This window comes from Opisthorchis viverrini, assembly GCF_000715545.1.
Source record: "Opisthorchis viverrini unplaced genomic scaffold opera_v5_137, whole genome shotgun sequence".
NCBI lineage: Eukaryota > Metazoa > Platyhelminthes > Trematoda > Opisthorchiida > Opisthorchiidae > Opisthorchis > Opisthorchis viverrini.
This window is the reverse complement of record NW_008751790.1, coordinates 81,247-153,335: the sequence shown is the minus strand read 5'-3', so window position 1 is coordinate 153,335 and position 72,089 is coordinate 81,247. Positions and strand designations below refer to the sequence as shown.

General features: G+C 43.5%; 4 protein-coding genes across 4 annotated transcripts; 3 read left to right on the top strand and 1 right to left on the bottom strand.

Annotated features, from left to right (window-relative positions):
* Nucleotides 1–560: 560 nt before the first annotated feature.
* T265_06442 (hypothetical protein) lies at nucleotides 561–2,145 on the top strand (the record flags this gene model as incomplete). Its single annotated transcript, XM_009171710.1, has 3 exons — nucleotides 561–681; nucleotides 1,057–1,269; nucleotides 1,757–2,145. The coding sequence occupies 3 exons, from the start codon at nucleotides 561–563 to the stop codon at nucleotides 2,143–2,145; spliced, it is 723 nt and encodes a 240-aa protein (XP_009169974.1).
* Nucleotides 2,146–19,758: 17,613 nt separating this feature from the next.
* Nucleotides 19,759–51,161, top strand: T265_14036 (hypothetical protein; the record flags this gene model as incomplete). Its single annotated transcript, XM_009171744.1, has 6 exons — nucleotides 19,759–19,865; nucleotides 24,725–24,821; nucleotides 26,715–26,797; nucleotides 42,432–42,528; nucleotides 48,724–48,811; nucleotides 50,483–51,161. Coding segments are annotated over 6 exons (1,149 nt in total), but the record flags the coding sequence as incomplete, so codon positions are not given.
* On the bottom strand, nucleotides 20,810–21,139 carry T265_06441 (hypothetical protein; the record flags this gene model as incomplete). Its single annotated transcript, XM_009171709.1, has 1 exon — nucleotides 20,810–21,139. The coding sequence occupies one exon, from the start codon at nucleotides 21,137–21,139 to the stop codon at nucleotides 20,810–20,812; it is 330 nt and encodes a 109-aa protein (XP_009169973.1).
* A 7,995-nt stretch (nucleotides 51,162–59,156) lies between the features above and the next one.
* Nucleotides 59,157–59,717, top strand: T265_06440 (hypothetical protein; the record flags this gene model as incomplete). Its single annotated transcript, XM_009171708.1, has 1 exon — nucleotides 59,157–59,717. One exon carries the CDS (start codon nucleotides 59,157–59,159, stop codon nucleotides 59,715–59,717), a length of 561 nt encoding a protein of 186 aa, XP_009169972.1.
* Nucleotides 59,718–72,089: the final 12,372 nt, after the last annotated feature.

Sequence of the window (72,089 nt, the reverse complement as noted above, 5' to 3'; positions counted from 1 at the left end):
GTGCCCCAACTCCTCAACTTTGATCAGGCGGAGTATTCGTACCAGTCAATTGTTGCTTGTTTGGATTTTGACACTGCCGGGAGTTCATCGCCTTCACTCTTCCTGGAAACCAGCACAGTTCATTGCTTAACTGGCTAGGCATACTTTACAACACTGGCAAAATCACAGTGACAAAAATAACAACCGTTCCGGAGGTTTTTAGAGTAAGGAGTCTTCGCAATACTGCAATCGTCAAAGCCTATTTTGTGTTGTATAGTTTGATCTCAAATCAGTAACTACTTTCTACTTTCTACTACTTTGTGAAGCCAGATATCCTGAATTTGAACAATCCTCTCTGGATGGAGACCTCTGGACGAGACACTATAATGATCAGAAACGTCATCGCTTTCGAAGCACAGCCCACACAATTCCTTCCTTCGAGTAATCAGCCAGACCTTTTTGATTAACATCTCTACACTGAACTGATGGGGCCATCACTTTCAGTGTGCACTTTCCCAATTCTTACCCCTCTTATACTCAGCAGGAAACTCCAATAACGTGGGTCAGTATCGCTTTCTGCAATGTTGACAAATCAAAGTAACTGGTTTCTAGCAGCATTTCTGGCCAAGCGCCTTCACTTGCGTTTCCTGGCATGCATTCTTCGATATTCACTGGATTTCAACAGTAGCCCATGTGACTTAAGTAAGCGCAGGTAGCATTCTCCAAAATATCAGGCCAAATTGATGCGGCTGTTGTGAGACGTGTATTCAAATATTCCCCAGGTGGGAGTGTGGACGGCGTATCTATGAAACATACCGATACTATTTCCGAAGTTACGGCATCGGACTATCTCAGGTGATGCTACTGATCAACCTCAACTAAACCAGTGAGGTTCTATGGAGTGGCACCATTCAGCTTTGTTGTCTCAGTTTTCGTTCCGTTGGCTTTTCGTCGACTCATTTTTTCCTATGTTCCGGATGACTATGGTATTGGTTTGTCCTCCCTTAGAGAGCTGATTGCATCTGCATTGTCCGCGTACTAAGTTGCCCTAATAGTTGATATGTGGTTATGTTTCAGCTGTATATGGTGAGGCAACCTCCCGTCGTCAGAGAATTCGTCCGTCACACATTAAGGATCCTTTGAACTGTACCTATGAAGATGGTGATTTTTGTGGATGGAACGATGATCCTCGTGACGTACTTGCCTGGTGGGAAGTCACCGCTATACCGGACCGCTTCACGAATGCGGTTTGTCTGTTGGCTAGCACCGAATTGGGAGATGCCAGTCAAAGTAGATTGATAGTCATTTCCGACGGTTCTTTTCCATTTGCAAGGTTTCAGCCCTGTGCGTGCCAGGGAAGGATCCGCGCGTTTATGGAGCGGACAGGTGCGAGTGAACCAAAATGGATTGAATGCAGTGCAGTGTTTGCGATTTTCGTACAAGACTACACCGTTCATCACGAATAGAACTCGTTTGAGTCTGATGCGACACTCTTCTGGGTAAGGTGTCTGCTACGTACTCCTGCTTCCCATAACGCCGCGCCATGTCCTCATAGATCAAGCGTATTAGTGCAACATTGTAATGCCTGCAGTTGCCGAGAATCGCGTGAAATTACTCATCCTTTTCCGCCGCTTTCTTCCCTATTTCCAAACATCTTCATTCCACTTCCTTGAAGGGGCACACCTGCAGTAGAGCTGTATAAAACGTAATTCTGTCAAAATCTTCACATCATTCTAGGCTAACCATCACATTCGGATGTTCGCGTCTTTCCCCCAAGGTACTGCTCCGACTCACGAACAAACTAATTCACCGGCCGACTGCAGCTTCGATAAAGGTCATATATGTGGATGGATGCCTGACCCCAGGGATGGTGGAGCTCAGTGGACTGTCTCCAGTGTAACACTTGGCGAAGAGCATCCAAACCAAGCCTTATGCCTAGCCGGTACACCAGCACCGTATACCTTGGATGTTGTGGACGAAGGTGTGAATCGCGATCCGACCGCCACCCTGAGTGCCCGATTGTGGAGCAGAAAGTTTTACCAGCTCCAGAAGAACTTCCGTTGCCTATCTTTTGTCTTTCATGTCACCCATTGTGCTGATTTAGATAGGATCACAAAAGCATCCTCCTGTCCTCACCTTTCTGTCCTTCGACATTCTTCTGGGTAAGGTTCCGCTAACTCGTGAGCACTAGTCCGCCTCGGTTTACTTGGCAAACAAGGGATATTATTACGAATCACCTTGCTCACCGACCTATTCTCCGATGAATGAATCCCTATGGCCTATAGATGAGAATGCGATTTTTCGCAAAATCTTAGAGTTGTCCGTTCACAAGCGTGGTGCTGCGGAACGACGACTTGATGTAGTTTTCCAGGTAGCTCGGGTTAATTGTGTGAATGTTCGCCATGGCGAGTTTCCGGAGTCTGGAAAGTTCAGAAGTCAGGCAGCTTCTGAGACTGAAATTGTGGACTCGTTCACTTGATTTTGAACCGAATTTTCCTAATGTCAAGGTCTGCTGCACAAAGTCCTTGTATCATGTGAAAGTTTTATAGTTGCCTCGCGTCACAAGTCCCACTTCCACGAGGAGCAGTTGCTGTCGTCTGATGTATCCTTCAGATGCGCGGGTGAGATGAAAAAACGCCGATCTGGACAAACATCCTCCGTGCCGCTTCATCACAAAGCTTTGCTAAGAAAACTGACACCCCAGTGTAGCTGTTTAGCCCATTGGTTAGGTTATTAAGTGTAGAGATCTCTACTCTTCTCTGATGCCACAGGTATTCCCACGCATTGTGATTTATTTTAAGGGTGGGTCTGGTGCAGGAGGTGAGCTGTGCCAGTATTTCTATCACAGGATTTCGGTCGGTTGGGCTAATTTTCTGTTTGAATTGGTTGGGTTGTTAGGATTTTTATGTTTAGCTCTATTATGCACATTTTTGCACTTAAATTGGAAAGACTGGGCTCTTCGGATTGTCTTTTTGCGTTGTTTCCAAGCTGAGGCGGCCTGTATCTCTACGGGTTTTGTTGTGAAAAGTGAATTTAGGGAAAAGACCAATGTGGGTTTTTTGCAAGCGTATCCTCGGAATTTTATTCCTTTGTGGGCTGGTAAGTGCATTAGCCAAAATTACCCCTCGCGGCTTGCTTGTTAGTGGTAACGTAATTTTCGTAATTGGTCAACATAAAGCAGGCTTACTAATGCACCGTCCTTCATGCGAAAATAGCACTATTACGTCTAGACCTTCACCCAATTCAGGACAATCTAGAAGGTCACTATGCGGATAATGGGATGTCCTAGTCACACTCGTCATTGAGCTTCTGTTAGTAGTAGTTTACTCGAAATGCTTGTGCTTGATATCGCAAAGAAAAGTGTGGGACTGATTTTTTAATCACGTTGCGATCTCCTACGGTCGATTCGGACCAGGTGGTTAGAGCGCGAATTTACGGACCGGAAGGTCCGTGGTTCCAACCCGATCTCTGCCTCCCGACTTCCCCTGTCTAGGCTTGGGCAACCTGACAGTATCCCAGCCCTCGTGCTCCCTTCTGGTGGCATGGCAGTTACAGCGATCGTTGATTGATTGATTGATGTGTTTCTGTTCGGTAGTGAAAATGGATGAAAACTATTGTGTTTCGTGGTTGGCAACAATACCCCTATTAGGCTTCTTCGTATTATTGGCACCGGACACCCGAGACAATCTGGGCAGGAAGGCGTGTGATAGAAAAGAGCCCGACCTCGTGATTAAGGTCAAAAGAAGTACGGGAGCCGTTCATCTGTGTGGAATTCGAAATCGCCGAGAATGCGTGCTTCTTATGCTCTCGGATCGGATTACAATATCTGTTGACAAAGAAGGAAGAAGGTGCGGTCGTCCGCAAACAGCAAATTATCTGCTCCGAGGAAGGCCAAGGAAAATCGAGGGCACAGGAATCTAGGACAATCTAGGATGGGAAACAGATAACGTACAATGTATATAGGTGCATATTGCGCCCCTAAGATGGAAAATAGATAAATGTATAATTTTCTAGTCCGGAGTTTTGGGTCTCAGTGAAGTGCAGTACAGAGGTCGAGGTGGGGCACAATAGTCGGTTTACCGAGTTGATGTTGAGGCTCAATCCGCAGATACTATACACTGCCCTTTTGCCGTTGCTTGGGAGAGCAAGAAGAAATGTCCTCGTAGTTTGCATGTGGTGCCTGAAATACAGACATTGATTCGGTAACTGGAAATCACGAACCGTAGAAAGTCCCCTATAGGTTTGGCGTGTTATCTCCCCGGGCCAGCCATCTACGACAGGCTACCGATTTTGTGCAAGACATAATCAATAGTGAGTTGCTCTATCTTGGCACGGTTTTAGATAAGAGCCATGTCAACTTGTATTTCAACGCCTGTGAGCTATGTTCAACTTGCAGTGACGAATTTAATTTTGAGTGTGAATTTCGGAAGTTTTTTTCCGAGCGTGAAGACGTGGCAGGGGGCAATCATGAGTTGTCTGAATAGACCATTTGTTAGAATTCACGATAATGAGGCCCTAGGTGTTTCGGAATTTCAACTTTTGCTGAAGCCTTCTGCCTGTGGATTCTGAAAGTGCCCTCTGAGCGATGACATCTTGAGTATCTGTGGTCATCAATGACCATTTCAATGGTCATTTCAAAACAAGCCACTTATGGGGTTTTCCATTTCACGTTGAACGACTGTGATCTGGTGGTCCAGTTGATGAGGCTATGGATCTACATTCGGTCGACTTGGTGCCCTGAATGTAACTGCCAGTCACGTTTACTGATCGTGGCTTCAAATCAGGGTCAGTTCCGCGCACGTGCTTGTGAAGCTTCCATTCTCTCCTGCTCTGCATCCTGTGTGTGACTCGCGATTGCTCCAGGATTTACAGGGCAACTTGTCTTTGGTCAGAACTGGACAGACGCTTATGGCGTAAAAATATGGTTTCCTTAGGACGAGCATCTTGGGTCAGCATACTAAGGTTCTGTTTTGTAGGGAGTTTTCCGGCCATACCATGTGCACTGTGGAACAACCGTGGTGTTCCTGAGAACAGACTGAGGCTTTCAGTGCACATGTCCCCCTTATGGGCATTGTATACACCATATTGTGTGTATATTGTGGACTCGGTCACAACCCGTGGAGATCCAGGTGGACTCAGCCAACGCGCTTACACGGGACTATCCTCATCAGTCTGCCCAGTTAGAGTACTAATATGACAGTTGTTGTTTTTAGTCCGTCTTTTACGTAAACCTGTGTACGATATTTGTACAAGTATTGCGATTTCGTGCGAAAGCCCACAGACTGTGCCAAATTGGATTTTTGGATGCGACTGTTGCACGCTGGCCCTGTTGAACCTATTGCTTCGATTGGACCATTTCCACTCACCTAGGGCTGTAGCAGTGTAGCAGCCCGGGAACCGCAAGTGTGCATTACAATACAGTGCAACGCAGTCAAGCAGTTTTACACGAAATTCGCAATGTTTGTTCAAATGTTGAGATCACAAAACAGTCTAGCAATTTTGATTATTGATTATCAGTCGCATTATTTATGTTTCTCTGCATGTTACATTGAATATACATATGTATGTACATTTGTTGTTTATCCATACCGTTATATGAATCCTTATGCACTTTTCTCCCAGTTTAATTTCACTTTCCTATTCCATATTCCTCACTTATCCTTCAACTGATTGTTTGTTTGTCGTTGATTGAATGAGTCATGGCTACTAGCTAGCTAGTCCGCTTTGATGTGTGTGTGTGTCGGGCTGCTGTCCCATGAACGAATTGTGGACACAACACTGAATGAGTTGGCCACCAAAGTTAAACTTGTGTGACCATGTGTCGGCAACTCGTATCTTACTGGGACGAGGTTCAACACACGGACGAATTGTGGACACAACACTGAGTGAGTTGGCCACCAAAGTTAAACTTGTGTGACCATGTGTCGGCAACTCGTATCTTACTGGGACGAGGTTCAACACACCCCATCCAAAGTGTATCAACTAAGAATTTAGGGTATAAGTTATCATGTCATCTTTCTCTTCCTAGGCTTTTATTCACCTGCCGTTTCATTGACTGAACTTGTTGTGTCTGTCGTGCTACGATGCTCTCTTCCTGGAATGCTGCGGCCGTATGCGATTGTTGTGCCTCCAGATCCTATGAATACCCTTAGGACCAAGTGGGTGGAGCAAATTAACTTAGACAGGACCGTTTCTCGGCTCCAGACCTCCTCGCTCCACCTTGTAGCCCGTCTCCCATACGGGTGATCCTATGCTTACCGCAGTTGGCTTTATGTAACTGGGGGTTGTATTCTCACGGCACAACTAATGTACAATGCTTGTCGAATTCTCAAACTGTTCTACGCACTTGTGTTTTGTAATTTAACGCACTTTGGTGATTGGAAAGCTTCCGACACTCCCCTCATAGTTTATATAATTTGCGTAACATCTCCAAACTTGATTAACCAGTGACAGTTCTACTTTCACGCCATCTTTTTAATCGTTTTTTATTTGTGTTGCTTTGTGGTGTGACTCGCTTTGTATGAGTTTGCTTGATCTCTTCTTTCTATACTCAAATGACAGCGAATCGTTTGCAAAGCCATTGGCGTACGCTCGATATTTAAGCTAACGACCAATAGACGCATTCGACTTATAAATATTCCACAATATTACCGTCCGTCACCAGTTCACTGTGGTACTTGGTAGCTGTCTTTAACCTTATTGATCATTTTTCATCCGCGCGAAGATTGAACACGTGTCCTTTTCCAAACCTCTGTGTAGTTTTATCCATTCACTTTCACTATCCTCATTGCAACCGTTACAGTGCCTGCTTACATCAGGCTGATCAGAACCTCGAGCTAGGCGTCGTCATGCAGTCGTCCAAGTGGTAAGCCTTCTTCGCCTGTATGCTAATGCACCATTACGAATGGACGCCTCAACGTGTCATCTCTCGACTAACCTCATTGTTTGTTGTCGACTCAGCCGTAACGAGCTCCTGTGGACTGCGGTTCCGGAACACCGAACTACTAGCCTTGGTTCATGGAAATTGGCCTACACACCTGTAGTCCGTGTCACTGAAACGAACGCCGACGCAGCAGCGTTCAAGGTGTTTGAATTTCCCCTGAAAAAATTTTCAGTTCATTTTAATACTGAAACCATTTTCCCCTTTACTGGTCTCAGGCATTTTTTCCTGTAATTATATAGCAAGTGCGAAGTCCAAGGCCTTGAAAGCTCTCAAAAAGTCCTTGGGCACAAGTTTAGAGTTTTTTCTGCATGTTACGGGTTTTCTGTCTTTTTTTGCTTTCGTTTCACATTTGTGGTGATGAAGTCTTCCTCGTACCCTTTGGTCCTGTTTGGCTGCCTATCTTTCCTGAGCTTGACCAAATGATTCAATCTTCTAAGCTCACGCTTTTTGCTCCCTTAGCATGTTATCAGATCGTAGCGTTCAGCGCTCTTCCTTTACGATTTGACCCTTTCGGTTGCTTTTTAGCAGTTTCTTCACACAGAACATTTTTGAACCTTTTTTTGCTTGGCTGTCAGCGGCCATGAACAAGAGTAGCCCAGTACCCATACCTCAGGAAGTTTCAGGTTTTTAACTGCAGTCAAACATTGCTTGCTCCAACCCAGCTCTATGAATTTTCATAAAAATCATGCATCAAGGTGTTATAGTTCTTTACATATGGCCACTTTTCTGCGGTGTCCCTTCCACTGATTGTGTCACGCCTACATGTATTGTATAATTGAACCTTTTCAGTCCCTAAAAGCCAGATGGACTTTTGGAGTGAGTTAACCCAGATCAGTATTTTCCATCATTGGTCGCGCCCTCCTAACGGGCACCAGCTTTTTGACGTCTTTTCCTTTTGTTACATGAGCAAAACGAGGCCAGTTTTATGAAAACGCACGCCTTGGTAGTAGAAAGCCAAACGTAGAACAACATTGAAATCAAACAGCGTCATGTACATAGGCCATACTGTTCCGCACTTACACAGTATTTAACATTTTAGTGTGCTTTACCTTTGATATGTTTCGACTGTTTCCATTCGGACCATTCTGCGTCATATTTCACCCTTGTTAGGCCGGACTTTGGCACGGTTCACGGATGGTGTGGGTCGGTGGTCCATCCGGTGCATCCGGTATCCTTTTGGTTCTTCCCACCTTATTTACAAGTCAAAGTCCATCAGTTGCGCATATAGTTGGCCTTAGAACTGTCCCCCTCTTTTTTCCTTCTGTCTTATTCCCCTGAATTTAAACAGGCTAAAGTGCGTTGTTCCACACACTGCTCTGTACAGAATGACAAATTGCTGTACCCTACCTTATTTGGGTTTCCATGGATCTGACGCAGCAGGTAAATAGAACTTGCGAAATGCTCGGAATTAGGATTAATCATGACTGTAAGATGGACTGACTTGGGTGAGTGATTTACGGATAGATTTCAAAAATCGATGGCGTACGGGTAGTGTACGCCTACTTAATAAAGTGATTTACTTAGTTATTGTAACATTTTATTTAGCTGTGAGAATCCGCAGATGGAACCCATGAGTAATGTTATTGTTCGGGTATTCATAATCAACCATCATGCCGAACAATTAAGCTTGCTACGCACGGTCACACTTCGGTGAATCCCATGTTACGTGGACACTCCACATTTCGTAAATCTGAGCAACGTTTAACGAGGATCTAAATGGGGGTTGGTGGTTAGACGCGCGCTGTTGTGTTGTTGCGCTGGGACGTTACAGTATGCTATCGAAAGTATCCTCCAGACAGCGCCACTGGCGAGATTTGTTCATTTGTTTCGAAAACTGAATTAAGTTCCGCGATGCACTTTTTTAGCTCTTGAGAGACCAAACCTCGTTTAAGTGCAGATTTTCAAAAAGATAAGTGATCTGCCTGCATCAGGAGCTGTACCTTCCATATGGTCGTAGTCCTCTCCCTATCCGCTGAGTAGTGTACTGCAAATAGGTTTTTCTACCCAACGTTTCGCTCGCTTCACTGAGGTCAGGGAAAGTTTAGGCCATCTTCTGTTGAAGTCACATCAACTTTCTCCTAATAATTTTCCGGAACAGTTTTCTTACGCGAAGTAAATCTAGATTTTCTGAAGATATTCATTGGTGTTCCGAGATGAACTGCTTGTTGAGTCAGCTCGGAACACACTCTTGTGGTGCAAGAATTCATCACCAACAGTTTTGTTTTCCTTACGGTTGATTGCAAAGCCGAATAAAATGACTCGATACTTGCGTCTCAGAGGACGGATTACACCTCGGTCCATCGACTGGATAATAGAAATTCAATTTGTATAGCTGAGTGGTTAAGATGCCAGCTTACGGGCCAAAAGGTTCGTAATTCGAACCCACCTCAGCATCTCGACTGCTCCTGTCTAGGCTTGCGTCACTTGACAGTATCCCAGCCCTCGTAACTCCTCCCGTTGGAATGGCAGCTAGGCACCGAAAGGGTGTTACAGCTCCGTTGGAATGGCAGCTAGGCACCGAAAGGGTGTTACAGCTAAACAATTTATCTCTTCATTTTTAATTTGTATATTAACTGGTTGTTGAGGGAGTGCAGAGGAGCAGTGTCAACGAATGTGAATGTTTTATCGCACAGCTTCGGTTTTCTGGTTGTCTGTGAGTTATGGGCCTGTTCGTGGCACGCCCCCACTAGACTGCCTTCTTCCCACTCTATTCTCTTCATTCCCTAGCTACATTTAAATTCACACGGTTATATGCTGTCATTACCATAGCATGCAATGTCCAAAGTTGACCTGTCCCATAGGGCTTGGTTACTTTAATAACTTAAAGCCTAAGACGTTACGTAATGACTGGATTGAAAGCGCGGGATCTCTAGTTAGCAACAATAGTTTCTTAACGTTCTGTCTTCTGTGTTGTTATTACAAACCTCAGGACGTCAAGTAATTGCTGTAATTGCCTTAATGACTAGGGCTACCCGTGTCTCAACATTTTATTCATAATTTATCTCTGGCGTACATCCTAGTTAAAAGTGCCTTTCAATCCAACACTGACCAAAGAGCATCCGGATAAGATACTGACCCGTTATCCATGTCTCGTATGCACATTTTGGTAGGACCTGATTACTTGACTGATTCCTCATTTTCCATCTGATTAGCCCCTGTACATCCGAGTTCTTTCTACCCTAGGAATAGTCATCATTTGTGCACCAAGCACCTCCTCTGTGGTCTTCCATTTTGCGAAATCCGGAAACGAGTGCAGTACGAGGCAAACCGCATTTCATTTTGGCACACCGCTGTTTATTTGACAGCTGGTTGTTTTCACTCATTTTGTGATCCTATACGCACACTGTTTCCGAGGGACTTGACCTGAATGTTTGGACACATTTCGCCATTTACCATGGTTCGCCAGATTCATTTGAACCAAACCGGTTAGCTTTTTTGCATTGATGCGCTTAGTTTTTGTAGTTTTCAGGGGCTAGTGGTGCGTATTCCAGACCCTAGTTCTGTCGGAATCCGTTCTGACTTTTCAGTTGCTCTAGTCGATGGTTTGGCAATTTATCAGCAACTCAACCTTTTGGGTCGCCTGACAATTATGCTTTGAAATGACACCACAGGTGAGTGGACTTGAATGGTTTTGCGGTTTGGTGCTTTTGCAGATGGTTTCTAAAAAAGAAAAGCCTGTGTCTTCTGATATGTTTCCTAATAGGCGAATGTGTCGACCTACTGCTTCATTCGTTCTCAGACCAAGCTTACCAAAGACACTAAATGTCCTTGTTTTTGTCTGCTTGAAGCACTACATCGTTCTTAAAGGGGTTTTTCGGATGATTTAGGAAGGAGCTTCTTTCCCGTGATGGACAAGCCAGTCGCTTCTCATGGCTTGCAGATTGGAGATGCTCCAAAAGCGATCATATAATGCCCTTAAAGTAAAGGTTTAAGATAACAGCCCAGTGGACTTAGTCTCGCTGGGAGCTGCCGTCTGTTCAAACTGGGATTCCGGAATGGGACACATAAATGGTTATAAATGCTGAATAACATCCCAACCTGATATTCGGTGATGCATGTCCATGTGGAGTGGCTCAGTGGTTAAGGCGCGAGCATACTGACTAGAAGGTCTGTTGTTTGAACCCAAACCCGGTATCTCGACTTCTCCCATGTAGTATTGGGTAGCCTGGCAGCCATGCATATCAGCTCGCCACAGAAAGGGTATTACAGATGAGCAACTGTTATCATTTCATTATTATGTTAATGCGTGCCTGACGATGTGTTAAGATTATCGCTTTCAGCTTTTGACGCTCGATTGTTGGAGTTCGGTGGATCAGTTACAATATGACGAAATTCCTTGGGGTTCATCATACTAAATAAGGTTGTGTCCGCCGGACACGACTACAAGCGAAATCTGAATATCTCTAGTCCTGTAGATGTGTATATGCTTCGCGTGGTTGTGCGTGTGCGATTTCCCCATCACTAACCCTCCTCACCAAACCGTTTCTTCGATTTACCCTTTTGCATTCTGTGTTTATGGCGTTGATATTCACTAGACCGTTTGTCGGATAATTGCACGACGCCGTTTGGTTATAGAGACTGTGTCAAAAAAACGGACACTCACACTGGTCGGTTCGCAATCACCTGCGATGGTGCAGAACTGTGGTCTTCTCCTAAATCGCCCAGTTCCACAGCCTCATGGGAACAGGTGGTGTTGGACATCGAATCCGATAGTTATGCATCCGCTTTCAAGGTGATTATTTGTTGCTGTAGCTTTTTCCATCGAACAACCAGGACGAGTCTGTTCTGTTTTGTATGGCTGGCTGTGTCACAGCTTCCTTATTCCTTTTTCTCCAATTACTTTGAATTCGGCTTCCCGGATGGTATTTCATCCAACCTTTTCAATTTTTAGCGCATGCACAAGGCAACAAGGCTCACAGCATCGTCACTCATCAGTTGTGTGTGAAAACATTGAGGTCTGGGTTTCCAACTACAACGATTCCACCACTGGACCAGTCGACTCAAAACAAGTCACTTGGATGACTGCTCTTGTGGACTTAGCCGAGTGGGCGGATGACTCAAGCGTGGGCTATAAGGTGTGCTTTGTCTACTGTAGGTTTGATTTGGTGGGAGCACATGCGTTTTGTTTTTCCGTCTTCCCCCAGATGTACATTAACCCTGAGGTTAAGGCTGGCGGAATGTTTAAATGTTTTTTTTACAGACGTTAGACTCAGAAACTCCAGTTGTTTCTTCTGAGTGTCATTGTTTCAACCCAACATAATTCAGTGTTTCATACTGTCCTCTTATTGTTACCGGTTGTTGTTTGTTCACTTTAGTTAGTTCCTTCTCCTTGAGTTTTCCGTTTCCTTTCACTCCTTGTCTGCGCCTTTATTTATGTGTTCTGCTTTTTGGGGAATGGTTTTTCACTTGACACTATGGCCATTTTAGAGCCTGTACGAAGCAACAAAGTTTACAACTTGGCTACTCGTCTGTTGTCTGTCAGAACGCCGAACTATGGATATCTACATCCAGTCATTTTAAAGGCCTAGCAGGTTCGGGACAACGAGCCACTTGGTTTACTGCGTTTGTGAATCTGCCTTTCATGACAGAGGATCCAAATATAGGATATAAGGTCTGATTTTCGTAATTCATTCTTCATGTTTTGCGTCGATTCATTACCTTTATATTTTTCCATATCAGGTATTTGCTCCGTTTGTCCATGTAGTTTAGCTTGGATCTCATAGACTGCTCGTCTAGTGGCACCGGTCACTAGTGATTTTCAGCAGCGCACCACTTTTTCCAACAGTAAATGTTCTTTTTCTTCGTGGATTAGCATCTGTTGCGAAACATATGTTAACTGCGGCAGAATACACATAGACATACTTACTGAGTGAAGTACTTTTGTCCATAACAGTACGTGTATGGTTATATGTTTTTATTGAATCCAGGGTTAACCCACCGTCCCTTTACCTACATATACTTGAACTTTTAATGTTCTCACATAATCGACAGAGCTCTTCAACTTAGCGATGCATAAGTTTACTGCATGCTGTGACAATGCATCACCTTTGCCTGTAGAGTTCTTACTCTATTATCTTGATCTGAAGGGTGTATTTTAGCCAGAGTTTGACTTGCTGTTCGTCATATTCTAAGTGTTTAAGGACGAGGAACAGATGCCATGGTGTTTTCTCTTGAGAAGACGACTCTGCTGATTGCGTGGTTTGATCACGCTTTCAAAACCTGTCCCTAGGATGCCTCTATCAATTGTGTAGGTGATTGTAAATGATCCAGCCACAAAATTGCTTGTGTTATGCTTCAGAATCATTTGGAAGGAAGTATTCTCCCGCTACTGGCTTATGAAATTTTGATGGCTGTGGGGTAATGTCATTGACATCGGTTTAACCGAATTTTTCTATTGCAACCACGTTTTGGGCCAAAATACACACACAGGTCTCAATAACTGGTCGTCTGGACGGGAAGTCAAGATGAATCGAACTGTTATTTGGCTGTTTGATTTACCTGACCACTTTTACTAACCGCACAAACTGTACTCTTATGCCACGCTCATCTAGGCTGATCCAATATCAACTTCGGGCGATCGTCCAGATTTATTATACACTTTCGAGTCGTACAGCCGATGCGCAGTCACATCAGTGCTATGCAGTGCAAACTATGGTCACCAGCACTGCCGGGCGTGACATTTTCGCTTTCCAACGTATTGTTTTTTTTCAAATGTTGCAATGCCATGGAAAGGTGAACAATGTGCAATCCTTCCGTGTTATGGGCTGGGACGATCGACTGAAGCCCTCGCAAATACACATCTGCCGTGGCAAGGTAGAGACAGGTTTTTTTTGGGCAATCGCGTAAATGCACGATTAGATAGTAGCTCAAATTTCCACATCAGTGTCAAGCCGACTTCCGTATACCTACTGGACGTTAACCACCTATGTGGATTATTTCGGGTGAACAGTAGTTCATTTCAGTGGCTTAGGGGGACACTAGATCAATATTAACAAACTGACCCGATACAAACAGTTTGCCTGTCTGCAGAATTTGACCTGGTGGGTTATTTATACACTAGTCCCCCGTAATGCAGAGCACCCTTTGGGATCTCTCGTTTGATGGACACAGCATGTCAGTTGGGGCTCGAAAAAGCTTACTGGGAACAGTTCCTCAATTTAACCCAACAGTTAAGTTCTCTGTTTAGCAGTAGAATAGAAATCCGTCTGTCCGTAACTACTCCGCACTGTCAGCTAACTCCAATTCCATATGTTGTATTTCTTGTGGGCTTGAATACAAAGACGACCTCTGCTCTGCGCGTACGGTAACTTCGCAAACGAGTGTTGATGGAGTACTCCGGCTACATCAATCACTATGTGTCTGAGTGATTTACTCGAATTCACGTAGCATCCCAAAAGCGCCCAACTGGAGCGTGGTTAAGAATGTACCTACACTAATTTAAGCCGTGTACACTTCTAATCCTCCCATGTTATGATTGCCAAACACCCGAACGCTTTCGGATCACAACAATACAACACTCAACTCATGGTGCGGTCGCTGAAGATTTATGATTTTCACTCGTCCAACTGAAGACGTCTTTGTTTTCCTGTTATGCTGACTCAGTCTGAGATCGAAATAAAACGGTCTAGTTATTTCCATTCTTCTGGCCACTGTGTTCTTGTTAGTTAGCTAGCCCACACCCTTGACACGCTTCTGCTGGTTTTTCACTCATGCTCATGCACTCACTCGCTCATGCGATTTCGCATGAGCACCCATACATGAGATATGTTAAGCTGTCGCTTGGTCTCAGTGAAAAAATTTGGCTGGGAGTCCTAAATGTTGCCGCAAAAAAGGATTTCATATTTGGGGTAAATGATTTCCATCACGCGCTGTCCGTTGCATTCTGGAGTTTTTTGTTGACTTATACTGCCGTAAACTGTAAGTTTTTCGTGGCCCCATGGTTACCTTTTCCTGTTTAGGCTTGGGCAACCTGGCAGTATCCCAGCCCTCATGCTTCCTTTGGTTGGCGTAGCAGCTAGACGCCAAAGGGATGCTACAGCTGAATAATTATTTATTATTATAATTCGTAGATTATTTCAGGTTCGATAAATTTATTCTCTTCAAATGGTCACTGCACGTTTGGAGGTTGCTTACTCAAGGGGAAATACAGTGGTGTTCTTGGGCCAGTGGATCCGTTGACTTCATGTCAAGTTTTCTAACATTGTGGATAGTATTAAGTTCACTGCGAATAAGGCAATCATCTGGCTCTCACAGCCCCCGATGGCGGTGTTCTTTTATAGACTAGGAAACTATATTCTCAATTTCTAATCTCCTTGCTTAAAGGCCAAGTAAAAAATAAGTGTTATGGTTAGTGAAATTATCGTTCGCTATCTACTTTGGCTAATAATCAGGATTGATGATTTCACCGCTTTCAGCCAACTCTCCTCTTTTCTTCCTTTCCTTGCGCTCTGTGAAGCTGGATTGAGGCACCATAAGCTTATTTTACCGTTCGGTTTCAGTGATTGCATGAAGAAGACTGACTCTCGCAGCGGTCGTTTCGTGATTGCCTGTGATGGTTCTGAGCTGTGGACTTCGAGTTTAACTACCTTTGCTTCTTTCTGGCAGCATGCATTTGTTGACTTGAGAGGGAATGACGAGCAGCAAGAACAAAGCTCTCGTACAGCATTTAAGGTAATTTCCATGTTTCCTTCAAAGAAATTATTCAATGGGTTGCTCGAAACTCTTCGAAACTCTTCAACCCATTTCGCCCTTCATGTGGCTTATCGAGTGGAATGCAGTCTCCGAGTTTCTTCCATTCTGACGTTCTGGTTGAACGTCAGGTGTACGAACTTCCACAAGTACTCATTTCACACCAACTGAAAAATGAGATGGCCTTTGTGCAACACATTCAGTTGGACAATATTATAACAGAAGCTTCCGCTAGGACTCATTTTCCCCTGTCAAAATCAAACCGCTGTGGAAATGAGTGTAGCTCTTTTCGAACTATCCGAACTCCTCCATTTATTGTCCTTAGCATGCTTCGGCCGCCCTTCATTTTCGTTTCCTCTTTCTTTTCAATGTCTTCCCTACTTGTCTTCATCATGGAGCTTTTGTATGCATTTTCACCAACACGCCGATTCCATTTCAACAGTGCCTGCATTAAGCATCGTGGCATGCAAGACGGACAGTCTGCAGTGACCTGTCAAAACACTGAACTTTGGGTGGTACAGTCAACTTCTCGTTCTGACCATCAGCTTTGGCAGCAGGCTATGGTCGACTTAGGCTCTCTGGAACATGAGTCTGCTGATACAGGATACAAGGTGTGTTTCATTCACGCTTCCTCCTGTGGCTCATTTGGGTGGTAAGCTGATTTCACTGCATACCGGTGGAGCGCAGAAACCTCATGACATTCACTTGCTGGTTTCCTAACGGATCGGTGCTTTTGCTTCGGTCATTGAAAAACTGTTCGCTATTCAGGGTGTTGGCTATCCATATTTTCCTTCCATTTGCTTGCAAGTTGTCCAGTAGACTTTCAGACATCTTCACCACCTGCATCTCATGTGTTAACTGTGAGCACAAAACGGTTGCATCTTTAGGGCATTTTCGTTACCCCTTTCGGTTCACTCATAGGCCTGAATTCCAGTCATCCTTAATTTCCAATTCAGCGTCGGTATCGATCCATGCATGAATAACTATGTGAATAAATACGTGACTGCCTCTATTCTGTTCTACGTCTGTCCATTCACGTGACATTTCAACGGTTTCCTGTTGTGCGCATGCGCGCGCCGCCCATACTGTCGATGCCCGTCCGATATGAATATTAGTCATTCGCTCGTCTAGAGACCATTTGCCGCAGCTTGACGTGTGCTGTACCAGTCATCTGGCAACTCCGTCCAACTACACCTTTTCTCTTCGCCTGGTCGATAGCTAGTTGAACGATTCCACCATGTTTCATCGGTCTGTCTCTTTTTTCTTAGTTAATTACCCCTTTTGTCTGTGCCTGTTTCCCCTTGGAACAACTTCGTACATATTTTTGTTGCATGTGTTTCTGACATCCTGATTTCTTCACAGTCTCTGTAGCTTCTCCAGAGACACACACCGCACCTTTAAAATAGAAAAGAGTTGCCTCAGATGGGTAATTTGTAAATTTTGTGTGATGAAATGAGTAATAAGAAATACCAATCCTGAAGGGCTTAATCTGAGGGTACAACCGTGAGTCCAATTGTCCTGTGTGTTTAGTTGTTCACCTGTTTGTTAAACGCTTACTTGCACTATTTGATGCGTGGAACATACGGTCAGATATTTTCAGTCGAATATCGGTTATAGTCTTAAAAATTACAATCATGAGGGTGCATAGTAATATCGGTGAAGCATGTTCTAAAACCAATTTAGGATGCTAATGCGGGATTTTGCGTAGTCCACACATGACGTACGTTGACTCAGGACACAGCAGTCTGTCTGACAAGCACCTTGCAGAAGTTAGTAAAATAGAAAACCTGACGGCGTCTCTATTTCTGGTTTGGGTGGCGGAGTCGACGGCATTCCCTGTGTTGTTTATCACAACTCACGTGGTCACCCACTTACCGTCCGCCATCGTAACTAGTATCACTTTTGTATCCTTAGACATATTCGGCTATTTCGCACAACTGTGCAGTCAGAAATGTTTGATGCAAATTGGAGGCTTGTAACTTCTCACCTGGACAATAATGAGTAAACACCTATGCGAAAGCTTTGACGCGTCTGTTGACCTGCGGTCCATATGTCAGCCGGTCACAATCACAGCTAAGGGAATTTTTTTTCAGCAACACAAAGCTTATTCGAGACCGTCTGGCTTGGACTGTGAAAGGTAGGACTGTGTTCTGAATAGTGAAAGAAGTCTGTTGCAAAATCACTGCCTTGTACAGAATTTAGAATTCACCTGTCCGACTGGTGTGGCTACCATGACTATGCAGCTCCACTCGTTCGACTCATATCTGATGACGTTTCGTGAAAAAGAAGGTATAAGTTTTAATGGAATTATCTCCTCCTTCTAGTCCATTTTATCATCTTTCTGTCTGATATAGCGCCAGTGCAATTGCTTTGTGCCGGTGGATTGCAATGTCTAAACCTTTGTTGGATTCAGGGAACACCGATTATATTGACTCTTCCTCGATTGGATCGGAACATTTCGTTCCGGATTAGTTGTTTTCTGCTTAGGTTCTTGCAATTTTCTCACCGAGGCGACCCACTGCTCAGTCACTTCTGAACATTACTGCCTGCTGTGAATGTGATGGTTACGGTCACACCTGGCATTGGGAACCCATTAGCCGGGTGGACTTTGGATGTGTTTTTCAAGGGCTCTTTGGACGCTTTTCTTCTTTCCTGTATGTAATGTCTATTCGAAGTGGCTATCTAGGCGATGGTTTGCGGTGATTTGTGGTTCCCCTTGTTTTCCCTTCAAATCACATGTTCGTTTCACAAGGTCCTATAACCTCATTTCGCCTATTAAGGAAACGACTGTATGCTGGGGACATTTCTGAAACATTTCGTGTTTCGTGTACTCTGACCTGAGACTAGTCAACGGACAGTAGTGGAATGTCATTGGTTGTTCGATGAGGTTGATCTCAGTAGTTTCTTCCGGTTGTATTCAAAACCGTAGCTCTTCTCAGGCTGGGCCGCTCTTCTGAATTATTCTTCGTTTTCGAGTTTTCTTACTCTAATCATCTTTCAAAACTTGATTACAAACCAGAAACCCACCTTCGTCCTTTCTTCAACAGCGCTTGCCAGCGCACAAGGCTTCACGATACGGGCGATCTGGCCACACTCTGGTAAGCCTCATTCTCCTCACAAGACAGTCCTATTCCTTACAGTGCGAGTCGACCACTCTGGGAAACCAAAGAAGGGGTTCAACAGGCGGGATACTGGAAGCAGGTTTCCATCTCGCTGAACATAGGAGAAGGCGAGGAGAGAGATTATAAGGTGCATTACCATATTTAAAAGTGTTTTATTGATCAGACTAGTTGGGCTGATTTAATCCTCGATGAACGCCGCACATTAGTAGTCTGGAGGGACGAAGATTGATTCAGTATATGTAGAATTCGAGTAGATGTAGAATTCGAGATCGAATTGTCGGCGCACCGCTCCAGTTGGCGGTAGTCAATGGTGTAGACGAATTCCGTAGTTGTAGTCCCGTCAGTCTGTGTGCGCAGATCTCAAGTGATAAAGAGTTGCAGACAGCCTTGGTTCTTAATGACAGTTTTTGTCACTTTTTGCTTCCTCGTCCTTTCCTTACTCCAAATCCTTGATTGACCTTATCTGAACAAATCTATCACAGTTGACTGACTTTGTCTTGATCCACAGAGCGTGCATGAACCAAAAGCAGCAACATACTGGACGTGTTGGCCTGTTCTGGTAGGTTGTCTTTTCCAAACCCAAAACTCTACTTGGGCACCCAGTGTGAATGAACCTATCTGGGAGGCAAAGGGAGCACTGGCCGCAACTGTGGTGTGGCAACAAGCCTTCGTATCCATATTTTCACCAGATCAAAGCGACTATAAGGTACTTAGTGCGCAATACACTTTTTGGTCTGTGCCGCTGTGAACTAGTGGTAGAATGCAGCTTCCTTGCTGACAAATGCTCAACTTAACCAGCCTGCTGTTGCATCCTTTCGTTTCTATCTTCTACTTCCTTCTTACTACTATTTATTCATGTACTTGCGATTTACTGACTGATTTCATATAGATGTGCCTCCATAAACTTTCTTTCACAAACGGCTATAGGGCTTGTGAACTAATTCGGCGAGAAGAAACAGGTGCGCTTGGGACGTTTTGGTATGTGCTTCTCTTTGTTCCAGAACACATTTCACTTGTCTAGTTCCAATGTGCCAATTTGGCAGTCGGGCGCGGAAGTTCAAGCGACCAGCACAGATTGGCTCAAAGCCACGGTTGACTTACACTTTGAACGAACCGAAAAGCCAGATTACAAGGTTGGTTGGTAGGCTGGTTTGCGGTCCACTTGGTTAGTTCAGCTTCATACCTTTACAGACTAATCGGTTCTTTAATCCCTGTATACGGAACTGTGTTTAAATACTGTCATTCTCACATCATAGCAAACCACATAGAGATCGACTGCCGGAGTCTAATACTTGCACCACTAATTCTCGGTAAAAATATGGATCATTAAGCATGGCTTTGCTCGCTACACTTTTTCTCAGTGAATGTTTATCCAGCTGGATCAAACCTACATTTTCTACCGCCTATGTGTGCCATCAGAGCTCTTAGTTTGCTCCGTAAGAAGATAGACTTGTCTGCGAACTGAATTCACTGCTCACGAACTGATTTATTGAGGCGTGGCCATCCCAGCTATCACTTATAGATTCATACTCTTTCCATAGTTTTCTAATCAGTCCCTTTTAACCGTCCCAAGAAGGCTGATTTTTTATGACCCTTGTACTGTAGCCATCTACTTGTCTCATGAGTGTGACCAGGGAAATAATATGTTTGTAGTTCATAAATCATCTTTCAATTTGCACCCCCAATGCCCCTTATGACCACAGGTCCAGGCTGATGCATCTTTTGACTCTGCTTATCGTTGAAGGAAGTAAAATCACGTTGAGCTAGTTTCTGCAGGAAATTTGTGTACTGAATTCCATCTCACAAGCGTTGAAATGAAATTTCGCACATGTCACACAGCTCTTGTGGGCTGACTAGTTCTATTTAGAGTCCTGGCTGTTGACTTGGTCATCCCGCAAACTGCTTCTCCCATTCCATTGGTTTGCGATAACGTTTCCTTTCCCTCAAAGTTTAGGACTCCGCCATTCAAACCTGGCTAATATCGTTCTCTATTCTTGTTGTTGTGTGAGTGCGTGTGATACTTTACTTCTTCCTCTTCTGTCAGACTGTTCTTTACCTCTTTGAGTTCAGCACCTCACTATGCCCTTGTTTCATCATATTCCAGTGATTGCCAACGCAGTCGGGAATCGAAAACAGGTGGCATAGGAACGTACTGGTATGTGTTAGAAATAGCTTCGATAGCAGCCTGAAACCTTTTCACAGTTCTAGCCAACCAGTATGGGAAAGTCCAGTCATCGCCGGCCGGACCGAATCTGACGGTGCTTCTTGGCTGACTGCAACTGTACCACTGAACGTCCCATTGAAAAGTGACTACAAGGTTCGTGTTTGCTTCAGCTTCGAGAAACTGGATTCGCTGTATCTCGCTCGTTTTAAGGTCCCCTCTACCTTCTCGTTCCGCGTCATTCATTTGGTCGCAGGAAACCAGTCACAGCTGCGATAGAATCGAATAAGTCTGCTGAATTAATTACCAAGACCTCGCCCCCCACCATTTTTATTTGAAAGCATTGGACAAGTGCATTTTTCACTGGAAAACGGTTGATTCTTGGCTGCTGCAACTGTACCACTGAACGTCCCATTGAAAAGTGACTACAAGGTTCGTGTTTGCTTCAGCTTCGAGAAACTGGATTCGCTGTATCTCGCTCGTTTTAAGGTCCCCTCTACCTTCTCGTTCCGCGTCATTCATTTGGTCGCAGGAAACCAGTCACAGCTGCGATAGAATCGAATAAGTCTGCTGAATTAATTACCAAGACCTCGCCCCCCACCATTTTTATTTGAAAGCATTGGACAAGTGCATTTTTCACTGGAAAACGGTTGAAAATGCCATTTATGATTGACGGTCTTATCGAACATTACACCAATAAACCAATGCATAGTTGATATTCTTCGGACCCGTGCTATCTTCGAAACTGTTTGTTTCTTTCACTTTGTTTCACTTTCACTTTCTTACATGGTATTACAGTAGTCCTCAAACCAGGATTATTTCTGTGCCGTTTCCTCAGAGCTTGTCAGTTAACCACTCACTTCGAAACTGGCAAACTGGCCACGTTATGGTAGGTATTCAGTAACGTAAAGCTTACCAACGCAGTTCGAACGACCCTATTTGGAATTCAAACACGAGTCTGAAAAGCGCCCATCAATGGACCGTGACTTTTGTTGACTTGTACACTGAGGATATGAAGGACTTCAAGGTTTGTACGCAGTTCATCCACTTACCACACTACTTGTAGGTGTTACTTGTTTTCGTTGACGTTCTGATTTGGTAGTTCTACTCAATGTTGAACCAGCCATGCTTTGTTTGCAACAGATCGTTGCATTCGCCATCGACCGGAACGCCATATTGCTAACCTCTCTCTGTCTCTCTCTGAGGGACTGTATCGCACTGTGTGGTGGTGGCGAGTTTTCAGTCTGAATTGCGTTTCAGTACTTTCTTTTTTTATCCCGGCGGAAATAATCTATACCCCTGCCTGCTTAATCGATATCATACGGGATCCTTGTAAAGGATGTTTGCGCATCTTACTAGCTGTTTTCAGGCAAATTTTGTTTGCTGATTTCATTAAAGAGTACTCATTTATTGTTTCTAAGTACCAGGTCGAATTTCGAAAGGAACCTACAGCCGTAATGGAAGTTAAAGGCGATAGCCTTCGAACGTTACCAACCTTTCTTCTCTCAAAATCTGGCAATAATTTCATTGCTTGAGTTGTTCGGTAAAGTTTTTTCATGAACCTATACACCTTTTTAGAGCCAATTATTTTGCGAAATCTTGAGGTTTTCACCTCCGACGGAATTGATTGTTCAACGGACTTCATCGGGGTGACATTAAGTTATTATTATCTGATTGATTGATTATGAGATCTCAATCGACATTGCATCACACAGTTCAGTAATGAAACTACTGCTTAGGATTTTCATTCTTGTTTACCATCGTACATAGAATTCTGGCAGGAGAATTGAACCGGCAGTGGAGTTTAGCAATCTTTAAGTGACAGATCTCCATAAGCAATGTCGTGAACTTGTCACTCTTACTAAGCCACTCATCTAATGCGCTGATGTTAGGCAGCTCTCTCTCTCCTGTCACTCCCGTACGCGTATCCATTGTAGTGAAACTTCGCAATCCCATTGGTTTCATCCTTTGTTTCAATCAGTTCCTATATTTATAAGCTGTGACCGCGCTGTAACCACTATGGGGAAACCTGGTGCTCAGCCCTACTGTAGGGGAACTCCTTTCATGGTTAAGAACGAATGCTGTTTCGACCTATCTGAATAAAGTTACCTCTGTCCGGATAGTTCTCTGGGGAAGGATTGCGCTGGTCATTCAGGATTGAGTTGTCCATCTTTAGACACACGGTATTATCACTCGACCACTAAATGACCGTTCACGGTTGGTGTTACTAGTGATGACGAAGGTGACTGCCAAGGCATGTACACAAGATGGAACTATCTGCTAAAGACTTCGTAACGGTATACTCCGTCAATCTCGTCCCAGTGTATGATCCCCCTGAATAGTAACCGATACCTCTCCCAAGAGAGTGCGATACAGGAATCCCCAAAAGGAGAGTACCACTCGCGAAGTGAATGTCCTCGTCCCAGTGTACGATCCCCCTGAAGAGTAGCCGATACCTCTCCCAAGAGAGTCCGATACAGGAATCCCCCAAAGGAGAGTACCACTCGCGAAGTGAATGTCTGGTTTCAATCACTTCATTGACTAAGTTCTAATCTAAGCCATCAGCCACTACACAGTTGTGAGCATTCTTCCTTTCATTACGGCGCAAACAAATCTGTAGACACTCTAGCACAACCATTTCTGCGACGAGGTCACCGGCCATGATTGGTTCATGGTTCCCATTTCTTTTGTCTCGATTATAGAAAAAATGTCCTACAAGGTTGGTTCCGGTAGTCTCCGTTCCCCGTTATTCACAGCTATCTTCTCACGGGATGGTTATTTGATACGTGCATAGTTTGTGCGGATCGGAGAAGCGCAGTCATATCCCGCCGTGAGACTTTTGTACCACTGCTCCGTAGATCTGCTTTGTGTTATTCTTTCTCTGGGGCAATATTTCCAACTGGTGGCCCCAGTAAAGCATCACTTGATGTTTGACAATAATTAGTGACGAATATACAATGTTTAGCGGTTCCACTAGTCTTATGGATCTTTTCCGAAAAACTCTTCACTTCGAATTTACAGTTCTTTTTATAAAAAACATGATCTTTTTAATGGTTACCATGAATCTGATAACGTCTAGCTCTAGTTTTCGGGAGTGTTTGAAAACAGTCGGTAGATTTATTGCTGAGCAACGTTTCCCGTATGACATAAAAGCTTCATCAGTCCAAGTTACGAAGTCGGTCGAGATTTAAGGTGGCCGGAGAACCAATCAAATTAGTCAGGCTAAATCTCTTTTAGGGGTATACTTTTTAGTAAGGGGCTCTAGAAGTGCACACTGTGCTTTGAAAAACAATCGATCGCATTTATTGGATTTAAAAAATGAAAGTTGTTGTCCGTTCCCTGGTTGAAAGTTATTCATTCTAGTTTTCGCTCCTTCCACCCGGTAGTGACGAGTATTGCTCAGACTGTTATGTTGGTCGACGTTTGTTGACGTATCTTACCTCCATAATTTTCCCTTCATTCTGCTGTTTGGTTTATTCACCCATGCACGCCTCACGTAAGTAAGTGAAGCAGTAACGAGTATTGCTCAGACTGTTATGTTTGTCGACGTTTATTGACGTATCTTATCTCCATAATTTTCTCTTCATTCTGCTGTTTGGTTTATTCGCCCATGCACGCCTCACGTAAGTAAGTGAAGTATCGTGTCTTTTCCTCGACTGCTTTGAACAGATCATGCGAGCGCACAAAACACTATCTGACTGGTGACACAGCTATGCTATGGTGGGTTCATTGAAGTCTCTTCCTCTAATCCTTATCAGTTCAAGCACGACAATTTGGGATTCGCGGAGCTTGACTTATTCTCATAATGAGTGGACCATTAACCCTTATCAGTTCAAGCACGACACTTTGGGATTCGCGGAACTTGACTTATTCTCATAATGAGTGGACCATTGTCTCGATCAATCTCGTGTCAACGACTGACTACAAGGTAGGATCTTGAGCTTCCCGGTGCTGTATCATTCCATCGCATTCATCAAGCCTATAGCTCATACCGTGTGAAACTAAATTCCCCGGAATATAAATCAGCTCTGCTCTCGATTGACAATGATGTTCACTGATCCCCACTTGCAGTATTTTTCTGTCACTAAGTGGCATGGTGCGCACAGTACGTCACATCATAGGTTAGTACAGGGAAGTATAGGGTTGTACGACGTACTGGACTGCGGCAACTCATCAGCAGCGCGTGGTTAGTATTCGCCAGCATGTATTGTTCATGGCATTATAACTTTTTCAGATAAGCCCATTGGTCTTTCATTTTCTTTTGTCTTCCGCAAATTAGAATATCTCGATTCTTCAAGTCATTTTTCAAGGCACCTGTTCCCTTTCCTTATGAAGAATTTTATTCTACAGCGGGAAGCGCTATTAGGACTGACCTTCAAATGAGGACAATACTCAGGTTTGGAAGATATTCAAACTTCAAGTAAATAACACGAAATCCTCGCCTCCAACTTTTACCATGCACCTATATTTCCGGTGTTTTGTCCATCTTGGTATCAAAGATCCTACTTCCCGTATCTATTGGCCTTGTCCCACATATTCTGAATGGTTTGAATTCCGAACTTGGCATTCACAATCGAATCCGATAGAGAAGTCTTGATCCGGCTAGTGGGGCATTACGGATCCAGGCGATGCCACGTTGAACTATTCTTTTTCCTATTTGCATTCGGTGAATAAACGAAAAGAGCTGATTGTCAGCTGTCCGGTGTACAGATTGACTGTTTTTTCATCCTGATTTAACCTACTTGGAATTATTCTCCTTAAAAAATGAACCCTCAAGTCATGAACATCCTCTATTGGGATGATTTTGCTAGATGAGCAAGATATTGTGACCAGATCACCAAATAGCTGTTTAGGGTGGATCATAAAATTTCCGTCCATGAGGACGAAGAAACATTCCAACTTTTTAATGCGAGTTCGAGCTTTACGTAACCGTTATCTAGAAATTTGGATCGAGTTATCTTTTCCAGTGGTTTTCAACTTTCGGTTAACTATTGTTCACTCGTCCGTCTGCTAGGAAAATTGTAGCTCGGTCTGCCAGTCCGACCACGTTTGTGAATAATCAGTCTCGTTCGTAAGGATTAATCCTCACAAAATACACCGTCTGAATTTTCGGAATTTTCTGAAACTCTTGGTAAGGCTGCCTGAATTAGACTAAACCGTAAGCAGTAGTTTAATCTTACATCAACCGAAACTCTCATATCATAGACCGCATGTTTTCCATATTTACTTATCTTTTTCTCTTTCATTCTAACTAAAACATTCCGCATCTTGTTTAAGTTTGTCTGTACCATTCAAACTCAAAATAATCGCCAAACATGTGTGCAGTTCCTGTCGACAGGTAATGGATTCGGAGTCTGGTATGCCATCCGTCCTTTGGTAGGTCGAGACTTTATGTAAACTAGATTCATAGCGCGAATCAGCCGATCTGGAGAAGTGCGGACGGCCCGCCGTCTACTCAATGGCAGACTGCTCTGATTAGTTTGGAGACTTCACACCAGTCGGACTATAAGGTGTGTATTGTGCGTCACATGTTTTCTTACGTCAATCAGTTGTTCTGTTTTCCATTGAAGCAAAAATGCGATACCCACCACTTTGTTTGTTGGAATACCCTCTCTTCATTTACCCTATCTTTGTTCCTCCCTTTCTTTCTTCCATTGCCATTTCGCCCCTGTTGTTTACTCTTCATTATAACCCCATCCTGATTACCACAGAGCTTGTCGTCAGGACGTGGGCATCCACACGGGACTACCATCGGTGGTGTGGTAGGTTCTTTTTTACGTACCAGGTGAACACTTCTCTCCATGTAGTCCAAACGATTTAGTGTGGAAAACCACACACGATTCGAGTGAATGGCACACCGCATTCATCGATTTTGCAAATATGTCCAAGAACAATGATTTCAAGGTGAGAACTGCCCCCTGAAAGCACACCTTTCCTCTTTCTGGTTAGCTTGTAGAGCATTTTACCGACCAGTTGTCATTTTGAACGACATAGTTAGTTTCACATTGTGAATTCGACGCAGATACTTCTCTGCTCCGTTTCTAGTGCACTAGCATCTCTTCATCCTTCGCCTCCTCATATCCAAGACTTTGTGACTCCTTGTTCCCTGCCATTTGACCCTCTTCAGTACAAATCACAACATAAACCGGTCGTTCGTTAGCCTTAATTTTTTCGCAAAATTGGTGGAACACTAGTTTTCCTTCATGTTTTCAGTGTTCGATTTGCTTTCGTGTTTTACGTGGCTGACCTCGAATATAGCTTTTCTGTGCGATTAGCTTGTTTGTCATGTGAGGAACACTATTGTGCTTCGCTCTCGTCAACTGTCTTCAGGTTTCCATTATCGGAACGTCCGAAACCAGACGCAGTTCTCTCCGCTGCCCCCATTAACTTTTAAGTTCAGTGACATTCCGGGTGCTATTGATCCGTCTCCGTTAGAGCCCACCATAGTTGTGCATTTCGCCCACAAAGTGTTTTAGCATCAATGTTTTTTTCGGCCGCTAATAATATTTAGTTAAGTTAGATGTAGAAAAATCGCAGGGACAATCGATCATGCGGTTTTAATGCTTGCCCGCCATGAAGCCAAGGGATTCGTTTCGGGTCATCGGATCAATCAGATCCATGATAGTCAATGGTAATAATCTGTGCATAGAGCTCACGCTTTGAAAACCTCTTGGTTGACTTTTACTCCATTGAAGTGGAATTTTATTACTTGAAACAACCGAGTGACTGGATTAAGTGAAAATATCCACTTGTTTTGACCCGTAATCCTAGTAGTTAGGTCGGTGAGTTTTAGCAATCCTGCGCCCACCTTGCGACGTTTGCTCGCTTGATTCCTCGGTTAATTCGTTCGTTTGATGGCGGATTCCATTTAGTTCTTCTGAATGACTTGCTTAGTCCCTACTTTCAAGACTTCGCACCTTGAGTATAGTTAAAAATGGTGTAATGGTGGACTATCCATCCACGTTTTCCTACTTCACACCACAGAATGTTCATGGTCCTGTTCAGTATGCCTTATTGTCTGCGGTTTGCACCGTGAACCTAGGTGACCATGATATGGTTATCATCAAACTCAAATCAGCTTAATCAACTGGGATGCCCGTTTGTCCAAACGGTAGAACTAGTTTGGATCATTTTTGGTCAAAAAAATTCGCTGCTCGGACTCGATATTTTCTGTTGATTCGAAGAATTTTGCATAGACAGCCGTGATTCGCCCCTGTGTCGATTTTCACTTCATCAATTACCCACGATTAAGTGTTAAGTCACAACATATGATGTGCGAAAACTCGAAAATGTGCGCCTCTGAAAGACAAACTGGCCCTCGGCCGTTTAAGCGTTTTTGGCAACCTTATGTCTAGTAGAAAATGTACTGCGATATCTTAAATATCTTACAAACTGAATTATGAGGCACATCCAACTGGATCTGTACACCGGGTATTACAGACATATATATGTTTGACGGCCTTCTTAGTATGATCACAAGACCCTGTTGATGAGCGATCGGAATGCAGATGGTGAGACGCGTCACTGATTCTTCTCCGATTGTATAGGGGAGAGCCTCTTTTCCAAATGTTTGAGGCAGCTGATGTCCAAAAATGCGTACGCACATTTGAAGGGACTCTCTGTAGGGTGTTTCATAAAGGGAAAACTACAGGGGACCTGAAACAGTCGTTTTTATGCATTTTTGGGGCTTTGTGCTTTGAAGAACATCAGTGTGTAACTGGCACGGAACAGTAAACACAGGTTTTGTACTGGGGACGAGAGGAAACTAAACACTCGGCTAGCCAATGGAATTTATGTGGAGGAAGTTGTCCGTCCGTAGTTATCAATGTCGAAAAAAATCGAATACAGCGCAGTTGACTTTGTCCAGAGATGGTGCAATGAAGCGAACACGGAAAGCCACACCAGCATCATGTCCACCGTGAATTATCATACAACCATTATTACAATTAAGCTGCTTTTTTTGAATTGCTCAGAACTGAACTGCTTTGTTTCACATTGGTAGCGAATTCGGTGAGCATCCAAAGCAATCAGCACCACTGAGACATTTCGGTGTTTTTCTACTCTGGTGGTAGAAAATCATACACTGACGAACAGCACAGCATCTACTATTGGGGAGAAGCTCTTGACGCACATTTTTCATTTCGAATGGAGATATTGTGTCACGAAATCTTGCCATTACTTATGGACGTGTATCATCCATTACGTTTTATCCGTTCGTCAGTCTCCGTAGCACCAAGTACGCCTAGGTTGTATGTAGGCGTACTGAAACACCTCACACGACTGAGATTCTAAGCGAAACTGACCATAAGTACGGTTACGTCACTCAACGACAGAAATGGCACCTGGTTCTGAATAACCTCCGACCGCTGTATTTTGGCTCCGTTGATGTGCCTGTGCATTCAGCTTCGATTGTAAACGCAATTCAATTACGAAACGGTCTTCTCAAGAGCAATATGTGAAAGCCTCAACCAACAGGCAATGACCGGTTCGGTTAGTTCAAACGGGATTGGCGTGACAACTTTCACAACGTCAAAACGAGCGATCAGCTGACTCGAACAAACACCCAGAAAGAGTCGCGGGAAATTGACTAACGCGATTCATCTGATCATCATAATTTGCTGAAAATAACGCGTAAAAATCCAAACAGAACAAATTTATTTTGTTAAGACTCTGCTTCCGGCTAACTCGACCTTACTCAGTTCAACTTCGTTACTTTCATCGCATACACTATATACTTTACATAGACTACATTGTCGTTGTCCGGGAGGATAGATATAGGCTGGAACCTTCACAAATGGTTTCCAGCCACACGCCATCGTTCCAAATGCAGCAAAATCCTTGATGACTGGAACTGTGCGGTTGAAGTTTTGTCTAAACAAGTCGAAAGCTTGCCGTGATGGTCACGGGAACCACTTACACACTTTCCGACAATACGTCATTGATATTACGGCTCTTAATGTACCCTAGTCATAACTCTTTCGCTTGATCTTCCAGAAGAAAAGGGAAGTTTACTTCCAGAGCGTCTCACTTTGGTTGTTATTATCAAGTGCGGTTACAGAAAGTACTCTAGCAACAATTCTCTGTTTGACACCATGTTGAAAATTAGGACAAGTACTGTGTTTGTATATGTCCAAATGTGTGTCATTGATAACCTGTTGAAGTAGTGTAACGTAGGCTTTTATCTGTGGGAACGGTACACTGCGATTTTATTTTTTTATACCAAAAAATGCCTTGTTTCATGTGAGTGGCAGTGTAAAATTCCATTCTAGAGGAATCTCAAATCGCGATCGCCGCTAGTCCTGGCCGAATCACCCATCCAATGACCCGTTGGTTAAGCACGAATTCACAGACGACTTAAATTAGGCTTTCAGACGAGGGTTAAGGTCTGCTCTTCATAACTCCATTGAAAAACCTAACGAACCAGACCCGACACCTCCCTTGTTTGCTTGAATCCTACTTCCTTTTCATATCCTTTTCTTTTCTGTCCACTGAGCGTGTCAAGTGGGATGTTTTTGGAGCAATGATAAGGCTTCCGTGCGGACGATTTCGTCCACTAACATAATATTGTGCCTTCATAATTCAACACATTGTTTTCAGGTCTTGTGAAAGCCAGAGCCAGAATTCAGATGGTACGAGTGTCCGAGTTTCTTGGTACTGTCATTTTATTTGATTGAAACAGCTTATCCTCATAGCTCATCTGATGTCCTTTGGCGTACTTTGGGTGTCCAGACTCCAACAGATCGGAAGGGTTGGCAGTCAGTGTATGTTTCGCTCGATCACGGCTCCGCCGACTTCAAGGTTAGCCAACCACGTCTGTTTCATGCTACAAATTGTTCAGATGATCAGGGGATAATCAATTTGATCTCTTTTATTACGGTTGATCCGTTAAACTTGCTACTGCTTCTCTATCTTCTTCAGACCATTTTTCCCATTGAAATTCATAGAATTACACACAAGAACTTATAAGTCACCATGAAATCTATATGAACAAATGAGGAACAGAAAAATTAACCGGGTGTGTTCAATTTTTCGAACGCATATTTTTCGTTTCATTCTGTGCGCACTGATTTGGCCAACAGCATCTGGTTGAATCAAACTGCCCTTTGTGTCTTAGTTAACGACCTCTGTCTCAGCATTGCGTTTCACGTGCTTTTCAGTACAGGTTATTTTGCATCCACCTTTTTTTTCAGTTTGGTTGTCAACCGCTTGAGAGAGCTGTTGCGATTCATCTGCAATCTACTTCCTGAGAACAATGGTGAAAATGCTGTTTGACCCTAATTTACTTTTTTGTCACACTGCCCCACGAAGTCTCTTCCAGTGTTATGCTCGTCGGATCCTGTAGGCCAGTGATATGCAGATTTTATATTTGACACGGCCTGTTCCTTTTATATTGAACACCAATCGCTCCCTGTGGCCCTTCGATTTTTGTGGAATTGAGTGGCTCTCATCTTCCATTCATTTAGTTGTGTGGTGTCCTTTGAGTATTAGCAAGTGTACCGGAAATCAATTTGATTGACACATCCAGTTGTCCTGGAGATTATCCTTTTTCGAACGTTCCGTTAAACTTAGTCCTTATGAAATAAGAGAACTTTTCCATGGGATTTCTTGAGGATGACACTTTTGCCGTGTTTCCTATATCTTGCACGGAAGTTTGTCAAATGTTGACTCTGGCTGATTGGGTTGAATATTGATCTGCTTGCTTGCTAACGCGTGAACTCGGCCGACCTCTTGCTCTTTGTGATCCTTATTCTCTCCTCTTCACTATTTCTTTGGTGTGCAACTCACAAAATTGCTAATTCTGCAACGGTCTATCCAGATCTTGTCGTACGGAAGTGGACCGTAAAACTGGGTTGCCATCAGTGATCTGGTAGGTCTTCTTGGCTCCTCATATTGAAATTCCGCCGGCAGTTCCAACGAACCGATATGGACTAGTAATAATTCAGTCGACGGAAAGGGCTGGCGCATTGTCTACATCTCTCTCCCCTCGGCATCTTACGGCGCCGCTGACTATAAGGTGGGCTACATTTTTGGCGGACGCATGTTAGGTTGAGGATAACCTCTGTTTCTTCTCTGTCGGGTATCAGTTTCGATACTTTACTTCTTTTTGACATTGTTCTCTCTGGCATGTGTGTCCACGTGCCCGTTTGTAACCCGCCAGGCTGTTCTTATTTCCCCAATGCTAAAGCAATTGAGATCGTCCGTCTCCATCGTTTCCTTTTCGATATTTTATACATACAAGCTAGCTTATTTGAAAACGGTACTCACTGTATTGATTGACTACGGGTTGTTTGTGTGGATGCGATTCTGTGGAATGTAGGTGTTTTCTGTTTACAATTTTTTTTTTACTTTGGTTGATGATTGGAGTGGTTATCCATACATGTTATCTGCTGTAGCGAATGGCTGCCGGGGAATGTAGGGTTTTCTGTTTACAATTTTTTTTTTACTTTGGTTGATGATTGGAGTGGTTATCCATACATGTTATCTGCTGTAGCGAATGGCTGCCGGTCATTATGTTTGGAATCTTTCCTCTCGGCTTGTTTCACATTTCCTTACTCTGTTCACATCCTCTTTCTCCATTTCCGTAAGATAAACTTGCATCTGATGACGGTTACTCGTATTCTATTTCCAAAGCTCTTGCACTCAAATGCATCGCGGTCCGACGGGGAGTTCATCGATTGTTTGGTAGGTGAACTCATACTGTTCAATAGCCTCTATTTGTCCAGTGATAATGAAGGTCTGTGGATCGCAGATTTCGCCACCACTGATCAGTCGGGATGGAAAATCGCACTGGTCGACCTCCACCGGGGCCAAGCACCTGCTGATTACAAGGTGAAATGGCGATACTTTGCCTTACGCTATCGTGTCTATCACGTAACAAGCACTAGCGTGTGTTCAGGTCTCTATCATACATAGTCCCCTAGAAACTGTTTTCAAATGTTCACCTCCACTAGCAGGTTGAGTTTTCAATTCTAACGGAATCAATTATCTGTGACCTCATTCAGCTTATATGGTAGCGTGAATCATCGTCACCCTCTACGAAGTGGTGTTTGCTTGCGTCGAAAGACCTTTAACACGAATGGAAAGAACACACAGCTCCTTTACATTGCGTGGATGATGAAGCTTGAGGGCTGGGGAACCATAACTACTTGTCTCAAAAGCGTTTTTGGTTGGCTGTACATAGCACAATGACTTTCATCCATCCAACGCGGAAGCCGTAGAAAAGTACACCGACACAAGCATCACAGCTTATGATCCTGTGTTCGTTGTCAGGGAGAATCACTATTGGTTTTTCAAATCATGACTGATAGGCCCTCCGTCATTGGACGGATGAATCCCATTGAATATTTGCTAGTAAACTCGTGTTTGTCTGTAGAACTTGGCAGTCCTCGAATTCGTTAGGTAACCCTAGCTCGACACCGATACTTGAGCTTATTGAAAGGGGGATGAAGCGTGAGAGACGCAGATTTCTTTGATTGTGAGTGTGCCTAATAGAGGGAACCTGCTGCTTTCTCCCGCCTTTGCATGTCGTACGTTTCTGACCGAATTTTGTCTGATGCGTGTGGGCGTATGTTAGTGAATTACCTTTCAACCTTTCCTATTCCCTTTCCTCTTTACACTATCCGCAGGCGTGAACATTTTTTTATAAAAAAAACTACTACTGCCGCTTAATTTACAGTTCGTGTCGAAATCCATCACCGTTTTCTGATTCGGTGGACGTGGCAGTCACATGGTAGGTGTTTCCTCGCACAAATCCCGTAATCTTCAAACTTCACAGTTCATCCACAGTTCTATGGCGCTCTACTATGACACCCTTGTCACTGCAGAACAGTTGGAGTGTGGCGTCCATCACCTTAAATGTCACCGATGGTCTTGATTTCAAGGTGTGTTTAATCGATCACTGTGCCCTGTATACATTATTTCTGACTGTTTGCTTCCGGGATTTCCTTTCCTACTCATTCGGTCTTTTATTTTCTTCTGTTTTGCTGCACTTCTTGCTGCACCTCTTTGTTTCCTTCGCTGCTGTTCGTGATTGCATTCTGTCGTTTCCTCAACGCGACGGATTGGCAAATTACGTTAGTGGGTTTAGTGAATTCTCGTTTCTCTTGGCGAGGTGTGTGGGAAACCGTGGAGTCATCTTGACCAATCGTCTCATTAGGGAGCGACTCCTAAATTTAGTAATCTGTCTGGGTTTGTCACTCGGGACTCGTGTCACGTGAAGCCTTAATTCAGCCCTTTTTTGAAGTCACAAATAAACGATCCACTGTGCCCTACTGTGCCCTTCTTTGATATCTTTCTTCTTTCTTAAAAAATTTTTTGTCCACCTGTATGTTTTCTTTATTGCTTTCCTGATTTTTCCGTGCAGTGCTTGTTCCAGCACCAAACGCGGCATGGCTGACAGGATAGCTGTTTTGTGGTAGGTTTGCACCAGTTTACAATCAGTGTATTTAGTGAAAATCAGCTACTCTGGGAATCGGAAAGTTCTACGATTGGCATTCCCGGTATGTGGAACATGGTCACAGTCCCAATGAGCGATTCCGGAGACTCTGCTTACAAGGTGTGTACAATCTGGATTCCTACCACTTATAATTCTGGCTGATTGGGAATTTGTCGCACGTACATCGCGTTCTAATCGATTTCTTTTTTTTTAAATAATTGTCATACAGTAACGAGGAATGGTTGATCTATGGATTAGGAAACTCTCTGTTAATAACCTCAAAAATCGAATAACAATTTCCAGACAAAGTTCGTGGACTGGCTTCATTGAACATTCCTTCAGCACAGTCTTTATCTTGTAGCCGTTTAAAGAAAAACCTGGCAGCTCCGTCTCAGGGCTTAGAGTAGCGAACTACGTATCCCCTCCAATAGAGAGGTTGGACAATTCTGTCTCCTCAGAAAATAACCACAAACAGCGGCGTTAGTGGTGACAGTGATGCTTGACCGCCCTACAACCAAAAATTCTGTTTGGTCATATTTAAAGCCCCAGGTTGTACCAACAGCTACCTGCATGAAGTGCTTCCATCGCCACGCGGTGTTGCTACCTCGGACGGTTTCATTACAATTTGAGACGGTGTCTTTTTCCTTTGTTCGACCCTGTATACGGAGAATTCGGAGGCTCTTCAATCATTGTGGGAAACTTGCGGTTTCCGTAATCCTTTGTTTGAATCAGCCCCTAAATAATGGAGGATAACACAACTTCTATAACTTATATATGGATTTCGAGTGGCCTAGTGGCTGAAGACTATGGTGCCAAGCCTGTTGAGTATGCTAAATCGCTACCGCTTCTTTCCTCTATCTCGTCTTCTCATCTTTCCTTTGCCAAAATTCTTCCATGTGCACCGAGGTATTCTAGTCCTGCGAAGAGATGCGAGCCTCTTCTGTCATTTTTTTGAAATAGTTTAGTGTAACGGATGATAGAACCCTATTTTCGGGTGCTGAATGAATCTTTCGGAAGTTTGTTCTCCACTCATGTGTAGAATTTTTTCAAAATAGGTTAATTCTGGACAAACATAATTGTTCTTGTTCTTACCCTACAGCGCCTGCAAGGCCGTCCAACATGGGAGCGAAAACAAGTTCACAGTCGCTTGGTATTGCCACTTTCTCCATACCGTACTTATCGATTAACTTTTCTCCTAGTGAAAATGAGCGCCTGTGGCAATCATCATTGCCTGGTGTGGATAGAAACACATTGACAGGACAGTGGGAAATGGTGATGGTCCAGATTGCGTACAATGGAACGACATCGGACTACAAGGTGTGCATTCGTGTGATTGACTCACACTCACTTAGGACGAGTAGCAGCGTCCCAATTGCACAAAGTCGTTGTCAACCTTGGGTGCCATCGGCTGCATTTGACAGTTTTAAAAGCATACCAGGCTGTTGTTGGTATTGTCCTCGACAACTTCTTGTAATTCTTCATCTCAGCAGATGAATCTATACTGATATTTAGTATCGCTAAATTGTTTTTTCCTTCAGGTTTCCTTCGAATTTTTTACACATTGGTACCATACTGTACAACTGTAGCCCGTTAGGTTTTCCTATTAACTCTCGTTCAGCCTTGGTTAAGGATTTTTGAACCCGTATCAGATCTTTTTTCCATGATCGTATGATTTAACGCTTGTGACAGACAACTCGTAGGAATGAGCCTGGTCACAAAATTATCCCCGCTGATTAGTGTTGTTACCAGGAGACATATACTGCTTATCCAATTGCAGCTCCATGTTTTTTTTAAAAAAACCTTGTATATACACGACCGTGCACTTCCGGTAGCCCCGTCAGATTTCTTCCAAAACTGCATGGTGTGAGTTTTCGCTTCTCAGCTTCATAAGGTGACACAATTTCACAGTGTAATCTCCGGTTGGCTTTACCTAATCCGGATGACCCCACCTCAAGGCCCCTTGGGGTATTCGAAATCTCTGCTGACAATTGTATCTATGCACGTATGTGGGTGTGTGATATAGACGGTTTTGTGAGTGGCGTTCATATAAATGTGTATTGACTGCGCCGCCGGTCAAAGGGGAAGTGTTGACCATATTTCCGGCTGGAGTTTTAGGCTTATTAGATTCAGACCACTCTTTCTCCCCAGCTGTACGGATTTCTAAGTGAACCAGACGAAATATCCTATTCAGATTTTCTACTCAAAATGAAACGGTGGCCTTGTTACCAGGTTTTAAGCACAGCCCTCAGTCCAGAGTTTAAAATTTTGAATGTAGCTGGCTTTTCAAATGTTGCGCGCATCTTCACTATCCTCCTCTTCAACTCTCAATTTGCCTAAACTTTCCTGGAAAGTGCTTTACATTAAGACCAGATAATACCGTGCCATTTTTACCCTTCAGCGCATGCATGGCCATTCAACGTGGAGGCGAAAACAAGTTTGCCGTCACTTGGTACTATCTTTCTTCCTGTGTCACATTTATCGATTAACTTTCCCCCTAGTGAAAATGAGCGTCTGTGGCAGTCATCACTGCCGCGCGCGGATAGAAGTACCTTTGCAAAACATTGGCATATGGCCATGATCGAGATTGCGGACAACGGAACAACGTCCGACTACAAGGTATGCATTCGAAGGGTTGACTCACTCAATCTAGCCACATAATGGTCTACGTGTCACAAAACTCGGGTCTGATTATCTGAATCTTTGTAGCCCAGCTTTCGGAATGGACACACCTCTGTCACAGTTTACTTGATTGAATTTCTTTCATTCAGTTAATTTTACTTCCCAATCAACTGGTATCTAGAAGACAAAACTTCTTCGATCTACTAGATAATCCACTTTTTTTCCACTGACTTCTCATTAAAGAATTAGTCGAGTCTAATTACCACAAAACCCTCGCAACCCTCGAGGGCCATCTGCCTACTGTAACCGCTTTGAAGGTCTGCGTCAGCCTACAGTTGTGATCGTCTTATAATGGGCTCTCTCTTTTTCTGGTAACACCAGTCAGGACATTCGTCTCCGGTATTACCAGCCGCACCCATTCTTCACTAAGCGAGCCTGAATGTTATGTTTATGTACATTAATTGGAAAACAGATTATGATTTACAACAAACCTTTGAGTGTTCTTTTTCGCCGGGTTTTTTTGCCAAGTTATCTCGGAAATCAATTTTCAAGATGCGGTTAGACCTCGAAAAGCCCGTCAGGTACCGCAGAGAGACGGGATACGCGACCCTTTAGCCAGCGCCTTTACCGTTTCTCTGAGTTCCACACCTATGCAATACTGCGCGAAAGCTAGGATGGCCCTCCTGATCTCCATTTTTATCACACGGTTTTCTTTCTTCAATAGAAACAACAGTTTGGTAGTTGAATCCTCTATTCCTCACTCCTGTCTCCGAATCTTGTACGTTAATATACTTCAAAGTCGCTTAAACATAGGTTGTCTGTGGACCGTCCTTCTTTGTCTTGCTTTGGACCCTTCCTCCCATGTTTTCTTCCCTTTCCGATAGTTTTTTTTGTAATTTTCGGAATAAGATTTGATGGCTATCCATAACCTTTGCGAAAATCATATTATCCGAACCAGGTCTTGCACCACCAATTCACAGCAGCAACTTGCCAAAAGTGACGCTGATGATGATGATGAGTTTGCTGTCACTTGGTAAGTACAACCTTTCCAAACCTAGCGCACATTCTAGCAAAAACAAGCGTTTGTGGACTAGTGTCAATGGGGATTCGAATTCACCGTCCACTTCACTCTGGAAATCGGTCAGTGTGGAACTTTTTCGTCCGGGACAAGCGGATTACAAGGTGTGTTCCGCATTTTCAACCAAAAAAAAAACAGTTGAGCCACTGGGTGTGGTGAGAATTTCTCTGATCATTTGCTTTTCCAACCTAATAGTTCCTGCATAAATCTTAGTAAGGCATTCTTGATGAGTTTCTAGCAAGGAACAAACTATGCTTTTGTTACTTGTCTCCTTTTCTGACTAATACTCTAAAGTTCCACGATTTTCTGGTGTCCGTCTAGTGACATCCATTCTTGATTGCTGATTTTCCGGATCGTGTCAGTCAATGTAAGGTGCTACGTTTCATTGCCTTTTCTATTTCTTCTGACACATTAGAAATACCATAATGGGATTAAATGAACAACGATGAAATCGGATAAGTCCACAAAGCCTGATGTCTTCATTCATGCTCCCACTTGACTGCGTTAGCGTAGTCACTAACAATGTGATTTCTGGGTTCCAGAGATTCGTGGTTACCAATTTTTGGACTGTTTTGACGATACCGATTCGAGTCTTTAGTTGCCCTTCACGAATGACGTTTGCATCCTCAACATGGTTTGGGTCCAAGATACACTTTCAATCTTATGTAGTACACCCTGGAGTCGCTGTAGATGTGGTCGTTGATAAAGAGCCTAGGTGTAGCAGATGTTAGCGTCCAGGATGTTTTCTGGAGTTGGCTGTCCTATCGATCACGTCTTTTGGAACAAATTACCTGAACATAATCAGTGCTGCTGACTTGAGTTGTATCGTCTCCGTTTTCAAACTATCTTTTCTCTTTACTTCTTTCACTTTATCTAGTTAGTTCATTAGTTAACCGTGGAGTCCCGCTGCATTCCCATTAGATATATGCTTTCGAACGTGTCTAGATCTTGTACGACTGCACAACGTGGATCGGAAAATGAGTTTGCCTTGACGTGGTGAGTCTTGGAACAATCCAATCCATATGATTTGTAGTGCAAATACGCGGCTGTGGAAATCTCATCAGACGTTTTCAGACACATTATGGATGTCTGCTTTAATCAACCTGGAACCGACACAGACGGATTACAAGGTGTGTATGTGGTCTGCGATACACTTTTTTTCGTAGAATTCCATTTCACTTTGGATCTCTGATAGTACCTAATGCGAATACTGTGTGCACAGGACCACTTCTCGGGACCAGTCGAATTAGATCGCTTTACATCCTATTTGCAATTTCGTTTTCACTGCAAATGATTTCTAAAACACCACTACCTTGCCACATGCTGTTTTAATCGCAAAGCTTCATGTCTGACATCGACCTCCTAATGTGGAATTCGGCTTGCGTAGTGCAGATTTCATTTTTCCGATCTGGTGAAAATCATTCTAACAATCTTTACGCGTTATCTGGTTTCGAACCTAGCCCGTCTGCTGCTCCGACACAATCCACACCAATACTGAATGCTGCCTGCTGATAAAATTATCATCCATTTCACTCCTACGAAGTGTACTTTACGTTGGTAGTGTTGGTTCAACCACGCCCCATTTCAGTTTTACTCAGACCTCTCTATGTAACACTAGTGCTGACAGGAATCAGATGTGAACTTAATTATCCCTTCACGTCGCTGTGAGACACGTTTAGTTTTTCTCGGCATAGGTCGGTGTGATTGACCTCAACGGTTATAATTGACACACGCCAGTTTACGCATGTGCCGACTTTTCGGCTGTGAAACATAAAACGATCGTCGGCTTTTTTGTATTCACTTAGGACACCCCTCGGTATTTAGGGTCATTTAGGGTCACTACTTTTTCGTCCTTTCGAACGGTTCAATTTTTCCCGTAGACAGCTCATCTCTGGGTTCACAAAGGACTGGGCTTGTATTCGAAGTGAATACACATTCTACCATTTTGTTATCAAAAGCAACACATCTGTTTGGTATTTTATGACCACATCTTATCAGCAGCGAGAACAAAACTTCGTAACATAACTTTTTCATCCATCTGTCAGGACATTGTTCCTAACCAGAAGTCCCTGTTGACGTAGACGTAATGCACAACTCATAAGGTTGCTGTAAGCTCGTCGACAGTCCACGACCGGTTTCGCTCTCCTTTAGGCTCATCAGGTAGGCGCAGTCCCCGAATTTCCCTCAACCCTATGTTCTACTTGAACCCGAATTGCACCAAATTTTACTTCTACACTCATTTGCATACCAATTTGGTTCTGACATGAGACTCACCTGAAACCCAGCTGCATATCTCGCTTGTGCTGTTTCCGAGCAACTGAATGTTCTGCACCTGACCGCCTCACGTTTCATTTTGTACGATATTCGAGATATCGCGATACTCTGTTCAGATGTAATGCACTACTCATAAGGTTTCTGAACACCATAAACTGGATCTTCAGCTGGGTTCCGGTTGAGTCTCTTGTCAAAACCAAATTGGTATGCAAATGAGTTTATTTGGTCGTTGGTATCTTGATTTCTTGCATCATTCCTGTTGGTTTGAGCTCCGTACGTAGACTCGGTGTTCCAAATTTGCCTTCTGTTTTGGATAACTTCCGTTCCCAAGCAGTTATGCGGACTTTGTTATTCCTTAATCCAGCAGAACGGTCTCTCTTTCATACTAGGACTTCTTGACACCTTTTGTAGGATCTCGCGATCTGATGCCCACTGCGATCTAACAGTAATCCTCAACTGTCTTGACAGTACTTCCCAAGATTCAAAGAGCATGTCTATTCTATGTGATCGGAACGGGCTGAGAAAATACAGCGCCCCTCTTCAGGGAAGGCTCTAAATGGACCTTCCTACTGAAATGCGGTCCTTCCTAAAGCCGATTAGGATCCAGTTTCCCGTCCTCTTCCTCCCCAGGGGGGAGATCACATTGGCAATATCTTATTGGTTTTGAGTTCCTGATCAATGGTTATACGAAAACAGTGGATGTAACTGACATGGTTGGTCACTTCTTGGTATATTGTCTTGTTAACAACATATAAAGTGCAATATGGGTTGAGGGTAATTTCCCAATAATTTCCTCCCAGCCTACATCCCCCCTAACACAGCTATCCTCTTTTTTTGTTCCTATCTGAGTAACGTCCTCCACAGTGTCTCATGATGCAGGTCAGGCAGTTCAATGCACTGGGTTGTATCCCATTCACAAACCCACTCGACCGTCGGATGTATTGAGTAGGTCCCGGAGTCCTAATTGAAAGTTTCATGATATCCTATCACAAGTTGTTAAAGTCATCGACATTCAAGTTTCTTTAACTGAAATACAGATGGTATTGGATATCGCTTATGCTGTCCATCCACTGAAGTGAATAGACATTCCGGACTTCTACCAGGGTGGACAATATTCATCGAGCTACCCAGGCCTAGATAAATTCCGGCACAGGACTTTTAGAAACTTATCCGCGTTTACGTGGCCTGATTTCCCATGTCTAATTTATACTCGCTTGTATCCAGTGCGCTGTGAGGAGAGCTTTAATTGAGTTAATACCTATACCCTTATTCTCCGGTTCAATATGTCCACTTGCAGTAAGTTTAGTCTTTTCCGAATCTAGGCGGGCCGTCCAGAGAATTAACAGAATGGCTGCAGCAAATAACTACTTCAGCATAGGGTCTTCTGTATAAATCCCAATCAGCCTTGAAATCTGTAGAACTTTTATTGCGCAACTTCCGTATTGTCAATTACAATCAACTGCAAGATTATACATACAGGCTCAGGAGCAACCATAGCCACACAGCTTCTAGCTTACTATCACGCTGCGGATTTTTGTACTACTGCGAACTACGAATTTCATAGTCAGTCGAATAAACAGCCTTCGCCTTGCTAGATAAACCAACCTATGCGCAGTAACCTTACTGGGTGCGCACCTTGCGATACACATGCATTCCTGTTCAGGTCACCACAATATAATCTGGTTATAGACGAAGTAGTAGATTAGAATCAATCATTTACTTCGTGTAATCCATGCGTAAACTACTGGTTCAAATGGAGTGCAACGCGTGTCAGAAGTGGCTTGCGGTTTCTATACATTGAGTGGGATTTTTCTATTATACCGTTGTACGTTACTGAGTCCAAGTTGGTTTCTCTTTCTGTTTCACTTTTCAACTACCCGCGAAGTTCCAGCCCGAATTTCCTGTATGTGTCGGTTGTTCATTCTTCCTTCTCTCATTTTTCCTCTTTATTTCAACCTTTCCCCTTCCAACACAACCTTCTAGACCGATCATATGTGAACATATCGATATTCCTGCTTTCATTTGTAGGTCTTGTACTGTGGCTTCACATCGCCCAACGGACGATGAGTTTGCCGTCCTTTGGTAGGTTCTTTGGGAGAGGGTTATTTAACCAATTTATTGTCGATCTCCAGTAAAAACAAACGTCTGTGGACCAGCGATTCCGTGCACGATGGTGTTTGGAACACAGCGCTCGTTGATTTGCTCAATCCCGTTGCTTCCGACTATAAGGTGTGTAAACACGGTATAATTTGCATGAGCAGCTTGTATTTTTCTTTGTGATGTTGATCTTAAGTAATTAAGTGAGTAGTATCCTGACATCAGATGCTTTGGGCAGGCATCTTAGTCATCTTTCTGATGATATCTCAGCAGTTTCTGTTCGTATTTGTAGAACTTGGAAGGGGACATTGACTTTAACGTGAAGAACTATTACTATTATTGAATGCGTATTTCGGATATATATTGCCTAAAGTCTTTGGAGCATAAAAACTGGGTTCATCAGTGAATTTCTTTTGGTTGTCGTAGCAGTAGATTTTGCACACATACTTTAACATTTTCTTATATCTCGGTACAAGTGAGCCGAATGGGTATTCGTGGTGTCGTCACGCTAGACCCCCGAATTTCCTTGACCTCGGGCTCTTTCATTTTTCAATAGATTTCATTATCAATCTAGACTACTTGGTAGGCGGCCAGAGGGTTTCGTGCAGTCGACTCATCCATGCTGAAACCCAGCATGAATACACATTCCGCCACGAGTGCACTCGTTGAAGGTCAAAGTATTGGATGTCTCGTGAATACTGTCATGTCTGGAACTAGCTTGTAAAGCAGTCATAATATAGATATCTTCCTTCTACGCATTCACGGCGACTGAGCATGCTTTCCGCCTTGGCATTTCCTATCTTCTTTCCTTCTTCTCGTCGTCTTGCCTACCTTCTGGATGGTTATCATTGTGCACCATTTTTCAGTTCGTGTACAGGTTTGAACGGACATCAGCGTTCTGGGGAGTTCTCTATTATCTGGTAGGTTGTCACTGAACCTTAACGCAGCGGTTAAAGTAAAAATACCATTATATGGACGTCGGAACCAGCTCCTATTGTTTCCGAGGGGAACCAGTGGATGACCGCTAACGTTGACCTTTCCGATCATCTTGGTCAGTCAGACTACAAGGTGCGTTTCAATGGAGGGCTACATTTGAATCTACATGTCTTTTGTCATTACTTCTGGAACTCTAGTTTTTAGGGCGGTTCGTTGACCCAAGTCGTCGCTTTTGCTGTGCTCTGCAAGCTTTTCTTGGTGTGGAGATAATTAGCTAGCATATACCGAATGACCAAACAATGTACCCGTTATTTGCCAGGTCAGACATGGGAGACACTCACCAGTTGAGCACCGTTTGGACAAGATGAACTCCTGCACTCTGGATAAAAGGATAGTGGTTGAACTGGAGCGACAGCGTTTAGGGTCAGATAGGAATTCACGTGAATGTTGAAGAGTACGTATGAAGGCTCGATGGAAAAGCCGGACAACAGTAGTAGCGGCTTCTAAAGTTTATACTTTCCGTAGGGGATGAACTTTATGAGTTTCTTGTTATTATCGCCGAACTGGTTATTTTTATCTTGGGCTGTCAGATTATATGTTTATTATGGTATTCCTTTCTTCAAAGTTTACGACATCGATTCCCGACTTGTTGTTTCCGCTTACCAGATTTCTTGTGGTTATGACGTGCTTTATTGCTAGACAGCTGAGACGCCTATCAAGTATCGAATAAGTCTTATATTCAAGCTTTACGTTTTTTTTTTGGAGCTCTTCGACGCGTTGGGCTATTTTGTGTGACTGGATTGCTTGGAGCTTTCTTTCCTTCGATTCTTCCTTTTCTATTCTCTCGCGAATACCATGTGCGTTTCAGCTAACAAGTATCGAATCTTATATTCAAGCTTTACGTTTTTTTTTGGAGCTCTTCGACGCGTTGGGCTATTTTGTGTGACTGGATTGCTTGGAGCTTTCTTTCCTTCGATTCTTCCTTTTCTATTCTCTCGCGAATACCATGTGCGTTTCAGCTAACATTAATCGTCAACTGTTCCACAGTTCATGTTCAGGTTCCAACGGTCAGCATCTTGGTGGGGAGTTTTCAGTTACGTGGTAGGTTGCACTTCCTTACATTTTCCCCGGTCTCAGTAAAAATACCCTTATTTGGAAATCTGTCTCAGTGGGACCGAACCTCGTCACCATCGGGTCCAATCCGTGGCTGACAGCCAGTATTGACCTGTCAAGCTACTCTGGCCAAGCCGACTACAAGGTATGCTTGAGGATTCATTCTTGTTTTCTAATTAGGAGAACGCCGGTAGCGCCGGTGACACAGATAACCGGTGATTGGTTTACTAATGTCGGTATTTTAATTGAAAATGTTTCATCGCCAGTCCAGATGACATCATCCGTACAGCGCTAAGAAGTGGGGTGTGACATTTGTGTCAGTGGTTATGCTTCTTCACGACCTATGATGTCCTCTCGATTTGCAATGAAACCCTTGTACTTAGATTGCCTAGCTCAGTGAATAGCTTCATGACCATCTGTTTTTCCGTGTTCTGTTCAGATAGCGAATGTTCATGAGCGAATATAGATCTTGCAAATATGTGACTCTTTCATTTGTTGATTAGGAGGGGCAGTTGTTTCACTCCAGCAAGAGCACTCTCTTCCAGCTTCACTTCTACCATAATTCCAAACACACGAATCTCGCTCCACACTCAATGCCGAATATTTCCCTTCATTTCGGTTACAACCTGAACACTTAATTTGAAGCGGTTACTCTCTTATTCTCAACTTGACTCCGAAGTACTTTGTTTGTGTATGTTGGCTGTACTTATTCCTTCTTCTTTTCCAACTACTAATAACTTCCACGGCATTTTTCTTGCTCTCGTCGCATACTCTGCTCACAACGCGTTTGTATTTCAGTTCTTGCATTTCAATGAAAAAAGGCCTGGATGGCGATACTTCAGTCCTATGGTATGCTCGGCAGCTGATTGACTAATTGGCTCACTCCTTTTTTAGTGAAAACAAAGGTCTGTTTAGGTCAACCCCTGGTATTATAGGTTGGAGCACAGCCATCGTGGATCTCAGCGGAGCATCTTCCGACTACAAGGTAGGATTGGCTGTGCCGGTTTTTGCGCAGACATTAACAGAAATTTCAGTTTGAATACAGTTTCTTAGATTGCGCAGTAGTTCCCGACAGTTCTCAAAGATGGTTATGTTGCAGATCAATCAGATCCCCAACGAGCCGCCTTGCTCATTACGCCTCACAAGTTTAACTTCACTGCTTGACCTCCAGTGTCTTATTTCTCAAAGTGCGTATGATACCTCACGAATGCCAAACACTGATGCTAAAATTCTCTATATACTTTCTTCTGGGGTGTGAATTACGTCTCCACGGGTTTGACTGCGTTTTGCACATTTCTTGGCTTCAAAACTGTTTCCAGTGTTGCTCAAGCCAACACCCTTGCTTCCTCCATTCTACCCCGTCCTTCTTGTTCAGTGTAGTTTGAGTCTTCATTTCCTTTCCGTCTGTCCAGATCTTGTAGGTCCCGGTTGGATCCTGAAACCAAAGAACTGGGCTTGTTTTGGTAGGACTGATCCTTGTTTATACTAACTTCGCTTCATGTTCAGTGGTAGCAAGTCACTTTGGAGTTCGACCACAACACATTCTGGTCTCGTTGATGGCTGGAATATCGTTTTCGTTGGTCTTGCTAATAGTGAAAACGATTTTAAGGTATTTCATCACTTCTAGGTTTCAGTTAACTTTTTTGGCTCCCATGATTCTTCCTAGTGAGTAGCACTTAGTTTAAGACATTTTGATATTTCCATTTGTGCCCATGATTTATTGCTTTTGCTGGAATAGAACAGCACACCTATTACCAAGAGACTGTTAGACTTTGTTGTGTTTATCTCATTCCAACCCGAGTTGACTCTTGCTCAGCTCAGGCCACGACGTCTTATCCACGTCACTTTACCTAGAATGGACATTAAATTTATGCTTTGGATACTGCTTGTACGTCCCAACATACTTGCTGGATTCGCTCTGATATTGTTAGAATCCAATAACAAGAAGATAAAACTTGGTAGTTGATGTTTCGGATGTCTTGTTAGAATCCAATAACAAGAAGATAACCCATTCATAAAACTTGGTAGTTGATGTTTCGGATGTGCTAACCATACTAGCCCCGTAGCTGGATAGCTGCTAGACTACATGGGGTGCAGATAGATTCCACAGTTTGCAGGGCAAAGCCTACCGAGATCGATATGAAACTTAGCTCAGCTCTGATGTAGGTGTCTTTCAAGTTTAAGTGAGCCTATCTCTCTTTTGGTTGTCCAAATGATCCCCCTAGAATTGGACAAATGAATGGATATTCTGACAATCACATGCTTTTTAAAGCAATCTATACGGGTAACTCAGCAATGATTAGATGACCAATAGGAGCCCACAGATGAATATACATCAAACGGTGTTCATACTGTACTTGAGCGACTTGTTTCTCATCAGCGTTTGAAAAGAGTAAAGTAACTGCTGTTATTTTGATCTAAGGATAGAGTTCAGTTACAGGTACTTTACGTACTTTACTCAGTAGAAGAATACACATAGGCCCTTTAACATTGAGATGCACACGAAGGTGGATTATATATTCCTGCACGGATTTGAGCCTCATCTGCCTTATTTGGCTTTTTCACTGAAGCCTACTGTGACCTTGCACGTCGAACGGGCTGTACATTTAAGTCGCTAAACTCAGGGCATACGATAATGTGTCCATCGTATGCTTCCACCAATACTTCCTAACCAGGATTCTGTGCACTTCTCGTCAAGTAGCCTAACTACGTTTTACCACTCAAAGACAACTCGCACCCGGGTAGCAAACCGGTGCGCCGTAAGGTCAGCCTAGCCATGCAACCCTTTGAAATTGCAGCGTGTAGTATGGTAGATATTCGATCAAAACACTCAGCTCGATCGACTTATTCCAGCAACGGAGATATTCAAGTTATCCAGTTGTCTAACTTCAACTGGTAACAATGGTTAGAGGTAGAATGTCGTAAAAGTGTAGTTAGAAGTTAGAATGTAATTTTCACGCATTTAGATGGGTTTCTTTAAGTGGGAAGCTTCAGCTAGACGGCATGACGTGATATCGCCTGGGTTGGAACCATAGACTGAAACGTGGTATGGACGTGGCTACTTTGCTCCAAACCTCGTCATTTAAAATTACTAATTGTCTGACGTGACAAGGTCCCAAATAGCGCCTGGCTATACGTTCGAGCTTTCGTGTGCATATCAATGTTGAAGAACCCATGCGTGAACTATGCGAATGAATATGAAGGCAGCTCAGTCTCAAAGTCCAGCATCGAATAATTGAGCGTTCCCAACTGTTAATTTGGGTCCAACAGCAAGATGTCCAAGTTCTAATTTACTCAGAACCAGTAGATCCGCACCTTTAATCTATTCGGTGGTACCATTTTAATGGGGATTTTATCCTGCAAGTGAAGTTATTCTGTGCTAAAAAGCCGAGGAACATTGTACAGCTCTTCCATCCTCGTCAATAGTCATTGGCAGTGCATAGATCGCGAAACTGTGGGAAGTTTCGGACTCATCGTCTTCAGATTAGTAGTGCATGGTGGTATTTCTCTGACACGAGCTGCTCAGAAAGTAAAACAACCCATAATTTGCCTGGGCCTTCCTCTTGTTGGTCGTCGTTACTCGAGGAGCCAGTCGGCATGTAAAATCCCTTGACTGAAGAAGGGTTGACTCTATATCATTCCTAAGTGAGATTTACTTACATTGTTGATCAGCCGCTTGTAGTCGAACGGTAGGATTTTATCCTGCAAGTGAAGTTATTCTGTGCTAAAAAGCCGAGGAACATTGTACAGCTCTTCCATCCTCGTCAATAGTCATTGGCAGTGCATAGATCGCGAAACTGTGGGAAGTTTCGGACTCATCGTCTTCAGATTAGTAGTGCATGGTGGTATTTCTCTGACACGAGCTGCTCAGAAAGTAAAACAACCCATAATTTGCCTGGGCCTTCCTCTTGTTGGTCGTCGTTACTCGAGGAGCCAGTCGGCATGTAAAATCCCTTGACTGAAGAAGGCTTGACTCTATATCATTCCTAAGTGAGATTTACTTACATTGTTGATCAGCCGCTTGTAGTCGAACGGTATAGTCTTCAACTACTGGTCTGGAAGTCGCGGGGTTGAATCTCCTCGGATATTTGTGTTGGATGATGATCCCACACAAGTTTCAGACAGCTGTACGGTGCTCAGCCTTTCAGCGTAGATTAACTCCACTTGCAAGACGAACCATAAGATGTATGGAATAGGATTATTTTCCTCCCATACATTGCTCATATAAGAAAAGCAACTTCACCCTTGCCTCTCCCTTGTTCTCTCTCTGTTCGACAGCTAATTTTAGAAGGAACTATTCCTGCCGGATATCCGGACGCTCGTATATGTGTGGACAACATTACCTCTTACACGGAGCCATGCAGTGGTAAGTGGATTTCCGTCTTTTCTTTTTTGAAAGTTGAAACATACCGGTACCGATTTTGGCGTCTAGCCCCTGCCTTAGAGGAAACGACGCCAGTGTACAGTGCTTCCAATATATCGAGATATTCATTACTTGAGTGCGTTAATTGGTTGTATATCTGCTGTCTGTTTATCTACAACCAAGTGCACCAAGTATTGCGTCCTCAGCATCGATGGTTGAACAAGCAAAACTCACCAGCGAGCCAATGTGTTACACACCATGATTGGTCTCTACCACAATCGTTAATTTTTCGTCCGTTCTATTGGATTTCAAACAGTTGAGAAATCGCCATTCGTCATTGATATTGGGACGCTAAGCTACTAAAGATTATTCTAGATCTGACCCGAATTCGGTACGACTGAACTCAACAGTAAAAAATTAGATCAACCTGTTGTTATGAGAATAGGGCGATGGATAGATAACAAATGCCTGAACGATGGCTACGTCGGTCAGTATGAGAGTATTCTAGTACAAGAGCTATTTTGTAACACTCCGTTGCCTGGCGTATTCACCTAGTAGTTGAATCCGTAAAATGATCTTTTGTGCGATGGATACAAACTCATGACTTTTTGTAGTAGTCCAACCTTTCAGGTTGAATATACGGGTGTGTTGGGTGGAACGCGAGTCACGTTTACCTATGCCCATCCAGCGAATCTAAAGTTTATGGTATGTGTAACGCCGATCGAGTACTACGTAGGCGAGAGCCGTGGATGCACTTTTCTGTCCGTGAAACGAGTCCGCAGTTAGTTTCCTCATGACTCTTAGGATTTCGTGTAACACAATGGAATGCACTTTCACCGGCCAAGCTATTGTTGAGTCCTAAACAAACCAATAAAGTCGATTCTTCCTAGGGAAATTCTCAAGACGACCGTACAACACAATAGAAGATAAGCAACAGGTTCAGTTGCCAGTATCAGTATGAATGATATCAAAAAAACAAGGACGTATATTTCGACAATGAGACTTTAAAGTTTATAGCACCACTAAATGTTTAGACCAAATATTGGAGAAATAAGAGTAACATAAAACTTTCGAAAAGTTTAGCAAATTGCCTTGTCCGTTCATTCATAGATTATTCCTTTGTGTTAGACATTATCCACCTAGCATCTATTGTCAACTGTCACTAACCTATCCATTATCGGAAGAAACGGGAAATGCCTATTTCTTTCCATTACAGTTATTGTAGTCTTTTTTATTCCGATAAAATCTTTTTTCACATATGTACACTGTAGCCGTGATTGGACGTATATAGAGGTGAAAATTCGTGCGCCCCATCAGGTGCGCTTCCATCAAGAGTGCACACCCTTCAGAGGGGATGTACTATTCTCATGTTACGCACATGAAGTCAGATTGTCAACCGCCATACGAATGTACTCCTTTTATCTTATAGACTTGTTCGAACGGTCCCCTTCCTTCTTTGATACAATCATTTTAGGTAAATCTACACCACGGTGGTGCAGTTAGACATCATTTTAAGTCCTTAAATACACTTGTATTGATCGGTTTTCCTCGTATGTTTCAATATACTTTTTCGCTACCCGTTTCCCGCATTTTGTTGTCCCTTGAACTCAACGCTTGCCCTTCCTCCGCCACGGTAACTTGTTTCATGTTCTATCTTATCCACCTGCATTTCAGCATTGCAAAAGACTGCGGCCGTGGTTTCGAACCACTGGAGTTGGGCTCAATACTTCGGCATCACCTTCATCACTGCCCTGATCCTTGGACTCACAATTCCGATCGTGTTCCTCGTAATTCTCATCTGGGCCTGTCGTCGACGTCACCACAACATGAATTCTCCATACACGGACAACAAGCTCTTCTCCACGAATCTCTGGTACTATATCGGTGGGAAGGAGATACATGACGACCCGACTGGTTTTCGAGGGGCCTCTAGCCTAATTCGGTCGAATAAGCATTGTAACACTTCATCCGGTGCAGGTACACTGAGGAACAATACGCAGATCGTCCCAGATGTGATGGATTTGCCCGATGTAGTGATTCCTGGAGGTCGGGTGGTGTCGTTCAACTACAGTGGGAATACTTTGGGTCCAGGTGGAACTCTCCGTCACATGTCACAGACTAATAACCAGCTTATGCAATCAACAAACTGTTTCAACACGGGTCTAACCATGGGGACTGTATCCTCACAAAGTTCGGGAACTCCTGCCACCACTGTCGGACGTTCTGGCCCGGATGGAGTACTTCAACCGGATCCAAATTTTAACTTCCAGCAGCAGCAGCAACAACAACAACAACAACAACAAGCCCAGCCAGCCCCGTCCGATCCGATGACAGACATAGTGGACTGCTTGGAGGTAAGTTTGTATTCTCATCTCTCCAGCTTGCAACTACTAGGTAGGTAGCCTGTCATTCCTTCTGAAGTGATTCATTGATGTAAGTGTGTTTAAAGCAAGGATTTTCCACCTGATAGACGAGTTATCCGTGTGGATACATCTTCCTAGTTTCCACAGCTCCCTCAGCGTGATCATCACTGCTAAGATAGTCATTTTTTCGTATAACGCAGGCAGATTTAGTTTTTTTCGGTCACGTCCTTGCAAAACCATTCTCCGGTTTTCATGGTCGATCACCGCTCGTTTTACTTCATTTTTATGCCGGTATATTTATGTTAGTCCACACCTTCCAGTTCTCCTATGCTTTCTCATCAATTTTCACAGCATGTCTTGTTCTTGTATGTTAACTGACCGTGTATCGTATTTTGGTCCTCCTAGTCCCCGGTCAACTCCCAATGCTCATGACACAGTCAGTATCGCCAAACTACCGTGCTGAATCGAACGCTGGCCAATTCCATGACACAATGGCAAGTGATACTGTTATTAGTGTTATTATCTAATGTTAGCAGAACCGTGCCTGTTGATTCGACAGACACGCACTCAATTTCGAATGAACACTTGTCCACGGTCATTCTCGTCGTCTCATTGTTGCTGCATACGATCTCCCTGGTTAACAAACGTTTCTTTCATGGAGAGATTTTCTGTTTATCAGGGAAACCACTCTCTTCCACCAAAGTAATTGATACCAAAACACCATACCACCACATTATTTTTTCAAGGCTCGTCTTCATCGTGGTGTAGCCTGCTTGACATAACCACAGAGTGTTCAAGTTAGGAAAACCCGATAGGAATAGGATACAATCTTCATGTTTAGGAACCCCAGTCAGAGCGGCCTATATCCTACTGCTTGAACCATCCGCTCGATCATGTAACGCGTGGACTCAAGACGCTATTTAAAGGACAGTATCATATATATCATTGGGTTTCCGCTTTCTACACTTCGAATTCCGATCAATGAGATCGGTAAATTCTCAGTTGTAGCCGTCAAGATTTGATCTAAAACTACTGCTATAGACGCTTCGAACAATATTTTAGCCAGGTATTTCTATTATACTGTAACTGCCTTCCAGTAACGGAAAAGAATCTGAATAGCCATCCAATTGGATCAACCTTGTACCTGCCATTGCAGTGAAGATAGACCTTGTTTGAAACTTCGAAACGTTTATGTTTCTGGAGATTCGCGCCCCTTTTCCTGGTTGATAGACTTCTTGGAGAGTAAATTTCGGATGCAATTTGATCGGACTGCAGATGATCCTTACTGCAGCTACCCTTAGTTTCCTTCGCTGAGCAAAGGTTGACTGAGTGGCTGCGTCCCAACTTTTGGTACTCTCCACACACTGATTATGTGTTCTCTTCCCATGAACATTTATCCTTGAAGCACAGTCCACGGCCGGTGAATTGAAATGACATACTGTCGTGATTAGTTGACGTCTGACCTTCCTCATATGGTTTGGGGACCTCTGTTTAGTCTCATAGCGGAAGCTGACTTACATACTTACCTGATGATTATGAATCGTTTCCCGGCAGTCAATTCTACTTCAACCAAAAGCTGTTCCTTGATTTCAAGGGTACTTTCGGACTTCTCAGCCGCTTATGCAACAAAGTATGCTCCAGAATTAACCAGAATTAATTTAATCAGTTACTTCTATTTCCGTACTTATGGGACTGTGAATTTATATCGGGAGCTTTCTAGGAGCTTCCCTGTGAACACTGGCACCCAACAAGGAAGTTTAAGATCGTCATTAATGAAGTACTGGGGTGAATTCTGGATGGTGTTCCGATTTTCCCCGTTCTTCGAATCGCTCCGAGCGAGAACCCTGTTGATCTGGAATGTGCAGACGTTACTGTTCTGCTGAACACGGAGCGCAAGTATTACTAGACAAGCTGAGCAAAGTCGTCCGATACTGGAAGTTGTGATAGACCGAGTCAGTACACAAATCCCGAAGGCCGGAATTATTTTTGCTAATTTGCGCCCATTGAGGTATCGTTAGGTCTCAGAGGATCTGTGTGAGAAACTAAGCTGCGAGTGTTTTGTGGTACGGCTGCGAGCTTTGGCGACCCCTCGGTTGTTCTTGGTAGGCTCTCCATAGGTCCCTTCCCAGTCCCATTTCTCCGTTGTAGTGCCTTATTTGAATAAATTGACATGGTTTTACAGCAGTGGAACACCAGTATTTTTCTATAGTATTTTTGTCAATAATGATCTTGATACTGAGATGACATTCATGGATTCTCACCAATAAGTGGTCCCGTTCAACTCTGTTCTCCCCTTATTGTGTGTCTATATGTTTTTTGCAGAATACCGTAGGCAGTACTGGACAGTATAACACGTACGCCCCATCAATGTTTACAACATCCCAACCACAATATCAACCACAACAGCAGTCAGTTATTCAGCCGCAAGTCACCGTTGGCGCTTTCCAACAGCAACCTGTACAACAACATCAAGTCCAGTCGTATCCGACGCCAGTGGGTCAGCCCCAACAACCCCAGCCAGTTGTTTCACAACAACAGCAAGTACCCTTACAACAACAGGTATTGCCACAACAACCGCAGCAACCTATCCATCAACAGCCGCCACAGCAAGTTCAAGCCACAGGTGTGCAATTCTCACAACCCACGGCAAACCAAGCGCCGCAGCAACAGCAACTAAGCCAGCGGCGTTCCATAATCCAGCCCTTCCAACTTCCGCCACCACAACAACAGCAGCAAACTCAGCAGCACCAGTCTTTTGCTGCCCAGTTGCCGAATCAACCGGTATCCGTCCATCCACAGGTGCAGTCACAGCAACCGCGAGCGTCCGTACCACAACCGCAACCACCCCAACAACAACAACAACAACCTCCAATCCAACAAAATATTTACCATATGGCGACGGGGTCTCCGAATGCCCAGTTCAATACGGCTGCCACACAGCCTGTAAGCACTGCACCTAACACTCAACCTATCGCTGCCGTCACCCCCACCACTCGGGTACCTGCCACCCCTGTGAGTTCACTGCAGTCAGATTCACTCACTGATGCTGACCAACAAGCTGCCATGGCTGCTCTGTTTGCTGCCACTGAAGAAGCTGAGTTGTCTGGGGAGTCAAACTTCGTCGGAAACGGTATACCTGCCAGAGACATAAACGACACTTACATGGATGCCGCCCACCCATCGATCCGTGAAGATCATCCTCCGCCTGGATATGATGAAGCGATCGGCCTGATCTTACCCCGCCCAGCACAAAATGGCGGCAATAATCACCACGTCAGCAACAATGCCCATAACATGTTCATATCACAAAACACAATGGCGAAACCGGCCCTACCGGTTCCAAGCACAGCTTGTACACCACCACCTGCACTTCCACCACGGCGTGTTGTTAACGGAATGGGTCTGGAGGACATAGAAGATCCTCAACCGGGCGCCTGTTTGTCTTTGGCCGAACGTTATGGTCTCCCCGTGGCGGAAATCTAAACGAAAACCAACATCAAACTCGTTTTCGATAGACTTGTTCTTTTTCACTCGCCTCACGAACCTTTTCTTGCTTCTCCCGGAGGATCCCTTGATCTATGCGAAGTAGTTGTCCTTTCTGGCTTTGGCTGTTTCTTTTCATGCTTCTCCGATGTTCCACGGATGGGTGTTTTTTGCCTCCAACAGCTATTCTGTCTTTACTGGTGGTGTTGCAGTCCAGTTGGATAGCAAGTCGTATTAGACTTCCACAAAATTCTTCACCATGTTATCTGAGATTCAGCAATCTCTCGTCCATCACACGTATCTACTGTTGCGCAATCTATGTGTGCTACAAACGTGTCAACTCATGCTCTAGAACATTTTGTGCTTACATGCTGCTAGACCTCCATGTCATTAACCGAAAGCCCTTTCCCTAAACGCACCATATGCAACAATTCACTACCACCCTGACAGGCCCGATCCGGTCAATTCAAGTTTGCTGCATACCGTTATCATTATCATCTGTCGCTCCATTGACAGCTGTCACCGCAGCCTCATTTGTCGTCGTAGTAATTTATTCATTTTACTTTTTCCAATGCTTGTTGTCATCGTCATTTTATGCTTTGCTTCTTATCGTCATTTACCAAAATCATTTTCGTTCAGTTTTGGTTCAGCTTCAAGCCGTACGCGATCGTAGTGTACCAACTTAATTGTTTATTCTAGCCATTTTTATTGCGTGTTGTACGTTTTTACATCCACTTGCCACATGTCTACATTGTGAACCTGCTCTATGCTTCAATACATCTCATCCCTACCACGTGGTCTTTTGTTAGTTAATGTTTGACTACTAAGAAGTATCATAGTAGCGTAGTTAATTTTCGCTGGGGAGTGACTGGCACTCCGTCCTCGATGACTTCAAGCACTTTCGAGGAGGCTTTGTACGGTGAGGCTTTTGGTATTTTTTTGTTCCCAGTCGTTTTATGTTGTTAGGGGAGCTCTTGAATTTCAGGCTGCAGCAGACGGCCTGTGATTTCTTCGTTCAGTTAGGCCATTTGATTACAAGCGTTTAGCCAGCAACCTAGGTGCGTTGGTTTTTGGAGTTAGAGGGCTTTGCCTCAGTGTTGGTGCGATGAGTAATCGTGTGCATATGTTCATAAACATCCTGTGATCCTGGACACCGATCTTTGATCATAGTGTGATGGACAGTTCTGTTGGTTGGGCTGTTGGTCCCTGTCCTGTTTCGTCAACGTTCGCGTTACTTTTTAACTCGGCCTCTCGCCTTCATTCCTTCACTCGTACCTGGATGTGCTCGGACTTCGCACCTTCTGGGTTCCACACGTGAACCTATGTTGATGTGAATTCAGGAGGTCCTGCTTCTTAACTTGTTAATCCGGTAGCCACTTCTACTAGAGTATTCCATCCAAGGCACTGGTCCTTCGTACATAGTCGTACTTAGGTTGGGTCCGTTTGGGTATATCCGCATAGAAACTATCATAGATTATCATGCTTCTTAGTGACCTCTTTCATGTGGTGTCCCCGCGTTTGTGGATTTCTGTGTTTTCAGAGTACCCGCTTCGTGGAGTTAGTGTGGGTTTCAAGGTTACAAAATTATTCGCTTTATACCATCAAGGTGCCTTGCTGTGGTTTGGGGTGGAGCAGTGAGCCCTTTGACTTGCACACGTGCATACATTTCAGACTTTAAAAACAACGTTAGGCAGAATATATAGGACCGGTATCACCCACCAACTTCTCTTCAAGGGATAACTTGATGGAATATAGGAGTATTTAGCCTGTGCGGTTGACAAGTCGTGACTTCCCAACACCAGTTATCTGATACTTCCTATTGCACGAAATCTTGAAGTTTGAAATTCATTCAGGAGTCAGAAGACTAATCTACCATACGCAAAACAAATGGACAACAGTGTCTTTGTTGAAGGAGGTATGATTCTCAACCTCATTGCATGGGTCGCCTGATGCGTTGTTTTTTGGGAATTTCTTTCGCTGAGAGCAATCCTTTGTTCGCGTGTTCGGATTCCTTTCCATCCATTTACACTGTAAATGTCATGCATCGAATGCAGCCAGGTGATCCACGTGAGCTATTGCAACGGTTCCAATCGGCTCGAAGTTATTTTTGAATGAACTAAGGATATGTTTTAACAGCGTAGTTAGATTTGTCAGTTTGTCTGTTTACATTGTAAGAGAAAATGGTTGCAGTTTAACCGCTTATTTCATTTTGGAAGCGATGATGAGGTTTTCTAGTCTGTACCAAGTGAATCTACGGATCTTCGATCAGTGTATTCCTGAAGCAGTACGTTCGGTGTTCAGTTCGAACTGTCTTCTAGCAGAACTAAGATCACCTGGCCATATACGGTTGGCCAATTTGGTGTTCACGTACTCGTGTTCTGTGTCTTGCGTGTGGATGATCCATATTTTTTCCCGAATCCTCTTTCTCGTCTAATCATTCAGATCAGTATTCGAATCTAAAACATCATAATGCCTCGTCAACGATCACTTCAAGCGCAGAATAGACTATCGCCTGTCATGTTTACTGGCCATCCGGCACACCTGTGGGAGACAGATGTGTTTGGTCTGTTGCCAGTAAACCCAAACGGGATCATTTTATCCGACTATCGATGAAACTTCTGGAACGGTAACGCGTATCTAGATGTACTGAAGAAAGTGGTCATCCTTTAGTCTATATGCTTTAAATCCAGAAGCTTCCAAACTGTGCCACAACACTGGGGAGCCAACGGAGTAACAGAGATTTAACTGCACACTGAAACTGATAACCGGTATGCACCTGAATTTTAATGGATGAGGTGGTCACATTTGCGACTGGTCAGCCACGAGAGGCTCCTTGGGCTTATGTGAACCCTAGGTGAATGTAAAGGGATTCTAGACACCAGCCGTCCAATAATGGTCAGCGAACTCGTAATCTTGAAGTCAGTAGTCTGAAACTGCTATCCTACTTTCTCCTGTACTGAAATGCTGGATTTCCCATTATTAATAGACTTACTACTACCTTCTGATGTAGGACCCGATATCTACCGCCCTGTTATCTTGAACCATGTGCATCTGGAGCATTACGGAAGTTATTTTAAGTTCCTCATCCGAATCGTTGATGGCCTTGCTTCCGCTTAGATTAGATTCTCAAGCCACATTCCTCGAGAGTGATTTGCAAATGAAAAATGGTCTGTTCGCAAGACAAAAACACTTAGCGATGTATAAGTGGACAGAGTTCAGACTAGACCCCAGTTAGATATCGGTCCATATCTGGATTCGAGTAAAACCAGTAGGTGGTGGCTGCATTCCACTGTTTGGAGCACCGACACTCGCTTTGATCCTAGCTGTCTACATACCTTCAGAACCGTGTAAATTAGGTTTATTGCACCGCCTCTTTTTGGAAGATAAGATTGGTTTGAAACTACGAGTAACTGCCGACGTANGTAACACTGCGAGTCTCTCCCCGTACGTGTATATATATATATATATATATATATATATATATATATATACCCCACAAGAAAGATTCTTCAGTATTACCACGGCGGACCAATATCCATCCCTCATGAACGACTAGATTTATCTTTTCTTTGGTGTGGTACCTTTTGAGAGGTTAAGTGTGGAACACCCACTTTACATTTATAGTTGGTTTTGCCACTGTCTATCGCAACTTGCTTACTCATGCAGAAAACACCCGACAAACTCGTTCTCTGAGTTTTACTGCCGATAAAAATTGGCTTGGAGTGAACTCGCATTAGATTTCTGTTTTTCCTAAGTGATTTCCACATGATCAGCTTATTTCATATCGACTGTCTTGTAAAACTCTTCGTAGTTCTCTTCATGAAACAAATCTACAAAAGAACACTGTTATCGATTCACTATTTTTTCGGCGAGAGCATAGCTCTTTTCTTCACTTAGTTCCCACAGCCTCAGTAGACCTCAGACCTCAACCGACCAATGTCCTGTGAAGCCAGTGTTTGTTCACTCAGCAGACTCACGCACACTAGACTTTCAGAGGTACTTCTATGTGAAATCGTTATCCAAAAACGGCGAAATATGTCTGGATCAACAACCTCACAACACCTAATGCCCTAACGTTGACTCGATCAACTGAAACAATCTTCATTGAGTTCATATTCTTCGGTCTGCTTGCTATGATACTTCAGATGATCAATCTCGCTGACCAGCGACACCAGGGATAACCAATTTAGCTAAGATTGGTGCCCGAAGATTTTGTTTTACCATAGCTCGACAGCTGTCAACTTACCACTTGGTATTAGCCTACTGGGACTGATCACTCTGTATGACTTTATCCCTTACTGTTGACTGCTTGAACGTAACCGTTGCCCATTAGGTTTTGTTCGCTGGGTGCCTGTGTTACAAAACCGCAGCCTTTTGTTAATTAGTCATCAGCTCATGACTACTCCCTGCATACTTGAACACGTATACACTTTCCTATGTCTCACGTAGCAGCTAACTGCATTTACCGTTCTATATTCTAATGAATTATTTCATCATTTTAGATGGAAATCGATGTGTGTCTTGATCCAAGGACACATGACTCCTTCGATTCAACAGTGTCTCGCTCACACAAACATAAATCTTCCATATGCAGACGTTTCGTGTTCGCCGTTGTTCATCTTACCCACCAGAAACTCAATCCGACCGAATTGGATACACGCCTGAATCCACCGACCCCTCTACAACTTTGCTTTGCAATGCGTCGGTCAATCGATTCATCGATCATTGACAATTACGGTGACCTTTCCGGGGCACGTATACTTAGCTATGACCTGTTATTGTGCCGCAAAAATCCGGCTACTGACACGCATTTGAAAACACAGGATCTTACCTGGTCATTGGTTTTATCCGTTCCGGGACCACACATTCCGCAATTGCTCAGTTCACTGAGTTTTATGACGACTCAGGGCGGTGGGGATGAACTGCTGGGATTGTTGCTTGATTCTACTGGACTGAGCAAATCTGACTGTATATTGTACGTGGATGTGATTGGTGTTTATCGTACATTGTTCGAACTGCCTCTTGACCATTTTGTGGAGAAAAAACCGTTGAAAGCTGATTAACTCTGGACTTTCGTTAAAACTTTGGGAGTGGTTTGTAGTTGCAAATGAGTAAATAGCTTAGTCTCCAGGCCTACGTAGCTGACCTATCGTTTATTCGGTTAACTTGGGAACAGATCCTAATCTACGATGCTTGCAGGTCTTTAGTATCAATGCGCACAACACTGACCGCATAATTTGATCAGGTAAATCCACCCGGAGGAATGGATTTTAAATATTCTCATCAGTAGCTTAGCAGTTTCCAACATAGCAAACATAGCCTAAAAGAAATAAATTGAACCAGAAAAATCACTAGCATGCCAGTTAAGTGGAAGTTCTGATAAATAAGGAAGGATTACAAAAACACGGTTTTGATAGCACCCCTTCTGACAGTTACAGCTATAAAATGTGCAGTAGAGTTATGAAGGTGCTGAAAGTTTACAACAGCTCTCAAACGAGGGTATTACCTAATCTGCTTATTTCCTGGTGACCGCAATTAGTGGGTTAGGATAGACTCAAGGTCTTCATTTGCCCGTTTTGGTGAGACTCGGAGGGGTCAAACAACCGAATTACGATCGCTTCATCTGTTTCCAATCCTCTTTGGCACACGGCACCCGGTAACTCGCCGTGAACGATTCCAGCAGGTTCACCTTGTGGTGTGAGCCGCAATCACACTGGTCACGTATGCGCATGAAGGTCGAAGGGTCATACGATCGAGTTTCGTGAACATATGCAAAAAGATGAATAAATCATGGGTGATGGATCACGCACTAGCAACCTTTACTTGAGGTTGGCGTGGGGCAGTGGACCACTACTGAAGGATACCGTTATTCAGTCTGCATTGAACTTCCTTTTCAAGAGATATGACGACGGTTTAGCCTCCCGAAAACCATGTCGCTTCTAAAGGGAATGCTGATTTTTGATAAATTATACGGATATCCGTTTTTCATTTGGACTCTGGGGATTAGCTGCATTTCGTTATCGACGCTATCACCGGTACAAACTCTGTGGGCTCTGACTATAGCTAGACATTTTACTAGCTTTCTCCTGCATCTGGTGTCCACAAAGCAGTGGAAATTGATGTACTAGTTAGACCATATGGATCTCTGAAATGTTCTCCTAAGCGACTCGTTTTGTCTCCCTATCAGTGGAACATCCAAACTTATCATCGGTTTCCTTACTTCCTCTCCAGTGAAGCTGAGTGCAGATTGAAAAAACTCAAGGAGCCATGCCGTCATCATGCCAGATGATAAATATATTGTGCGTATAACGTTTGCAAAGTGGTAGTTGTTTAACGGCTGGTTTTAAAACAATGTGCTCAAGTTTGCTTACAAAATTATCAGCTGCTTCGGACTCGGAGTGATCGGTTTGGTCGTCGCTCATCTGGTCGATACCAACCTCCAGATCAATCCGGTGTAATCGCTCATATTGGTCGTCCTTGGGTCGTGCGTCAAAAAGCATCGGGAACAGCCCGGACCACTACCGCTCTGTCGTTTGATCCCTTTGTGTCTCACTAACAACGGTACACATAGGTCTTGAGACTGTATGAGACTTGAATGAAAGCACTGACCAATAAACTTGGTCGGGTGGACAACTGCCGCCTCCTTGAATAGGGAACTTACGACTCAATTAGTTGGTGGCTGATGGAACTAACAAACAAAGCTCTCTCACGCGGTCAGTGGCGTCCCTGCTTCAAACCTATGGCCATCAGTGTGTAGCTGTCCAGTTTCCCGTTTCTGTATCCAATTAGAATGGTTCAGCATAAACTAACTTAGTATCACATCGCCTGCAGTATCCGGCTGTATCTCCTGCCCTCCGTTTTCTGTTGACTGAAACTGTGTTAGCTGGTACAGATGCAATCCGGGTGCCTGTTTTATAGCTGGTATACTTAGCTGAACCAAAGCAGTTCAGCTGTAGTGGCGTTTATGCGTACACTAGTAGGACTGACAGAAGGGTTGAAACACGATCAAATCAGCACGTGTCCATGAAACTGTGCCAACCCAACTGCGTTCAAATCTTGTATCAAATCATTGATTGCCGGGCATCTATTTTGACAAAACAGAGCTAAACTCGACTTCTGATCATATCAAGAAACGGACAGCTATACAGATAAAATATTCTCTAGGCCATACTAAGTTATCATTTTAAGCCAGTCTTCTGCGTTCGGAGAGATTCGAAATTTACTTTGAGTCGGCGATCGTTTTGTCGATTGATTTAAGCCCATAGAAACGATACGAACTGTACCGTATTGTCTCCCATACTGTGTTAGGCGTTTTTCGGCGGAAAGGTTCATACTATATCATTAAAAATACCTCAGTCACATTTTTAATATCTGGTTGAAGATATCCAACCAGTTTTTCCCGCGGTTTATTTGTCTTGTCAATTTCACAGCAAAACCAAAAGTTTGCTCAACGCACATTCTATCCGGATACCGGTATTCATCTGCCCTGATGGAACAATGCAGCATAACCGCATCCCAACGGTTGATCTTGTTCTGGTTCGCTTATTGTCTGGGAGTATAGGGCTAATTAGGGGAATTGGAGCTCATCTGTTTAGTTCTTTTGCCTTGTACATTCGGAGCCACAGTAGGTCGAATAGGGCATACGAGATGAACCTCACTGCGATTTGTAAAGGATGTCGCGGCAGACAAGGTGGTACTAGTGTTGTATTTAAAGAGGTCGGTTCGGATCAAACTGTTACACTGATTATGCTGTCTAATTGTTTCATTAGTTTATTTGGGTTTGTCACCGAATAAATGTATGGAGAATCTGCTGAGCCTCCAACCAATCAGTCTCTTCAACTTCGATTATACCATTGATAGCGACTCTTCTGTTACTATTTTCCTATCTGCATACCTCTATTTCCGCCTATGTGACAAACTGCGACTCTTGTAATGTCTTACTTCGTGACATGTGACGGAAGCTGTGGTGTAAACTTTCCTCCTGGGGAAGAGGGAAAACAGTGTTTGACATGGGACAATTCATCATGCTTCATTGTGTGTGACCGTACATGCCAGATAGCTGAATATTTCTTGAAAGGCAGGGTTAGAGAGTGACTGATTACTCTTCCCCCTGTCGACTTAGCGGTTTATCATAAAGTCAGACAAGATGGTCCACAGGCATTAAGCGTAACTCTTCCCAGTACTGACAGTCGGTCCGAACTAGTCCACACTTGTCGGAAGATAAATCGGTCCCGAACCATAGACTCCCGCTCAGACGCGCGTCACTTGGTTGTTTCAAGTCCTGATCATCTAGCCTTGACATCATATTCTACACACCTATTTATGGTTCTTATAAACAGTTAAAAAAAACAGTGAAAATCCATTGTTTTCCCTCAGAAAGGACTTGCAAAATATTTGGTGTTAGGATGCTTTACCATCAGCACACAGAGATCAATAGCAGATAAGTTAGGGGCATGGGTGGTCTGTCAAATACAGCTGGTTTCTCCCCGAGAGACCTAAATGGTTCCGTACGGCTCAAAAAAGCTCCGAAGAACCAAACAATGACCCTCCCTTGCACGTTATCCCTTCTGATGGGGGCAACTGCATATGAAAAAGTATTTGTGGTCTCCTCCACTGTCATGTTCTGCGAGTTTGTGCACGCAATTCAACAGGTTTGCTGTAGTACTGCCTTCTCGAGTTGATCAGTCCAAAACAAAACAGTGGTTAGTTATGCAACGTAATTCGCTGAGGACTCAACTGCATCTGACGATTTGGCGTCCGTTTTCGGATTTCTTTTGATTTATGTGTTTCGACGAAATATCCGAGGGTGAATATAGAGGGACAGCCACAGGGTCATCAGTATGACCAAACATTGGTTCATACTCTTCAGATCAGTCTGGGAAAACCAAACAACTGAATCGCATATCTCTTGCAAAGGCTAGGCCAACGCCGCTCATGATTTACGCCAAGAATAAACCTTTATGCCTAAGCTTAGTTAATATCACTTGTTTTTAAGGATATCACTCGCAGATATCAACGTACAAACTTGAAGCACTCAACTTTTGAACACCTGTTCGGTTGGGCCGCTGGCTTGCACCAATAATTAGTCCTACTTAAATGCCACTTGTGTGTCTAGCAGGGGCCTGATATGCTTCGTCGTTTAAAGATAGTCGCGGGAATTATCTTTGAATGTTTGTGCGATCATGACTATCGACACTCGAGTCTTGTAAACTCATCTCTTCCCACGGTTTTCTCCTCTGTAATTGGTTGCTGTCTACCAGTAACCTTTCTTTTTTAAGCGGTTAGCGGATGCACTGCCAGAGCTGCAATTCAGTCACCTAGTTCAGTAATGCTGTTGCGCTTGTGTTAGTGTTCTGTCAAGAACCAGTACAAGAAGTGTCAGCAACAGATCAAACCAGCTGTTACTTCGTCGACCTGTTCTGTGCCCCAGACTCCCAGTATTAACAACTTCGGTACGATGGCTAGGCGGTGTGTTGAAATCGAGGATCTTGTTGGTCTCTCCTGTCCACAGAGCAAGCGATCCATAGTGCTAGGCCCCTAAATGACAGGAATGCCAACAATCCCTATAGACAAGTGATATCTGTTTCAGGAGAGACTTCGTAGCTGGTGTTTACTCAATTAAATTGCGACGGAGTGTCCTTTCCATTTATCTCAAGTTAAAACATATTAATCATTAGATATTATGCCACATACACCACCGGTTTATCGTCAATTTAAGAATAAAAGGACTGCTAGAATGCACACATGAAGCGTTGATCTGTCCTTCAAAATGACCAAATGCTGTTTACTCAAACTCTGCGCTGAAGTAGCATTGTGGTCGTAATCCTTGACTTCGGTACCATTCCTATGGTGTTACGTGGTCCCTCAATCTGTCTGTGGCGCCATTCTGACCGTCTAAAATAATGTGCATTTTACTGACCTTTTGAATATGTTGGTCTGCAAAGAAAACATATGCATACAGTGTCTGTCTCTGGTTTTGTACACTCCGCTACGAAGATTTTCTGTCTCCCTTCATCTATGAAACATTAATTTTCTTTCGAATTAGATGATAAACTACTGAGATGGACTGATAAGCTAACTTCTTATCATTGTATTGTGTCTGGGTGTTCTGTCAGCTGACCATGCAAAACAAACACCGATGGGCCATAAATTACATTCGGCAGCATCAAACGTACACAGACCCATCCTTAACCAACAACAATCGGGATGAATGAACCATTGACCGGCAACAAAGGTGCAGAGTTTTATGGTTTTCGAATGTAAGGGTTCCGGTCAGTTAGTAATGAAGAGGGTAACCTGCGGTACTTTTCCGTTGCATCATGTGGACCCACATTTTTATACCGACCGCTTTGTAGCAAAAAATTATTCCGAGTACAAAACTCGAAATAAGTTGAATTCATTCAGTTCATCGCTTTACATGACATAGTAAGTGGTTTCTGACGGATGATCGGAGGATGAAAGATTGTATGAAGGTCTGGTTGACTTAGTATATTTATCTTTCCTTTTTACTCTCATTCGCTTACAGACCTGGTGAAATGAAACCGTTAGCACCCTTCATATACACGCCAACGAATGAAGATCCAACATTATTGATTATCAACGTACATTTCACAGTTAACGAAACTGGTCAATACCGTGTATATCACAGGAAGATTACTTGCATAGCATGTAAAAATAAGCATGTGAAAAATGCCTTGCGTATATTCATCTGAGAATTCCAGGCTCTCTTGAAGAACTTTCGACCAGTTTAGTCCACAGAAGAGGCGTATGCTGCTGAGCGATGGGAAAATGAATTCTACGAATGCCGCAGCCAATTACACTTGATCGAAAGTTGATAGACAGGTTTCAAGCGTCCATGGCGCCACGTAACTCAGAATGCCTGAGTAGTGGTAACATGCTCGCCTCGCCTATCAGCTGTCCGGAGTGCAAAATCCGACACGTTGAAGAATATGTACTTTGGGTTATCTCTAATAAGGTCGAAACTAGACTCCAGTACTCCAGGGCTCTTTTTGTGTGGACTGGTGCAGGCATGAGCTTGTCGTTTTCTTTTGGTTGCGGCTACTCGATTTGAACTTAGGCTTGACTTTAGTTCGTTTGTTACGCAAACTGTTTTGATGGATGTTGAAATAACACTTATGGCTCAAACACTTTAGACGATTTTATGGTAATCAACGCACTATAACTGTCTGGCCGGTTCAGCTGGGATCTCGGTTTTGTGGGATCGCGTGAACTATTAGCATACCACAATAGTTTAACCCACGGTGATGTTTTCCCGCTTTAAATATATTTGCACGTACTCCTGGGAGCATCAGTGAAAAAGATATTACATTGTTAATGGAAGTGATAAATATCTGACACTGAAATAGCGCAAAATATCCAGACACCTGTGGGGTCGATTGCAGATGGGAAAAGTTGCTTTACTGAGACTGAGGTTCACACTGTTTTAGATTTCGCTGGGAATCATGGGATGATCTATTCGTATCGGTTGATATCATTTTGACGACTGGAGAAGCTCTTCGCACAGGGGTAACGGGATATTTATCGAGCAGATGATTGATAGTCACAAATCGGAATAATAAGTGACCAGTTAAACAGATAATCAAACAAGTCTGTTTCAAAACTAATCCGTTTTAATTACTACTTCTTCATAGGCTTTTAAACTAAATTTCGCACTGGTGCATTTTGGAAAGACTTGCCGGTTGATGCGCATTACAAATACCATTTCGATGCTTGTTTTCTAGTAAAACCCATCGAAATGTTTGAAATTACACACTTCATTTCATTCAGTTCTTCACGACACACTACGAATGGATATGTTTGGCCGTTACGCCCATACGGAGTAGTCAGACTTTCAAACATCGCCCTGTTTGCAACACATGAGAATTGATTGGCTCATTCAAAATTACCCGTCATACGCTCGTTAAATATCTCCTTTCTGTCATGTGACTTTGAGCATTTAGTGATTCATCCGGATCCTTTTATGAATACGATTCTGTGCCAATCGCATTCAGTTCCTCTGTTTTCAGAAGAGTGACTCACTTAAGACGAAATTCCCTCAAGTTCAGCTATAGAACACTCTGAGAATTCACCTTTGCAGCCTCGTAGTTCTACGGCATACTACTCAGAGAACCCTCTACACGTGGCTCCGAAGCCGCTCCTAATTTTCTGTTCACCACAATTCTTCAACTCAAGAAATGTATCGTCGTAAGTCGCCTGGAAGAACCGCCTGAGGAATGTAATGAACCGTAATGCCTTTTGAATTTTACTCAAATGTAGATGGAATGCATTTCAGTGTGCATTGAACACTATAAATTCTTACTTCTGCAGCATAGAGAAGCTTTACCTAAGACGTAGTTTACATGGAACTGAAATGTTGATAGTCCATCCCAAGCCTTGTCTAGGATATTTTTCAACAGATCAACCTCAACCACACAATCTAATTTATTTCACTATCATCTCCAAACGGACTGATCTGTTGCAGTAACTATCGGCAACGTTGGGGATTCACCCCATGCTGCGTGTCAGTGGGGTTGATTGCCTCACCTGTCATATGCATTGTGCGCCTATGAGTGCTCGTTTTCCCTCATACAGTCACTTTCCAATCTCATCGTCCCTTATTAGCGTCAGTGTTATTCGCGTGGCCATCACTTGCGAAATAAGATTGATACCTAGTGACATGTACGTTTCATCCACCCCTGAACTATGGCGGTGGAACAGTGGGAGACTGGTGATGTCTAATTAGCCCACGGATACAACCGCTTTTGTTTAATTGTCTGTAGGCCGAGACCCAGGATGAGGTGGAATTACGTCTTCCGCCAGTCTGGGATAATTCGACAAGCATATCCATACACATCCACGTAAATAGAAGTCTAGAAGTTATTAGTAATAGTGTGCCAGTATTTGGCTTTGATGGCATTTACGAATTACCGCCTAACAAGCACTGGTGCTTCCATGAACTCTGGATTATACATTATGGGGTGAACAGCCCATTAAGACATTTCCCAGAATGCAGAGTGAAACGCACCTTCTAACCGTTTTGCCGATAAATATGATAGCCACTCAACCTCAAACAACATTTTGATTGATCACTTACACTGAGTTCTCATGAGATTATTTTTTTCCGAAGCAGAACTAAATTTTTCCCACAATTTTCAAAACCTGAGGAACAATGCACATTTCTAATCCTTCAAGAATGCTGGGCGAAATAGTAGAAAACTAATTTGAAGGACGTCAGTTTAGTTAACCTTTTCACCCTCTCACCAATAAATTTCTGAAATCCGGGTGGATTTGATTTATTTTGCATGCGATGTGGACAATAAAGGATATCATTTTCGAAATAACTGAGAACAAGGCTGACGACTCTCACCGGTTGAGAATACGCCAGTCCGAGTTTGACTCAGAAGGCCAGTGGATGAGATTGCGATACTTATTAGCAAAGTCTGCGCAATCTGAGGAAAACAGCGGCGATATGAAGCGGTCCAGACCGGCAAGATGTCCAGCCGCGACAAATACCCTTAAGTACTCATGAATACTCACAGCATTCACGAATTATTTCAATAGTAAACGATAACAGTATTGTCAATACGGTACACACAGAAACCGAACACTGTACAAACAACCCCAGATAACTGGAGTCAGTCACACTGCTGATAAACCACTCCGTACCTTGCCGTAGTATGACGGTTTGTATACATCGGCGACCCATTGAGCTATACTAGTGAGTGTCCGCGCTGCACTCGCAGAGTTTCTTATACCAGGTTGGTCAATGTTTAGAGGTCTGACGAACACAATATCCTGATCCTCCACGCTGGAACTTGTTGTGACTTGCTCCGAAAAGCAGTAATGTATTTTTATTTCCGGCTAAACATCGCTGCCTTGCGATTAGGCGTTTGAGACAAAGGCTTTCATTGAGGACCCCAATTGTCGTCCTGTCTGGATGTGGGTGCCCTGACGGTATCCCATTCCACGTACAACTATGAATTGCACACAGAGAATCGGTCATCGCGTTGTACGGCAGTGAAGCCTCATTTTTGGACGCTGATGTCATTCTGTTGATGGTGCTGCTGCTGCTGCTGCTGATGATGATGATGATGATAAGCCATTAAAAAATGAATGGCTTAGTTTTCAACTATCAGTTAGGAGATGTAATTTCAAATCTCTCCTCATTTCGTGAGACGCGCACCTATGACGATTCACCACAATAAGGATGAAGCAGCTCTGCTGCACTGCTTGGCTTTCCGACAGAAATTGAATTCACCTCCATCGAAAAAACCCTGACTTCATTGTTGCATTTTTGAGACCTCTTTGTGGTGCACTTTGCAGCATAAGCTGACTTCGACTGCTGACCTTGGTAAACTTTTTGAGGCGTAAATATTGTGGTTGCGACTTTTAACATGTCTAGGTGTAGCTTAAATCAGACAACCAGTTGACTGCTAGGAAATTGTTCGAAAGGCTTCCCTGATTTATCGTAGATTCCCTAGGAAGACCTGATGAACAGCAGTCAGTTAGGCACAAGTTTAATTCAGAAAAATTGTGAAAAGGCGCCAGTAGTAAGTATAATTAAAAAGGTTACTACCACGACTGCATTCATGTTTAACGTACAAGACGTGATTTCTCAATGACAATGATGAGCAATTTTTAGTAGCCGATTCTTTGGCGGGCGGATGAGATGTTTACAGATTCCGAGTTACTTTACATCTCAGTTAATTCGTAAACTATTAAAACTGTTGGTAGTGTGAGGAGGTTTGGGATTTGTGTGGAGAGTTCGTCCTGTAATTGAAGCCAATCTATGCTGAAAAGCCGAGAAGCACTGTACAGCTGTTTCATCCCTATTAAAAATCATCAGAAGTGCGCATCTCACGAAACTCCGGAGAGTCTCGAACCCGCGACCTCCCGGTTAGTAGTTTGAACACGTAAACGTTCGGCCACGAGTGGCTGGTCAGCAGTGTGATTAAATCGCACCTAGACAGGATATAGCACCGCTCATCCTTCTCGACTTTTCAGCTTTTCACTTACAGGACGAAATCTCCACAAAAATCCCAACCCCCCTCACACTACCAACAATAAATAAGTAGCTCAGTGGAAGAATAAACTACAACCGATGAGTGAAAATTCCTCCGAGAAGTCGTTGCTGGAGGAGCCAGTCAACACGTGTGACCGCGTGATGTGGATCCCGTGATTGAAGGATGAGCGGCGCTATATCCTGTGTAGGACTGAGTTAATCACACCGCTGATTAGCCACTCGTGACACAACTTTTACGTGTTCAAACTACTGGTCGGGAGCTCGCGGATTCGGGGCACTTCGCAGTTTCGTGAGATGCGTACTGCTGATGATTCTTAATAAGGATGAAACAGCTGTACAGTGCTTATCGGCTTTTCAGTAAAGATTGGCTTCACTTATATGAAAACTGTTTTGAAATCAGGTCTGAAGTTAGGATATTATGTGGTTACCATTTCATCACGTCTAATTCCCTTATTTTTCAACCGTTCTTTATGGTATCGGTAGTCTTTTGTTGTATGGGGTGTTAGTGCAGTTAGAAGGGTGTTTTTGAAACAGATTTATTGGAACTACATATCTGTGTGGGACTCGTGCAAAGGCAAAGCGCACAGCACCAATATCCTAATGAAATTGCTTTGCAAGCACAAGTATCAAGCCGTTATATCAGCACTAGGGTTTTTCTTTTCCCGGCTTAATTTACCGCTGAATTCCGGGCAATTCAAATGACTTTTTCCGGTGTCAACACACACGTTGTGGCAATTTCATATATATTTAAAATTACTTCCAATCTTGAATGACTGCCTTCCCGGTTAACAATTCAAATGGACCGCCCCTTTTTTGGACTGGTGGAGTTGAACTCTAGTTCAGTTTTGCAAGACATCCATATTTTCCGTTTTCCTTACCGCGCAAATAGTTTTTACCGCTTTGATTATACTATTTTTGAACCAAAACCTTGTTTTAATTCATGAGTTTGAGAGGCGGTTACGGTCACGCGTTGACTGTTGATCCATCTCGGCTTTGCTTGCCTTTTGGAGTACCTCACCGTTTGTCGAAAACCGTTGAAGTTTGTAATTTTGTATTCCGTGTAACTACTTTCATTTTTATAGTACAGCACATTTGCGTAGCCATTCGTTCGGACTTTTGCCGGTTTGGTTGCTAACCTTGGTGCTCGTTGCTCAAGAATTCGAAACCGTCGTTACACACGTCCTGGCCATAAATTGTTTTTCAAATACGCATGGTAATTAGTGAATGTAAAGTGAAGAAACTGCTATAAGATTAATAGAAGTGGACGTTAATTTTTCCAAAAGTCAAATGAATATGATAAACCATTATATTGTACTAACCAGGTGCCACAAATATTGGGCCTGCAACCGTCTGAAGGTAGGGTTTCTCTCTTTCTTGGCTGAGCACTACAGCACCATTATATCTCGGTTGAGTGAGCGTAAACAGAGCGATTTTATAAATTTTCGATGCGGAGTATTCCAAATGCTGTATAAGACACCGACGTAAGATGTTGACATTTTTGCACAACAATGATCACTCACGCGATGTGACTCCTCTGGGGCGATACTTCAGTGTCTGTCAGAAGACGCTAGTGTGCCGAAATGTGGACCCAGTAGCCAGAAAACCCAGATTCAATTTACCCTCCGCGCATTTTGAGTGTCTCAAGGTAATGCTCATAGAGGGGTTCTGACAACAACCGGGTCTCATATGCCCACGTTACTTTGGACTGTGTGTATTTAACTCTTTTAATCCACTAGATGCAAAGCTGTTGTTCAACTTCAAAAAATACATCAATTTAAATTTTATCACTGTTATACTTCTCACGAATTTGTCCTGTTTCCTAGGCTGCTGAATAAAAACTTGCATATGTTTGGACGAGGTCCGAAGCTGATGCTGCCTGAGAACCTGATGCCTTTTTGGAGTGCTATATCCTGGATTTCACGTATGTCCAAACACTCGAATACGTAGTAGGTGACAGCGGTTTTAGCGATCAGAGGAAGGTTTGTCGTAAGTACTTTCTTCACTTCGCATTTCTAGTATGAGAACATATGTTTACCGATAATAATTTACACCCCAATGGCCTGACCACGAACTCAGGGAGTCATAAGAAAAAACCGCTTGTAAAGATGTATATGTCCTCACCTTTCTATTCTGGCTAGCTGCCTTATTAGACGAGTGGAGTTTCATGGGAAACTCATGAAGTGTTCCTGTCCTAGCATGACTACTCCCTGGGAAGACAGAAAACCTTCGCTCTCGAATGTTTGTCGTCATTGATGAAGAGTTGTTTTTTCTAACAGTCGATGGGTTGTTACAGTATGATGGGAGAGATTTTCTTCTATATCACCAGTCCCATCGTTATCCTGTGACAAAACAACCAAGAGATTGCTGTCTTGTATTTACATCCCTTAAAAACACACCCAGTGTTTGTGATCAA